Genomic DNA, 72,089 nt, shown 5'->3' on the forward strand with positions numbered 1-72,089 from the left:
CTACGGATCGCAGGTCTAAAAGGAATCTTTCTGTGGAGCATGCGCAGTATGAAGTGTAAAGGAGCTGGGCATGCGCATTGGAGAGAGTGTAAAGGAGCTGGGCATGCGCATTGAAGAGACTGTAAAGGAGCTGGGCATGCGCATTGGAGAGATTGCTTCTCTCGATTGGGGTTTAGGGCACGGCAACTGAACGCGATCCAACAAGGAATCCTGCACTGCGGAGCATGCGCAGTATAAAGTGTTAAACTACTGGGCATGCGTAGTGCAGACACTGCCCACCTCATGGCCTGTCCCTCTTCCCCCGCGGGGTCACCGACGCCCCGGATCCTCCTTATCTGCAGAGCTGGGCCTGGGAAGGTCAGTGGTTTAATATTCCCATTAATTTCAGCATCACATCCATTAAGGTCCAGGAAGGAGTGTTTCTGCCCCAGATATCTCCCTTCCTTGTCTTTTCACACTCCTGCTCTCCCCGGACCCTCCTTTTCTGGCCTCTCCTCTCGCCCTCTGCCTGTCTCTGGGCCTTCATCTTCTCAGAGGTCTTCCTCTCGGTCACTTACACTCCTCAGCACCCTGCCTGTTCTTTTTATTCTATTTTACCCTGCAGATAAGAATCATTGCAAAGCTGTCAATGTCACTGCACAATATCTATTTCTATAGGGGCAGATTTTACTAAAAGGGCAGCCCAAGCCCAGCAAGCTAGGTCAGCATGAGCCCAGCAAGCCAGGACCATGAGCCCTGCTATCTAGGTCAGCCCGAGCCCAGCCAGCTAGGTCAGCAGGAGCCCAGCCAGCTAGGTCAGCACGAGCCCAGCAAGCTAAGTCAGCACGAGCCCAGCAAGCTAGGTCAGCATGAGCCCTGCTATCTAGGTCAGCCCGAGCCCAGCAAGCTAGGTCAGCATGAGCCCAGCAAGCTAGGTCAGCAGGAGCACTGCCAGCTAGGTCAGCACAAGCCCAGCAAGCTAGGAGGTCTTTCAAGTGTACTCAGTGCTTTATGTTGGGTAAGAAATTGAGTTGGGACCCTCATTTCTCAGCTTGCCTGATGGGTGTGGTCCAAGATTTGATGAGCTTAGCCTAAGAAGAACATGTTAAAATGCACATGGGTGATCTGGCCTGCATAACTAACTGCATATCGCAGCACCATCTGCTTGGTACCAAGTGTGTGATCTTGGGCAAATCATTTAATTGTGCTGTGTCTTATCTGCAGCTCTGTAAATTATAGCTTATGTTGATATATATTGCCATTATTAAAACACAGGACTATAGAGTTGTTCGATATATAATACTAGAGCAATTTAGGAATTGTGCACCGCAGTTATTTGCCACTTGGCTTACGTATGGCAACTTATTCTAATGTCACAAAGACTGATGATGCTTGTTGAAATGTCATTTTCTGTGAAGTCACTTCTGTTGGTGCAATCCGTATGCAAAATACGAGGTTTACCTGTATTTTGCCACAGAGCGCTTAAACAGAGTTTCCTGCATCTGTACTGGTCATGCAGTTTTTTTGTTATGTTCTCAAAAAATTAGATTGGGGGGAGAAGTAGATTGGGGGGAGGGTTGGCGGGTTGGGGGCGTGAATGAATTGCTCCTTCACACCAGACGTTCCTGAGACATACAAACACTCCAACATCTTTCAGTGCTGCGTCCATTCCACCCCCTCCTCTAAGGACGCACATAGTTACATCTGTATTTCTCCCTGTCTACAAAATCTCCAAAAGCAGGTTATGCCATAAACGCATATGAAATATCTGGGAATCCTACTGCGCATGCACACAAACATCCAGTACATTACTTCTTTCCAAGGAAACTTGGGCTGAGTGATTTAAATGTACCCTTTAGAAGCAAGACATGGACAAAGGAATGTCCATCCAACCGAATCTCTAGGTGTCAAAACAGATTTCTTCCTAAATGCCCTCCAGCGACACACACCCTACTGCAGCAATCTCCTTGCATCCTGCTTGAACAAAGCATCCAAACGCCCCACAGCCCGCCTCAACATGATACGCAGTGAGTCAGTAGCCATGCATGACCGATCACATCACGTTCTGCCTGTGGTTCCATGTCATTTCATCGCGGGATGTTTTTTCGCTGGGTTTTTGACCGCAATTTTTTTTTTTTTACAAAAACCCCATCACATTTTTTTAATTTTATTTTTGGGGGTTACCCCCCATTTTCTCTAATTTGTATTTAATCCCAAAAACCCACACCCCATAAATATAATTTACTAACCCCCCCCCTAAAAAAAGAGATGGGTTTTTAAAAAAAAAAAATGTTGCAGCAAAAAACCCAGCGAAAAAAACATCCCGCGATGAAAGGACGTCGTACCCTGCCTCTATACACATATGACCATAGCGTGTAACCTCCCCAACCTAAGAGCCCATGTATACCCTTGTACTGTGGCGGGCAACCCTCACAACAACTCTACACAACTGCGTTGCCTCCCACACACAATGCAAGCTGTGATTTGATGGACAATCTGAATACACATGTTATTCCGACCATATACTTTACCCACTTATCTTTCAACTTTTTGTCTGTGCAAAGATACATGGGCCGATATGTGGAATGCAAATCTGAAAAAAATATGACCGGGTTAAAGCATCTGCTGTAGAGTTCTGTTTGTAAACAGGCACAGGGTTTCATCTTTGCTAGGAAGACCCGAATTTGTATCTTTATGAGATAGAGAAAATGTCAATACGGAATTGTGTAATAGAAGCTGCTCTTAGGCAGCGCCAAAAGCCTGATTCATATATAATGAGTATTAAAATGAATCCCCTTAAATAGTTGGTGAGTAGGTGGGTATGCTTGGACCCCACCCCTAGTCAGCACTGAAGGCCCAGCCACATGTGCATATAACCCCCCCCCTCCCTTGGTGCAGCAGCCGTCATTAGTAAGGCCGAGCCCCACTGATGGCAAACCCTGTGTCATGCACAGGAGCCTGCCATCAGCATAAGAATTGCCCCCTTTAGGGGGTTACGTGGATGAGATGGCACTGGCCTCTTACCTTCTCCCCCAGAGAACACTTGTCTCTAAAGGGGGTGGGGGTTATTTACCTTGATTTGTTAAAGAATGCAGTACCCCCCCAGCCTTGCCTGTTTCCAGATAAACACGTACATGTGTGTTTCCTCCAGGCAGCTGTAACTGACAGACATGCTGGCCTCAGCTGTGGCTGGCTGGCCCTTCTGTCAGTCACAGCTGCCTGACTTAATCATTGCAGCGGGCTCAACACATGCTGCGGCCGTGGCGGGATTATGTCCTGCCGCAGCCTGGTGTGACCGAGGGGGCCCCAGCTCAGCTTCAGTTTTTGGAGACTGCTGGGGGCTCGGCCCCGGCTGGCAGCGGCACACTTAAAGCACTTAATGTACTGCCCACTTAAACCATTTTAGGAAATGATGGCTCGAGATGCCTGTGTCTGGAGAAGGCTCCCCTCAGTTGAGGAGTGTGGTGGTAATGCAGGGCAGCACGTGGAGTGTGGACGACATGCAGAAAGTAACCTTGCTTCTGCTGGCATTGACACTCACATCCTTGCCTGTTCCCATATCTTCCGACTCTTTGTCAAACTATTTGCAATTTCTTTGTCAGTACCCTGGTATGGTATGTTTTTATCCCACGCCCACAGTTAACCAACATGTAAAGTTATAATCCTGCAATTAATGTATTTATTCCATGCCAAACTATGTGCAATCTAACCAGCTTGCAATTTACGTGGTACAACTGTAACCAACTCCCACAGCAAACGAAACAACTGTAACCATATTCTTAAGTAAGCGCCCAGATGCCTCAGGGCGTGGGGCGCTCTATAAATGTACAAATACATAAAATAAATATGGATGTGATCATCTAAGTACTTCTAAACAAGATAACGTTGCTGATAAAGATAATCATACCCGACGATCCAGGAAAACATACCTATAACAACCGAAGGACAAATCAACGACTCAAATAAAATATCCTTAACATCATGGAACACAAGGGGTTATAACCATCTATTGAAAAACCCCTCTATAACTCTAGCAGATTCGGAAATAATCTCCCTACAAGAGACCTGGTTGACCGATGAGGTCCTTTGTGAGGGATATATAACTTGGCTGAATCCCGCAATACCCTCGAATATAGGCAGACCGGCATCAGATGCTAATCCTAATGAAAATCAACACGATGTGGTCAATAACTGCAAGAAAGAACATCAATTCCTGGTCTCAATACATTACTATCAGTATGCCAGCCTATAACTCACTACATATGACACAATGCGTAGAATATAGATGTATCCCAATCTTTAACATCTATTGGAACCCTACTGCAATTAGTGACAACAAATTTATCGATTCCATATGTGAGGAAATTGATTCCATCGCGCGATCTAACAACGAAAACGATTTCATCATAGTTGGTGATTTCAATTTTCATCTTTGCGATAAAGAAGGCAATAAATTTACACTGCAAGAAATGTCTCCCCGTGCAAGGAAATAGATGAAGGAATTGAGAATCCGTAATATTACATTAACTGACCAACCCGTGAATGCAAAGGGAATACCATGTTCGACATGGACAGGACAAAACTCCACTTCAATAATTGATTATATATTTGCCTCTGAAACTTTACAGAAATTAGTAATTGCAACTAATAACACTCCAAATGATGCAAGCGATCATCATCAAATTTCAATTTCATGGCATGCCCAAAAAACTATCAATGAGCAAATAAACTTACCAGAAAAGTATCAAATGGGCTGAATAAGTTAATAATACGAAACCACCAAGTCCGCGAAATACTTTCTACATTTCAAGAAGCCCCGTTGAAGGATCAGGAAAAGTTGAATTATGGATGGATATTAGAAAAATACAAACATCCGGAAGTAAAATCTAAGAATTCGTCTAGGATGTCCTATAGCCATCAATATAATCCAGAAATCAAACAAAAAAAACAAGAGCATCAAAAAAGACTACGACAATTGAAACTAAAGAAAGAATCTGACTTCGAAAAACAAATAAAAAAGAAAAACAAAGTTACTCAAATTTCCTAAAAACCAACAAGTCTATAATGAAACAACATGATGCCGAAGCGATTCTGAGAGCTTTACAAAACAAAAATACGAAAAGTCTATGATCAATGATGACCGACAATTCTACCCAACAAACAATGATACAAGAGGTGGAACCTCATACGTGGGTTAAACATGATCAAGAAGTCTATAACAGCAAAACACCAAACTTGTTAACAAACATAGCAAACAACAAGTGCACTTGGAAATTTAACTGGGACGTGGAGGACATAACAAACAAAATTAAAGCCTTGAATCCATCTCGAGCTCCTGGCCCGGACAGGCCTTCAAACACAATTCTTAAAGCAACACCGGAAGAATGGGCAAAATTCTTCTTTCATCTATTGCAACTCATAGAAAAAAGAGAAGAAATCCCTTACACCTGGATAGTTGCGATTGTAATCCCTATTTACAAAACAGGAGACCGAAAGAAGCCAAGTAACTACAGACCAATAGCTCTTCTAGACCCGTTGGGAAAATTATTTGCAAGCTATTTACAAAAACAACTGAACAATTGGGCAGCAAATAACGGAAAGCAAGCGAAAAGACAAACAGGATTTGTGACAAAGATTGGAACCAATGTAAATCTACTACTACTGAATATGATAAAAGCAGAAGCAAGCATAAGAAACCAACAAGTCTATGCCCTGTTCATAGACCTGAAAATGGCATTTGACTCCGTACACAGACATAAACTCTGGGAGAAACTAACATCATGGGGTTGCCCTACTTACATCTTAAATCCAATAATTCAATTATACTCAAACACATCTATTCGAGTTCGCCTAACAAATGATGGTATGGTCACACAATCCATCCCTACTCAGAACGGATTGAAACAAGGATGCCCTTTAGCTGCTTGTTTATATAATCTATATACCAACGATTTTGAAGACCAAATACAAAATCTGAAAGCAAATCCTCAGAAGATTAATAACTAATCTATCCACACATTAATCTATGCTGACGACATCATAATATTAGATAAAACCATAAAAGGCTTACAAGAATCCTTGAATAAAGCACAAGAGTATATGTGCACATATGACTTGCAAATTAACACAAGCAAAACAAAGGTCATGAAACTGTTCATTCAAAATCGGACAATCCAACATCCCATAAAAACTTTGCTTGGAAATAAAGAAATATCAACAACAAAGACAATAAAATATCTGGGTGCTCTGACCAGGAAGGTTCTTTCACCTGAAATATGGAACATATTCAGTAAAGGCTTCAACGTTATTATACAGACAAAAAGTAGTTCCAATAATAACCTATGCCAGTGAATCCTTAATCAACGAGAAGGTCATTAATTGGTCTTTTCTAGAATGGTTATACTGGCGAAAAACGCTAGCTCTCCCAAAATCGTTTCCCATTGCAAGGATCCGATTTGAATTGGGCCTACAGTCTATTGAATCTATAGTCTCATGGAAACAGATGGACCTCTATAGAAAAATCATTTCGGATGACCAGATCCCGTCACTAGAAATACTAAAAAGACCAAGCATTTCAAACAGTAGCTCTTTCGAAATGGACAACAATAAAAAGAAAATTACAATTTGAAGAAATATCAGAAGAAATGTTGACAAAGAGACCTCAGCAAGCGAAACGAAAATTAAAAAACGACTGGATAAAAAACGGTAGATATGCAAAAAACGTACAAACGTTACCTCAAATGTGATATAGAGGTAAGAGCTCTAAACGAACTACCAGAATATCTAAGTCATTTTCTTGACAGAATGATTTGTGATCTATTTCTGAGACTTCGCCTAAATATATTACCAACCAGGTACTATGTAGCAAGGTTTGACAAGATTCTGATTGTAGATTCTGTAAAGAAGTGCAAATAACAAAAACCTTATTCCATCTAATTATGGTGTGTCCTGTGTTGAAAGAAAAAAGAGAACTATTCAGAGACTTCTTTAGAATCGCGAACAAAGCGAAGACGACTAAAGAAAGATGGGCTAATCTCCTAAAAGGAAACGATCAATGGCTAATCATTACAATAATTGAATTTTGGATTGAGATCATAAAATGAGTTGTAATGCACAGAACAAATGTATCGTTTAATAATGAACCTGAAAAAGTATTTTAAATGTAAAGTTTGTAAAATCAAACAAAACATTTTAATTAAAAAAAAAATATCCAGAGTGTCCACGCATGCGAGAGAAGGTAGCATTGCCCATACCACACGTTATCCATAGTTCTTTTGTCCATGCCAGTTCCCGCCAAACACCATTCTGGCCAGAATTTCTTTTGTTCTGTTGCAGGACTACCAGTCCCAGAAGCCCATACAACTACTAAAGTCATTTCCCCTGCATACCGAATTAAAAAATGAAATCACCAACCAAATGGAATGTCCAAACAACATCAGTGATCTCACTGAATATCAGAGGTGGCATCTCGGTTGCACACCAGAGAGACTCATAAGCCTAGAAAGAGGGCATGCCTGGATTGTGGTTTTGAATCCTCCAGGTGCTGTGGCCTAACGCCGGGGGAACGGGTAAGCCCAGATTGGCCCAGGAAGCCAGATGAACAACGCAACCAATGGAATGGGGTACGAAAACCTAAAGGAAGGCAAAGAAATTGCAGGGGATATAGAAACTCTACAAGAGCCAAACAGAGTGGAGGCGGAGGTTGGGTGTGGTCAGATGGAGTGGAAGCGAACCGAGGGACCCAGTGGATGGAAGGTGGAGCGGAGCATTGCAGAGATTGTGCTGGAGTTTTTTAGGTGTGGTGTTGGTAGTGAGAGAGTGATTGGGTGAATGCTGTGATGAATTAGTAAGTGTATTGTAGACTGAGAGAGGCCAGATATAGAGTAGTAGATCATTTGAGTGAAAATAAGAGGCATGACGGAGAGTGAAATGAGTGTGAGAACAGAGTGGAGAGGGGAGAGTAGAAAGGACAAGGAAGAGTAGAGAGGGGCGTGGAGAGTAGTGTATAGTAGAGCATTGAGAGGCGACTGGTGAGGAAAGAACAGCTTAGACAGAGTGTGAACAGTGGCTGGACAGAAGAGAGAGAGTGGGAAGACAACTGGAGGGAGTGAGACAGAGAGGGAGAGTAGAATCAAGGTAGCAGTGAGTTCAGGGAGAGGAGACAAAGGGAGTGACTGAGGGCATGAACCAGGGTTTCTAACATTGGCACACTAGAAACATACCCTCCTAATTTTCCCATTGAGATACCATGGGGACTTTTAGGTGATTGCACCCCTAGAGAATCCCCAGAGGGGGCGAGATAGATGAGGCCTTTTGCCTCCTGGATAGCTAGTCTTAGATAGTAGGTGCAACTGATCACTTTTTGGAAAGCCTAGCGTTTAGGGATGCCTGGGTTAGGATGGAGGGAACCATTGCATCCTCATAAAACAGCTCCACGATACCCTTGGTATCTCAGAGCGGGCACTGGACCGGCTGAATTCCTTCCTCACTGACTTCCCTCTCAGGTCATCCTGGGCTCTTTTTCCTCCTCTACCCCTATCTCCATCTATGGTATTCCCCAGGGCTCTAACCTCGCACCCTGGGTCTTTAACGTCTATCTTGCTCTGCTTGCTCACCTTACCTCCACTTTCTCCCCACACAGTGTTATGCAGATGACACCCAAGTCTTATTCAAACTTCCCTCGGATGCACCCCCTTCTTCCTTGACCATTCCCGACTGCCTATCCGCTATCCAGTCCTGGTGTGCCTCCATTGATCTCTGCCTCAATGCCAGCAGGACTGAGGTCCTTCCTAATGGGACTCCCGCTCCCTCTTTCCTCCCTTCACTCTGGCCACCCTCTATGGGCTCTCCCCTTCTGCTGCATCTGTAGCCAGAAACCTTGGAGTCATCTTCGAATCCTCCTTCCTCCCTCACATCTCGGACCTTGCCAAGAAGGCTCATTTTCATCCCCTCTTCCTCAGAGGTATCCTTTTTTCCTGACTTTTCCCCAGAAGCTCAATGTCTCTAGAGCTCTGGTACTCTCTAGGCTTGACTACTGCAAAAGCCTCTTCCTTAATCTACCCTCTTCCTCTCTTAGTCCCCTCCAGCTTGTCGGGAATAGGGCTGTGTAAGGGAGGAAGAGTCTTTTTGACCCCCCTACATTCCGTGCAAAGAGAATGTTATGCTCATTCAATTGCTGGAAACGTCCCTTGTCTTTGCTCCTGGTGACGGAGCAAGGAAGCCATTGCATGACACATATCCAATTCATTTTATGCGTCTCCAGACTCCATTTTTGTGTGCCCCTGACTCCATCTTTTTACTAGGCTGCACGAAAACTGCTAATAAGCCATGTCTCCCCTCTGCAAGCACAGCGCACAGTCAGCCCAGCCAACCCCCACCTCCTCCTCTGCGCCGTGCCACGGCTGTCCTGTTCTCACGGAAGCTTGCGCACGAATTGTTGCAAACTGACATTGTATTCTTATTCTTCCTCTGAGATCACTTCCCTGTGTGTGACCGGGCTAAGGCCCGGCATGCAAAACTCATCCGTCTCCACAAAACATGCTCCTGCTCTGTAGACTCCCTCCTTTAGGAATTATTGTCCGTATACCCTTCGCTCCATGCATTCCTTTCATGTAGCCGTTGGTGGGAACCTTTCCCATGGGACACCCTAGATTGCCTCCGCGTATAACTAATCCAGTGTGATAATATATTGTCCATGTACTAACACCTGTCAATGCTTTGTTTGATCCACAAAATGCTAGGCAAATGAACCTTAGAATGACACGCTCAGATAAGGCGCCTGGACCACGCACCCCTGTCTCAATTGAGGCCTAGGTCATGAATGTGCATGTTTGCTCACGATTTATAGATGACCCTCCATTTTTCTCCTAAGGTTTACGTTTTACATGCAATCACTGTGTAGTTTAGATTAGTTAGAATTACAACGGCACAGACGCAGCACAACCTTCACCCCCCAGATGAGCCCAGCTGAACCACATGCCACAAGAAGCAACAAGTTCAGCACCGGCCAATCAAACGGCATCGTCACATATATTGTATACTGTACTATCTAACTGGGCAAATGAAATGGCACCAAGTAACACATCTGAATATTGTCATAGATGATGTGTATTTTAGATAAAATGTGATGTTTCTCTATTTTCTGCAGAGTGCTCTCGGAGATGCAGAGTCCTCTGCATGCCACATTTATTATTATAAAGCAACTCTTTGACTCACAATCATTCTACTGGTCTCATTCCCTACTGGGGTGTGTTCATTTACTCTGAGTTTTGGGTTGTAATTTCTGGGGAATGACCACTTTCAGCTGCAAGACTTATCCTTGACCTCAAGCCCAGGGACTGTATCTTTCCAGCCCTAAAATCTCTCCACTGGGTCCCGATTGCTGGAAGGATCACATTTAAATCTCTTGCATCATCCATAAGGCTGTCTGGGTCCGAGGACCAATGTATCTACAACTTGCTCTCACCAAATACTTTCCTTCCAGATCCTTACGCTCCTCCGGCTCCAACTCTCTGCGTGTCAGGCTATTTTCTAAGCAGCAAGCTGGTGGCAGATCTCTCTTCTCGGCCTCCTCTAGAACAGCCTCCCCCCTCTTCTCTGACTTGAGCCGGCTCTCCTCAAATTCAAGACGCTCCTCAAGACTTTCTCTTCCCCTCCTCCCCCCTCTCACTCCTGTGCTAATACCCCACAGTAGCTGAGATTTGTGGCCTGAGACCTTATGTGCCTTTCTGGGTCCTGACCTCCCTTCCCCCAATCACCTTCAGCCTTCCATGCATTCCAGCACTTGCTTTCAGGCACCCACTTGCTTGTGTTTTCACAGGGCTGCACTTTGGCAGGCGATCACTCCGTACTAAGCAATCTCTGCCAGGCACTTACTGTTGCACACAACAAACTCTCTGGCACTTCTCTCTGTGGAATTCCTGGCACTTACCCCCTTCCCCGTTTATCTCTCCCTGCACGTTTTGAATGCTCCCAATTGCCTAGTAGGACCGCCCCTTTCACCCTGATCATCTGTTTATTTTTTTGCCTTTGTTCCCATTTCCCCTTTGCTCTGTGGGTTCTTTGAAACACAATTTATTGATGTATAAGCACCTCAGAAGGCGCCACTTCTACCTGCTGAGTGGACCTTCCCACTGCCACCTTCACATGATCCCGATTGCTCACTAAAGCATTACAATGCCCTTTGACCTCCTCTAAACAGACTTTTATTTCACTGGAAAGTTTGTGTTTCCAACACACTTTCACAGGCACCATATTCTGTCGTGAGCCTGAGAGACATCTGGCTGCCTTCCCCCAGCAGGAGCTGGAGCTCCCCCTTCCCACTGCATGAGCAGTGCCTTGCCAGGAGACCTGTTCCCCTCAGAAGGTAGGCAATCTGCCTCACTGCGCCATTATCTGAAGTCTGAAGCGCCTTGCTGAAATAATCTTTTTTGCTCGCCGGAGCCCCTCCATAATTCGCCACTACAACTGTGGTGGGCTGCATGCCACTCATTTCTGCCTCCACTGTACTGGAGTACACCGAAGTGGAGACCACGAGGACATCGGCAATCCAAAATGGCAGCCTGTATTATTTACTCTCTGTTTCCATATGAGGAAACACATCAGGGACAGTAACTGTTCCTGATTGGCTGCAAGCATACACTTACTGGCCAACTGCAAGCCGGCAGGTTTCTAAGCCGGCCCACAGTTCAAAGGCACACTTTCAAAGGCACCATATCCTGTCGTGAGCCTGTCAGGAGCCGTCGAGCCCAGGGCCACAACCCCTGCTCCCTCCGTGACGCTCACCTGCCGCCAACACTGCTTGACTGGGTAAGCGTGCTGCCATCTAACTTTAAAGCCCTTCCCTTGCAGTCATTAACATGAGTCATATGCTAAGGCTCCCACTGTATTACTGCTCGTCTCATTAACCCCAAGTCCCACCTAGTTTGAATCCACACAGTTCTCTTAGCCAACGTGCAAACTCCTATCCTGCCCACTTACTGCTACGACCTACAGACTTTCAAAGCCACCCATGGACGCAATTCCTACTCATTAGCATTGTGCATATGCTGTATATAGGTAAACAGTTTGTCGCGCTGCATTTAAATACACCACCTGCATTAATGGTACGATCTAGACTTCCACTCTTGGCTAGTGCCATCCTTGATCTTGCGCATTTTAATCCCCAATCATTGTGTTACGTAGTCCCTTGACACACCAAGTCCTTATGTATCACTGCTCCTTTGATACCCATCCACTGTGCGCCCCATTCTTACGCCATTTCTACAGTATTGGTTTAGAATTCTGCTGCACTGAGCCTAAATTCATGCCTTATCAGGCCACTATGCATTACTGCTTTATGATTCCCTCCCATGGGGGTATCCAGACTCTTGCATCCTGGATACAGTCTCTCTAATAGCAACCTTAGTAGATCTGCATATTCCGTAGCCAATGTTGAAACTGCCTACCTGTGTGCACCTAGTTTGCCTACCTGTGTGTACCTAGCCAAAGTTGAGCCAAAGTTGAACCTGCCTATTTGTGTGTACCTAGCCAAAGTTGTATCTGCCTATTTATGTGCACCTAGCCTAAGTTGTATATGCCTATTTGTATACACCTTGTCAAAGTTGAATCTGCCTATTTGTGAGCCTCTAGTCAAAGTTGAATCTGCCTATTTGTATGTGTCCTGTGACTCCCCAGAAGGACCTTCTTTCCCAAGACGTGTGGTTCCCTCACCCCCACTCTCAGCACCACTCTCCTCACCTGTAGAATCCGAGGTGGTAGTTTCGCTGATGCCTTGCCGGTGGTCCAGATAATTATTTTCCTTCTTTGGTGTGGGTGACCAGACACGGGTAGAAGCCGTGGTGGATTTAGCACAAAACCACACCACGACTCCAGCCCCGGGCACAGGCAATCTGGGGGAAAAAGCAAAAAGGCAGAAAAAAAACCCAGGGTGTAGCGAGCACAGCTGGTCTCCTTCCAATTGGTACCGGGAGATACTGCTCCGATGGTAAGTAGGCACAAGACAGTAGGGCAAATGCCGAAACCTTCCTAAGCAACAGGAGTAAAGAGGAAGGCAAACATAATTGAAGCAGTGGAGTCAGCTCTGGAGTTCAAAGAATGAAAAAACTGGAGCGAGCAGTGGGAGCCTAACTGAAGAAGGAGGAGTGAGAAGAATAAATGCATACCTAAAGGGAGCGAGAGGGCCCCAGAGAACAGGTGAGTAGAGGGAGAAAATAGAACAAGAGGGTACAGGCACACGGAAAAGAGGGTACTGAAAGAAAAGCCTAACAAGAGCAAGGCGGAAAGCGAGAGTAAAAGAGAGGGCAAGAAAAAGAGTTTCGGTGTGAAGCAGAAGGTACAGTAGGAATACTTAGCGTCAGAACCGAAAAGAGCAAGAAAGCCGATCCGGACTGTTGCAACGCGCCGACCACTGGGATAACAGGAACTAAGTAATTTCAGCGGCGGCCATGATGGAAAAAACACTAGAGCCAAGGCATAAATTAGTTTTAAAAAATGGATTAGCAGAGTTTGCTAATTAAAATGGTCTTGATTAGCAAACAAACCCATTTGATTAGCAATGGTATACTAATATTTTTAATGGCACAGAAACAAGCAACAATACAGCATTTTTATGTACTACTAAAGTAAGACATGAGTGAAAAAGAGTCAGGCCTTGGAAATTCTTTCGATTCCGCTAGACTTGCACGTCAAGTAACTTAGTTTACCTACTCAACCTAAGAGAAATGCACTCGACCCTTGGCAAAAGATGACAAAAAATGTAAATGCACTTTCTGTAAAATGGTGCATGTCGCCAAAAACCCACTTTAGGTTTTGCACGTTGCTGCCGCACAGAGGCCAGCCATGCCCAGTGAAACCTTTATTTGACATTTACTACAAACAAATTAAATACAAGTTTCAAATGTCCCCTGCAAATGGTATTCGCCCCTTCATAAAATCTTCACGACTAGAGCCCTGGATGAGTGTCTGTAAAAGGGTCGCTGCATTAATGGACACAAATAGGTATGATGAAAAGACTCTGAAAACGATTTGGCCAACTCTCTCATATTTGTACTGTTATACAAGGCAATCATAATCAACAAGACAATCGTAATCGTAGAGCAAAGGGAGCTCTGGAAGCTAACTAGGCTGGATGATATTGCTGCAGATCTGTAGATGTACAGACTGGATGGACTATTGATCACTACATATCTAGTTAGTTTTGTGTATTCATGTAAGAGGAAGGAAAGTAAGAGACTAAGCAGAGTGTATGGCATAGCAGACAGAGAACTGGACAAACTAGGTGGAAACTTGTAGTTTGAGGCCATCTCACTTTCAGGATATCTGGGATAAAGCATGGTGAAAGATATAAGGTCCAGGAGCATGGGCTGAACACCAGTTGGAGATATATGTAACCAGTAGGTCACAAAACTATGTTTTCCATAAAAAGTATTTGGCCGTGTATTCATGTACATTTTCAAAAGTGTTCCCTCGTCAATATGATGCATCTTCCCCAATAAAATGAAATCTAGTTGACACAGAGATTTAGATATACTAACCTAAAGTTCACTGTAAAGCATGGAGACACTGCAATGTTCCACAGTAGCAATACAGCAGTTATGCATTTTGTAAGGAATGGAAATGCAGGACTGCCCTTTAAAAAATATATAGTTAACACATAGTGGTCTTTGCGAGATAGGATATAGTTGGCTTAATAAAAAAAAAGTGTCAACCCGATTACCTCTGGCTTGCAATTATTTGAAGAAAGAAAATTCTTGACTAGCACTCCCACACTGGCCTTTGGCACTTAAGAGTGGAGGAAATGACTACTGTGGTAAACAGAGGGAAAAAAGGTGGTGCTGGGGGCAAGAGAGGAATGCAGGGTGAGCCATGCTTTCATTTAACAGGGTTACTTAAATAGCTACCTTTGCTACACTTGTGTCAATTTAACTAGCAAACCTACAGAATTGCATAGTAAATTGCTATACGACACTGCTTATTTTATGCCTTGTAGAGCGTTGCAGCCGTTCGGAGGAGAACGTGGTGGAACATTCTAATGGCGGTTCAGCCGTATCCGCGGCAACCACCACCAGTTAGACTGGAATGTGACAGTGTGTACCTAGTTAAAGTTGAATCTGCCTATTTGTGTGTACCTAGCCAAAGTTGAATCTGACTATTTCTGTGTACCTAGCCAAAGTTGAATCTGCCTATTTTTGTGCACCTAGCCTAAGTCGAATCTGCCTATTTGTGTGCACCTAGCCAAAGTTGTATCTGCCTATTTGTGAGCCTCTAGACAAAGTTCAATCAGCATATTTGTGCGCACCTACCCTAGGTCGAATCTGCCTATTTGTGTGCACCTAGCCTAAATCGAATCTGCCTATTTGTCCGTACCCAGCCAAAGTTGTATCTGCCTATTTGTGTGCACCTAGCCTAAGTCAAATCTGCCTATTTTAGCCCTACAACCTAGATCACACTTCAGCCAAGACCATGCTCACCTGGTTCACACTCATCATGTTCCCCTTCTGTGTCATACAAGATAGTGTACCTTGCAGCAGTAATAACTACATAGCTTTCACTAATGGCCTAGCCAAACTTGGATGCCTGAGACACTCCCCATCCTCTGCCCCACACCCTTCCTGCCCACCATGTCACCCTTCCCACCTATCTACCATCAAAAACCACACCACCAAAGACAGTGACCGCCCTGTTGACATCTTAGCCAACGCTATCTCTGATAGAACTTTGTGTCACCTTAGACCAAGTGTTCCATGTTTGACAGGGGGCACCAATCCTAGTATTAAGCCCAACCACACCAAACCCAATACTAAGCCCCCCACAACCAAGCCTCCAGGAAACACAGTCACAGTCAACCCTAACCTCACAGCCCGTAACAGTAGATTAGGCACCAGACTCCCCCTTATGATTAGCAAGCTTTTTGCCAAACCCCACACTAAGACTAATATTAAGGACATAGCCTCTAACAAGCCCAAATCACTCCCCCTAAAAGGAGCTGTACTAAATGTCAGGTCCCTTGTTGTCCTACAGAAATCGCTGACATCATCCTGACTAACGATCTTGACTTCCTCGCCATAGCAGAAACTTGACTACATGAGCCATCAGGACCCTACTTAACCTTAGCAATTCCTGACAAATACTCCATCCTAAAGCCGACAGACCCAATGCTCGGGGAGGAGGTGTAGCTATCATCTTTAAATCATCCTTAGACCTCAGATCAGTCACTTCCTCTCCTCTAAAATCATGTGAGCATCTTACAATGAAGTTGCAAACCTCTCCCAAGAGCACGATCTCCATTCACTTAATATATAAACCCTGAGGTCATCCTGGAGCCTTTGAGGAAGACATTACCTCTCTAATAGCTGAGAACTCTAAGCCATCAGTCCAAATTATTGAGAAAAAAGAAAGCTAAACTAGAAACACTCTGGAAAATGGCACCATCTGCTGAAAATAAAACTAATCTTAAGAATATCTCCTCCGTATATAAAAAGGAGATAATTCGCACCAAGAAAGAAGCCTACAATGTTAGGATAAATCGGGCAGGATCCTGCACCAAAGAATTATTCAATATGCTAAAGGAATTAGAAAATCCTAATCCACCCACAGATACTTGCACGAAAGGCAAACCCTGGTGCACTAGTATCCAGAACGCCCTTGCCATCAAAATCACAGGGCTCCAAACCAAAATAGAGTATACACGACAACAACTTACCAGTAGCAAGTCTACCAGCCCAAGTATACCAGCGCCCACTGACACTAATTCAGGCTGTACATTCAAAAAGGTAACCATACCGTAAGTACAAAAAATATAGACTCTCTAAAACCATCCAACTGCAAAGGGGACAGCTGCCCTGCCCAGATTATAAAAGACGCAGCCAGAGATCTATCCCCTTTCATCACTAAACTAATAAACCTGCCTTTCTCCACTAATTCAGTCCCTACCAACCTGAAACAATCATGGGTTCTCCCACTTCTAAAAAAAACAATCATTAGACCCGGAAATACCCACTAATTACAGACCCATCACCACGGTCCCATTCTTGCTAAAAATCCTTGACAGAGTTGCCTACCTGCAAATTCAGGACTACCTAGAGACAAACCAACTGTTAGGAATACGTCAATCTGGCTTTAGACCTGAACACAGAACAGAAACTGCCCTGGTTGACCTCAAAAGTCAGATTGATGAAATCAAAGATAAAGGTAACGCCGCCATCCTACTCCTTTTAGACCTCTCTGCTGCCTTCTACTTGGTCGATCACAATATCCTCTGCAACCATCTATCTTCCGCAGCTCACTTCTCCTCCTCTTCTGTCATGTGGATACAATCCTTCTTGGCTAATAGAACCATGAGGGTTTTCTCACCAGTAGTGGTAGCGGACCCTATGCCTATCACTTGCGGTGTCCCACAAGACTCTTGCGTGTTGCCCACTTTGTACAATATATTTACAAAGCCACTCTTTGACAAACTGGACCATCTGGGTGTCACCTACACCAATTATGCAGATGACACCCAGATACTCCTTACTCTCTCAGGTGACTACAATGCTGACGGCACCCAGATTAACTAAATCTTCTCCATCATTCAGGCATGGATGGCCACACACGGCCTCTGCCTGAATGATGAGAAAACTGAGCTTCTCCTTGTTGGTCAACCCAACAACCTGTTGAAACTCAGCCCCAATTACAATAGCATAATCATCGATGGTAACACCATTCCCATTGTTAAAAGTGTGAAAACCCTTGGCTTTTATCTTGATGCCAACACTAACCTTTCCAAACAAATTAACATGACTGCCTCAGCCACTGGCTACACTGGTAAACTGATCAGTGCCTGTAGACCTTTCTTGTCCTCTAATAGCTGCCTTACACTGGCCAGGGCTCTTATACAGTCCAAACCGGACTACTGTAAATGTCTATACTAGGCGCAAACCAATCCATAATTGATAAACTACAGGTACTCCAATATAATGTGCTACGAGCAGCATTACACATCCCAAGCGAGAGCACATCTCTTCCACCAGAAAATCGTGCAACTGGCACTCCATACAACAAAAAATTGACCTAAAAACCATCTGTCTCACATAAAAAGCCTTAAACCATCTAGCCCCACCTTATCTCACCAACAAATTCACCTTAAAATCTGCTATCAGAATTACAAGATCCTCTAATACCTTATGCCTAACGGAGTCCAGATTCACCTTAAAAAGAGCTGGAGATTCCAGCTTCATGGTCCTTGCCTCCCACCTTTGGATCACCATACCACTTAACATCAAATCTATCGAGTTCTTTCAGTCTTTTAGGAAACAGGTTATTAGATGGTCACTGGATAAAAACTAGCATTTACCATCTTCTCTCTCATATGTCTGACGATACTGTTTATACTTTAAATTGTGCTTTTACCTACAAACTGTATAAATGTATAACTGTAAACTGTATATAATGTACTATGTAACCATGTCCCGAAGCGCCCTTTTACCTCTGGGTCTGGAGCGCTATATAAATAAATAAAACAAACAAAAACAAACAAACTCCAATTTTAGCTCGCAAATTAACTCAAAAGGATATTCAGCGCTGAGATTTCTGGTGCTGCTAATCACACCACCTCAGCAAGCTCTTTCAACGTATGATGTAAACCTTGCAGGGTATAGTGCCCTTCAGGCACCGATTTAACCTCTCCCCCCACCCTCTCGTCCAGACTGGTTTCATGTTCTGTAAGTAAGGTCAGCCCTATCGGCCCTTCTCCCATTTCACTTTGGGCCACTGTCTCCAGTGACATCCTACTCACAAATTATGATTGTCAGTCAAATTGAATGCCCTTACACATCGGTCATTGATAAAATTACTGTCCTTACCCACAACCAGTTTCCTTCCCACTTCCGGTCTCGTATCCTTAATGGATCCTAGTCTTGGCTGATTATCTCGCCCCTTACTAAAGGAGTCTTCCAGTCTTTTCGGTTTTGCAATAGCAGTCCCAATGTTAAAGCCAGATGTAGTCATTTTTGAGGAACCGTTACCTTTCCTTTACCTTTTTAATTTGGCTTTTTCCCCTGCACTTACTGTCATTTTATCCCTCGGAGTTGGGCACACCAACTGCGTCTTATTTCTTGGCCTAAACTCATTGCCTCGTCCACAAACTGAATTGGCCGAATCAGTGAGGAGTCCCTGCCTTGCGGCCCCCTCACAGTTGTTCACAACTGCCCCTTCTCCCACACTGAATTGATGTTTATTGTTCCAGTGGCTGGTTTTCCCTTTCGACACTCTTCCTCTTATTTAACAGACACTCCGAAACGAGTCCTCTTAGTGATCTTGGGATATCAGTCGCTCACCCCTCGCACAACCTTTTCTGCTTCCCGGTCATTTCAGTACATTTATTTATCCCCACTTTTCTCCCTGCAGTTGAAGAGCCAACTTCATCTTTGTCAGCGAGTATTTCAGATTGCAGAGTATCCGTTTGGGGCTCACTCCGTAGATCGCACATACCTCACATGCTTACTGCTTACAGTTACTGGTACCATCTTGTAAGTAATACGCAAGTGAATCCACAACACATTCTTCTCCCAGCATCTTCACTCCAACGCTGTCCACAGACCACAGCAAGCCACTCTGCATCACTTCTCTGCGCTGCACTTTGCGCTGTAAAAGCAGTTGTACATGTTTGTACAAGCAGTCCACTCAACTTGTCTCCGCCCCAGTAGTAAGCTCTGTAGAGATACTCTCACCACAGCAAACCACTTTGCACCATTTATCCGCTTTGTGCTGTAAAAGCAGTTATAAATGTTTGTACAAGCAGTCCACCCCACTTGTCTCTGCCTCCAGTAGTAAGCACTGTAGAGATACTCTCACCACAGCAAACCAATTTGCACCATTTATCCGCTTTGTGCTCTAAAAGCAGTTATAAATGTTTGTACAAGCAGTCCACCCCACTTGTTTCCGCCCCCAGTAGTAAGCACTGTAGAGATACTCTTGTTAGACCAGAAACGACCCTATAGTATGTATAGTATGTATATTATATTGGCCAGAAACCAATTGCATCATGTGACAAACATCGCAGACACAGAACCGTCAATTTAACCAGAGGGCGTCCATTTTGTGAAATATCCGCCATTTGCATTTTCCTTTCTGTCAAAACGCTTTGCAAAATGTATTCTATGTTTCAAGCTCATGCACGGCCTGCATGTTGAAAGACCAACCCAGACAGGAATGTTAAACGATACAGGAATACATTGTTTTCCTCCCTCACAAAGTCCTTTGAGGCGAGCAGAAACTGCATCTAATCAGCGGCCCAGGTGCGGGCTGTCTTGCAAACTCTGTAGCAATAGGCAGATAAAGCATGATTTATATTCTTTTAGCGGTACTCCTTCGCGGAGACTGGTGTTTTCTGCCTCAGAACTGTCTGACCCTTGGTTCATGAACAGAAACACATAGATAACGTGCTAAGGAATGTTTCTCTCCTACGAACATGATATCCTTGCTGAACTAAGAGCTTTATGTTCTCCAAAACAAAAAGCGGTCTCTGCTACTGTTGCTAGAATCAGTATATTTAGAATGAATAGAGACTTGTAATAACATGTCATAATTGTCATGATTGTCAATCACCGAACCCTAGCCTAAAAGATATATTATGGCGGTTTGAATTGCCTTCAACGATTGCATGTTATGTATATATATTGTTGCTTGAGCGTTGCTCGCTCTCTTGCATCTCACAAGGTCTGTGTACACACGTTGCGAGATGTTAGACCCCAGTCGGCCGACTGAGCATACTTTGAAATAAACCAGACTTGTTTGGAAATCGAACCTCGTGTCTGTCGTGTCACTAAAGTATATGGTTATTGTGCCTTAGTTTCCATATGCGGGGTCTTTATGGCCTAGCAAATATTGCGCCCGAATAGGGACCCTCCCCCTTTTGCTCAATCGTATACGTTAAGTTTGACGAAGGCAAAAATGAGTCGAGGACGAAGCCACCGAGCCGGGATCGAAAGGTGTTCAGGGTGCCCCTGTAGAAGTGATGAGACTCCTTTGCAGATCTTTACACATCCGATCACTGATCGACGAGCAGAGCCCAGGGAGCATCGAGGCAAGGGTCCTGAAACGAGGCAGATTGAGCCGGACACGCAATCACGACGATTCATGGTTGCATCTGTATATGGATGAATTGCGTTTTGAGTGACAAATTGATTGATCAGGTGAGTCGAGCACCGATTCTTAAACATCCTGATATTGATCGAGTGTTGCTCTGGCAAGATCAAACGGCCAGGGTAACAGAAGGGTAAGGATTAACTATGCCTGGGAAATTGTCTTCCTGCCTAGTGGGATTTTTCCACTGCGGTAGACAATCTTTGGAAACTGGCCAGGTCGCGCCACCCGCAGGGCCGCCGGCATTTGAAATGTATGTAAAATACGGTATAGGGTCAAAAGTGTTTAATGCGATTTGATATAAGCAGACCAGACATGTATCAGACTTACAGTGGCCTAATGATGGGAGCTTTGAATTAGCACGTATAGAACACTTAGAATCAGTATTGCTACGTAAGAAAGCCAGACCAGCGGCGTTCAACGTCGTGAGAGACAGTAGGAAGAAAGCTAATCTCTGTTTGAGAAGTAGAGAGAAACACATGCACAGACATAAAACGAATGCAGAGAAAGCGCTAGAGCTTGATCAGCATCAACAGACAGAGGACCTTAGAAAATGGACAGGGCTTTCCAATTAGGTGTACAGAAAATATATCCACAACAAGATTTCCATACATCAGATGAGCTAATAAACAAAATCTTGAATGAGCGAAGAAATGAACATCAAAGTAGTAGTGACCCAGTTGCACCTCCTCCTTATGTACCTCCCATTCCCGTTGTTCCATCTGCACCAGTAGCAAGTTCCTCTTCCCCTGTGCCCGTGACATAATTTCCTCCACCGCCGTCAGAGCGTGAATTAGCCGATTTGGCAGGCAGTTCTAAAGAGATGGGGCCTGCGCAAGGAAGCAGTAGAGTGACTCATAGTACGGTTAGCAAAGAGGAGCTGAGAACTTGGGCAGCAACGTATATTGAAGGTGGCGATGAAGCAGCTTTGCAGAGTTCCATATCTGACCATAGCGCCCTTGGTGAACAGCAGGTATTGTTAGAATGCATGGGGAATTATCTTGTGAAAAAATGGAGTGATTTGACTGACACATTTGCACCGCAAGAGTTGCGTGATTTGGTTGTTCTATCTCATTTGCGGGATAATGCATTGAAAGTACGAGAACATGGAGGCCGAATATTTGTGTTTAAGCAGGAGCTTTCTCGATTGCATAGAGAATTAATGAAGAAAGATAAACCGCATATGTCATATGTCCAGCAATGATTTTTTCCGCCGTTGAAGCCTGTTAGTGAAGAGATGAGAATTTGTACGCGAGATGCGCTTAGATGGATTTCAGATGCAGCCATTTCCCCAATTGAAGTGCATTATACGTTTAGTCAGTATACACCAGAGATGCAGAGAAAGGTATTACAGGTCATGGTTTAGTATTTGCAAGGTGAATGTATGAAGAATAAGACATGTTGTCCTGCTGAATTAATGACTATTTATAAAAGAGCATTTTCGCCTGAAACTGGAACGACTGCTTTTTCTCTTGATTTAGCTATATTGCTTGATAAAGGACCAAATGTAGAACCACCTAGCTTGCAATTACCCATGAGGGAAGTGCCTCCCACGTTTGTCCCGAAAGTAGAAGTTGCTGCCACTGGAACGGTTGCAGCCAACACAATAGAAACCCATTATACTGCACAGTTTGTACATGTCCCTTTTTCTAGACAAGAAGTAAATAATATCAGGCAGATGATCCCTGATATTAGGAAAAACCCATCAGAATTCTATAAAGAAATTGAATCTGTTTTGAATTCCTCTGTTTTTACATTGAGTGACATGGATTTATTGTTTCCTGTGATTCTTCCTGTAGACATATGGAAACAGGTTAGAAATTTAAATGACGCAACGTTTTTAGGTGACACCAGGGAGAATTTGATTAGAATTGATGGTGAGAGAAAGGCTGGAGAAACACCGCCGCAAGTCATTTTGGCTTTGCCAGTGCGAATAGTAGAGAAATTGAAAACATTGGTACCCGAGAAGAGAATAGTTCGGGATAAATTGACTGCTTGTTTACAGGGCAAAGATGAAGGAGTGACATATTATTTTAATTGATTTGAAGAAGTATTTGCAGATTTTAGTAGTCAAGACTTGAGTACTGAACCCGTGAAGAGATTGTCTGTTGATAAGTTTGTGCGAGGGTTGTTACCGAAAATTCAAAATTTAATAATGACATCTGAAAGTGCATGGCAAGCAAAAGCACAAAGTGAGGTATTACACATTGCCCAGTATTATGAGAACAGAGTGAATGCAGAGAATGGCAAAGAAATAAGGGACAAGGGGAATTTGAAAACAAGAGTATGGATGCAGCAAGTAGCAAACAATAATAGAGGTCAGGGGGACGCACAATCCAGAGCCCAATTTTCCAACATGCAAGGTGGTCCAATAGGGATTAATCAATGTGCCTATTATAGACAAGAAGGCCATTGGCGAGCACAGTGCCCGCAGATACCATATCGAAATGGGACTTTCCAGAGAAGGCAGAATAGAGGTCGCCCGGGAACACAAGGACAGAATAAGAACCAAAGAGAGCCACAATTTCAGAATAACCAGGGGAATCGGAATCAGAATCAGAACCAGAACCAACAACAGCGAAACAACACAAGTGATGGAAATGTTTTTGACAATCAGTCCATTGCATATTACACTGGCGACTTTAAATCAGACGATGTATTTTTCTACTAGGACAGCTCGAAACGGGGGTTGGAACCAGTATCTATTCCCGTAGACCAGAAAGGGCCCTATGTAGAAATGAAGGTTGGGAATAGGGAACACATTTTTCTAGTGGACACAGGTGCACAAAAATATTCGATTGACCATCAACAGGTTCCAGATATACCACTGTCGGGGCAGAACAATGTCTCAGTAGGGTTCTCAGGTACACCAGTAATTAGTCCAGTATCACAATCAGTACCTATAACACTAGGTCCATTCACCAAGTCTTGCCCATTTCTTTTGATGAAAAATTACGGTGAAAATGTGTTGATTAAATTTGTTGAAAAAATTGATTGTGGTTATTTATTGTTCTCCTGATGGAGTGTATTTGACAATATCGCCACAAAAGACTCCTGTGTAACAATTTTTAACTAAACCATTACCGACTGAATTGAGTAAAGTACCGGCTTGTATATGGGCAGTGAACGACAATGATGTTGGTTGTTTAAAAGTAGAGCCAGTGAAAATTGTTTTGAAAGAAGGAATTACATTGCCGCGTATTACGCAATATAAAATTTCGACCGAAGGGGAGAAAGCATTGAAATGCATTGTGATGGATTTGATTAAAAGAAACGTAATTGAAGAGATTTCTGGTAGCACTTGCAATAGTCCGTTCTTCCGGTTTACAAGAAAGGAGGTAATGAAATACCGTACCTTTTCATAATTGATCTTCGCGGATTGAATAAAGTTGTTGATCCGCAATTTCCATTAGTCCCGGAATTCCGTTTCCCTTGAACGAGCTGCCTGATCCTGATGTCCAAAGAAATACAGCTGCACTCAAACACAACGATATCATCGCAAATACTCTGCCAGGAGTGCTTCCTAAGTCCGAGAAAGGGCCTGGGGAGATTGCAACAAAGATCGAAAGGTGCCTCAACCTTGTACGACTACTGCCGCATCAACACTCATTGCATCACAAGCTGGCATTGATCCTGCATCTGGAAATGAGAGTGCATTGTTCATCGATCACGTTGTACATGGAGCCATAAGGTACAATTTATGATCATAAAATCGGAAGTGATCTGTTTTGTTTTGCCTCTATTCCCAACATGGATGAAGTGGGAACGGAGGCCTAGGGAAATGAGCATATGAGCTGTATCAAGCTGCATTAAATTGAAAGCTCTGACACGCGGTTTCCCAGTGCTTCCATTGAAAAGTGAAGGACCAGTGCGATCCCGTGCGGACAAGCGGGGGGACTATGGTACCGACACAATTGATGCTTGCTCCTGCCTTTTTGGAGCTCTGTGCAAAATCACATCAGCTTGCTGTCCTTTACTAAGCAGGCTAGCCTGAACTGGCCTGAACGCTTTGCTGCTACTCGGATGCTTTGCTGTTAACGTGTGTTTCTGTGGAGAACATTTCTGCAACGAACATTGAAAACATTTCCTGAGATGAGCATTACAGACAATGGCCCTCATTACAACCCACACATACACGCATTGTTTCTGCTCGTGTTTGCAATGCAGGGTTTGTGTCGCTCGGAAGTGATGTTGTTTCTGTTGAGCAACGTTGGGGCACTTTTCGCCCTCTCCCCTTACTGGCAGCCTCCTCAGGCTCTGTTTCGAGTTTCACTTCTCGCTTGCGCTTTGTTTCAACTTTCACTTCTCGCTCAGGCTGATGCTGTGGCAAAGGACTGGCAACAGTTTCTTTCGTTTTCGAGACTGTTTCCTTTCTCTGGTCATCAGAAGTTGTCAGCAGTCCTGGGAATCTTTTTGCATGTGTTGCATGGATCCATGCCTTCCGTCCGTCTACTCAGATGGCCGTTTGCGTCTCCAAAAGTACTTGGTAGGGGCCGCGCCACCTGGGTGCTAATGCTGTCTTCCGTTCAAAGTTCTTTATTAAGACCCAACTTCCAGGCTCCAGCGAGTGCCCCGGTCCGGTATATCGCACTGGTACGCCTCCTGCACCTGCTGATGAATCAAACGCAACTTCTGTATTAAAAGTCCACAGTACGTGCTTAACATAGGATGCTCGACCTCACATAATCTTTTGGGCTGCGGTGCGCACCATACATTTGCTGGTCTCCCCATTATAATCTCATAGGGGGAGAGCCCAGTCTTAGCCTGCACAGACGTGCGCATGCACAACAGCGCTAGGGGTAATGCATCCACCAGATTTTTGCTATCTTTGGGCCTCATTACAACTCAGGCGTTAAGGGTTAACGCCGTCGTTAACCCTTAACGCCTGATTCCAATTTTAACAGCTGCTTTTAGCAGGCGTTAAAATCCATGGCGCTAAATCGCCTTGGTGCTAATTACGGTGCCGTAATTAGCGCCTTCCCCACTCCCATTATGCCCTATGGGGCAAAAATGGGAATGGGGAAGGGTAAATGGGAAATGGGGATTTACCACCCCACTCACCTTGGAATGGGGCGGTAAATCCGCCATCCACCATGGTGTAAACATAGTTTACACCATGGTGGTAAAGTTGGTGTACTTACCGCCTAGGTCGTAATGACCCCATTTGACTTCAAGATTCTGTTATGTCTCTCCACAAGTCCGGCAGAACTGGGATGCCTTGAACTGTGGAATCTCTTCTCTATCTGCAGACCTGCACAGATCTGTAGCACTACTGCGCCCACAAAGTGGGGGCCGTTGTCTGACCACAGGACACGGGGCAACCCAAACCGGGAGAAATACTCATTTAACATTACTTTTGCTGTTGACATGGCAGTACAGTCTTTTAAAGGATATGCCTCCACCCACTTGCTGAATGCACAAATCACCACTAACACATATTTGTAGTTCTGGCACCTTTCCATTTCTATGAAATCAAAATGGACCACCTCAAATGGCATAGAGGGTGGGCCGAAACTACTTGCTGGAGTCACGGTTCCCTTCCCTACATTATGTTGCAGACACGCAATACAATTCTGCACTAGTCTTTCTGCATTCTTTTTTATGTGCTAATCTTTCCATACTGTGGATTAATGCTGCACCATCTTCTTCGTGCAAATGTGGGTAGGGCTATGCACCATTATAACCATTGCAGTCACGTAACAATTTGGCAACATCCAGTTCTTTGTTTCCTTGTCCACCCAACATCCTTCCAAATCTAACTCAGCAGAGCCCTCAGCCCATCCCTGAATCTCTTCGGTCATGGCCTCAGCCTGCATTTCTTTGACTGTGGCAACTCCGTTCTCTATCATACAAGGTACTTCCTCAGTCTGTACTGTCATCATTTTATTTCCCAAATCTGTGGCTGTTTTCTTCACAATCCTGTCTGCAAATGCGTTTCCCTCTCCCACTCTACATGTTACTTTCTTATGCGTCTCGCACTTCACTATAGCTAGGTGCTTTGGAAACGTGAGTGCGGACAACAATCGCACAATCAAAAGGCCATGCTGAATCCTGGCCCCATGTGATGTCAAGAAATCCCTCTCAGCCCAAAGTCGGCCAAAGTTATGAACCACGCCAAAGGCGTACTGGCTGTCAGTATAAATATTCACGTTCAAATTCTCAGAGAGATGGGACAAGTGACACAGGTGGCATCTGTGAAGGGCCTTCCTGGATGCTTCGAAATTGTGTGTCCGCGGTCTGCACTTGTGGGAGTGCTCGCGCTGTGGGTGGGGCTTGGGTTAATGCTTGCGTGAGGGGAAGTGCTTGGGCTACGGGAGGGGGTACGAGAGCTACTGGTTGGGCCTGCGCAGTCACTGCTGGCGTGTTTGGTTTCAATTCTGGTTTTGGGCCTCGACCCGTGTTAGTTAACAAATGTTACATTAATTTGTCTGCTATGTGTAGTTCCCGCTGCAGGTATATTCTTTCTATATTCATCTGGTCACGTCTCCCTTCCCGTCTTAGACTTGCCGTCCACTCCTCCTCTTCCTTTTCTTCTGCTACCTCAAGCTTCGTTTTGTGCCTACGCGCATGCTTCTCTCTACTCCTAAGTCGGAGCATTGCTTCCCTCCTCGAATCTTTGACAGTTTCAAAAGCTGCAGGTTGCGCTTTCTTTCAAATTAGCACCCTTTCTAGGTTATCTATCCTCCCAATCTCAAAACTACCATTAATCGGCCACTGATGGTCAGGTTGCTTTCTAGTTTGCCTATGCCAAATTTCACAAAATATTATCGCACCCACACCATATTTTGCATACATATCATAAGCCGGCGTTCCCCCAGGCGGTGAACTTTGGCCATATTCCAAGGACTGTCTACCACAGCTGAAAAGCCCCGCTAAAGTGGACAGTACTCCAGGCATGTTTCTTTGTCCTTCCCCTTTGGTTAGCTAACTTTTACCTGGACGTTTGAATTTGCAAAATCAACACTCTACCAAAAATCAGGTTTTTCTTTGAATCGGGGAATGACTCACCTGATAAAACAAGTCGCCTGTCCTAATGCAACCTCTCCCAACGTCGTGTCTGTGCTTCTCTGGCTTCTGCCTTGTCTCGGGACCCTCGCCTCCTTTGCCCTCTGGCCCGATACGTCGATCAGGGATCAGATGTGTGCAGATCTGCGGAAGGAATCTCTCCTCACTTCTACAGGGCGCCCCGTACACTTCTTGATCCCGGCTCGACCGTCCCGTCCTCGCCGTTCTTCCGCCTTTACTCCGTTACACCGTATACAATGGGGCAAGTGGGGGAGGGTCCCTATTTGGGCGCCATCTGAGGGTCCAGGGTTCAAGTCCCTATTCGGGCGCCATCTTGAAACAATGTTAACAGTTGAGCAGAGTAAGCAGAATTCGCAAGAATTGCAAGCTGCAAAGCAGTTTTAGACAGAAAGCAATGAGCAAAGGTTAACAAGCAAAATGGCGATTCTTGCTACATTTAAAATGGCCGCTTGTTGGTGAAGCATAGCAGTTTATATTTCTATAATTTGGTGCATAAAACGGTTGGCCCACGGCCATCAAGTTACGTCTGTCATTCAAATGAAGGGTATTCATTTTTCCAGATTGACAGACTGACCCCAGAGGAGGTCCCTGCTTGACTAATTCAGAGCTAATTCTATGCTCATGTTACAATGATTAGATGTATAATTTGTGGGCCTCAAAGTCTGTTTCTTTTCCCCTCTCACTGTCACAGCAGTTTACAACCCCTCAAGACCCGACAGTTTACTCACAGGTTCTGCAACTATTTCATGTCCCTTCCTAAGGCACACCTAGTGATAAAGAGATTGATACAAACAGAAAGACTTCCAAGAGAGGCAAAATGCAACACATATCACAATGCTGCTGTTAAGAGTTTCACTGTACCAATATAGCTCAGTCAAGAATGATCAACGTCTATTAAATACATTTTTTATTACTTTATCAATCCCACAGTTTTTCTTGCTAATGCAACACAGTTTAAACACATTGTTTGTAGTAGACATGATAACTTTACACAATTCATTCAATAAAAATGCATAAACAAAATAATTTCAAATATTTCATGTACAATATAAAATGCATACAATATACATCAACTCACCATGCAATCAGCATACATTCATCTTATAAATTAGTAAAAAACTCCTTTGTCCAATTACCATACATCCAAACTCAAAAGAATATGTTTTCTGCTAATTATCACTTGCTGAAGGTCATTAAAAATCTTTATCAAAAATTTTACTAGCGCTAAAATAAGTGAAACTTGAGAGGTTGTCAACAGTCTGTTCCAAATATCTGAAGCAACAACTTCCGTACGCAAATGTACAATGGGGCCTAAAAAGGTTATTCGATCCACAGCTGTCGAAGTACAATCCATGTTAGAGACAATGTTAGAGACTCTTCAAAGTCTGATTTACATAGTCTGCACTTTCGTAATTCTTTAGAAATTCCTAGACGAGGACCAATTATTTCCAGTGTGGGTAGGCAGTTTAAAGAACATCTGCAAAGGAATTATTCTCAACTAAAGTCTAATTTCCTTTGTTGGAGTATAGGGAAGCTTGTTGTTGCAGTATATCTTGATTCTATCTAGATCGTCCATATCTTTTATCACATCCCATCTTTTAATTTTCAACTTCATAATTGCTTGGGTATCTGTTCTCAAGATGTCTGTCCCTTCCATTAAATGGAGACAACGCTCCCTATAAATCCGTAGAAAGACATTACACCCACCATCCAACATTTCTCCCAAATAAGTGCCCAAACTAGGTTTTTCCATATTAATCACCTTCCTATATGCAAACGGACTTCTCTTCAGGTATTGGGCCCACCAAGACAGTAGACCCAGTTCCACACATTTGCCATCTTCCATGTACCTCAGTTCTTCTCGGTAGTTCAACATAAGGTTCAAACAAATCTGTTTGGTAGATAACAAGTCACTTTTCTTTAACTAAATGTACATCAATACTCTCATTGTACGGCTTAATTCACATTGCCAATACAAAATTCCCTGTCCATCCTCTGTCGTGTCTTTAAGGAAAGGTGCAGCACTTGTCAAATCACAATCATCGGTTCACTGAAGCACTATTGTATAAAGGCACTGAAACCTATCATCTAATTTTCAAACTAAACTAAAAGCTTAAATCAATAAAGCAATCATATGCATCTCAATATATATGACAATATTCAGTGCAAAGCACAAAATCGTAGTATCAAAGGACCAGAATTGCACATTGTTCTACCAAGCCAAATCCCATTGCATCCTAAAGAAAATATATTCGTAGCCAGTGAGGTACAATCCATTTGTTGCAATCCTTTATTCTTTGCGCCTGGTCAGCCATCCTTTCTGTGCACCCATAGAGCCAGTCATCTGACCGCAACCAGCAATGACCGACAGGCAGGTTAGCCATTTTGTAGACTACAGAGACCCACTTCACCACACTTTTCTAATCCTGGCTATGGGTCACACATGTTTTAATTTCTGTGTTAATGCTTTTCCTGAGGTTGAGGCCAAGTTAGGCTACCGATTTAACTCAATGTCCTCTATACATTTCAATAGTATTCCAGGATGTTATCAAACCCATTTTCTATAGTGATAAGGTGCCTTTTTGCTTTTCACATATGCTATTTCAAACAAGAATTATATATTTGTCACTTATTGAACATTAATCCTGTTTTTCTTGTTTCTTCAAACAGGGCAAAAAACAGCAATCATGGAAGACGGTGAATGTTTTTAAAAGGGTTTGTATGAGAAACATTTTCACTGATAGCTGAGTCTTGAGAAAGTTATAGCTTCTTACCATGGGACAAATATTTCACAGACTCTGTAGATATTGCACTAAAAAAAGACTACAGTTGTTAACGATTTTCAGGCAAATATCTGGTTCCTATGCCCCGTCAATACCAATCCATATGGAGGCCATCTGTCTACAACCCATGTGATTACCACCAAAGGGTATTTTGAGTCATCACATTATAAGGCTACACAAATATGGTCAATGTATTCATTGATGTAGAGATAAGTATCTGGATATGGGAATGTCCACCGAAGAGATATAACCTGAGAGAGTCTATATAAATGGACCATATTGGATACAGCCTCCTCTGTAAAAGTGAACACAAGACTTTTAAGAATACATCAAGGAGAGGCTAACAAGAGGCACCTTGTAAATGCACTGACAACCAAAACATTCAACACAAATGGCCCTCAAATGGTGCTTCTTATGAGCCACAAAGGAATACGACCCTACAAGTGCACTGGTGACAAGTCGTCCACAACATGCAGCCATCTATCTAATGGTGGACCACTGATTTTATTTTGGCATGAAGAAAGAAAATGAAAACCCTCTTTACGAAATATTGTCTAAGGCAACAAACTGGTGTGCTACATGTGGAAGGTGTTTAACACCATCTTTGGACTTGATGCTTCAGAATAAGTAGCACCCCTCCTGAAGCTTTCTTCTATTTCCAGTGACTTGATGCTTCAGAATCAATAGCACCCCTGCTGATGCTTTCTTCTATTTTCAGTGACTTGATGCTTCAGAATCAATAGCACCCCTGCTGAGGCTTTCTTCTATTTTCAGACTCCCTGCTGTGACTGAGAATTCAGGTTTATTCTTGACATTCATGCAAAATGCACCTGACCTTGTGAGACCACCCGAGACATTCAGATTGTTATATAAATATACCGAATTTGATAAGGAGCATCTTACAAAGAAATTATAATTTAAAAATAACATCTTAACAATGGAGGTACTTTTGGAATTTTCGGAATGTGAAACAACTTTCAACGAAACAGTACATATATGTCAACATCAGAGATGTCACACTGAAGAGACAGAACATAAAGGGTGTGAATGTGACAAGGCTTTGAAAGAAACGGCTAATCTTTTGCCACATCAGAGAACTCTCAATGGCGTAAAGCCATATGCATGCTCTGAAAGCAATAAATCTTTTAAGCAGAAGGGTAATCTATTGGTACATCAGAGAAATCACACTGGGGTGAAACCATACATATGTTCTGAATGTGAAAAGACTTTCAAACTCAAGGGTCATCTATTGGCACATTACAGAACTCACACCGGGGGGAAACCATATACATGTTCTGAATGTGATAAGTCTTTCAAACTCAAGGGTCATCTATTGGCACATCATAGAACTCACACTGGGGTGCACCCATATGCATGCTCTGAATGTGATAAGTCTTTTAAAGACAGGAGTAACCTTGTGAGACATCAGAGAAATCACACTGGCGAGAAACCATATACATGTTCTGAATGTGATAAGTCTTTCAAGCAGAAGGTTACCCTTGTAATACATCAGAGAATTCACACTGGGGTGCACCCATATGTATGTCCTGAATGTAATAAGTCTTTCAAAGACAAGAGTAACCTTGTGAGACATCAGAGAAATCACACTGGCGAGAAACCACACACATGTTCTGAATGTGATAAGTCTTTCAAGCAAAAGTGTGACCTTGTGAGACATCAGAGAAATCACACTGGGGAGAAACCATATAGATGTTATGAATGTAATAAGTCGTTCAAGCAGAAGGGTGCCCTTGTAATACATCAGAGAACTCACACTGGCTCAAAACCATACATATGTTCTGAATGTGGTAAGTCTTTCAAGCGAAAGTCTGAACTTGTGATACATCAGAGAAATCACTCTGGGGTGAAACCATATACATGTTCTGAATGTAATAAGTCTTTCAAACAGAAGTGTAATCTAGTGACTCATCAGAGAAATCACACTGGGGTGAAACCATATACATGTTCTGAATGTCAGAGGTCTTTCAAGCAGAAGGGTGCCCTTCTGATACATCAGAGAAATCACACTGGGGTAAAACCATATACATGTTCTGAATGTGGTAAGTCTTTCAAGCAAAAGTGGGATCATGTGATACATCAGAGAAATCACACTGGTGAGAAACCATATACATGTTCTGAATGTAATAAGTCTTACAAGCAGAAGGGTGCCCTTGTAATACATCAGAGAACTCACACTGGGCAGAACCCATATACATGTTCTGAATGTGGTAAGTCTTTCAAGCAAAAGTGTGAACTTGTGATACATCAGAGAAATCACACTATGGAGAAACCGTATACATGTTCTGAATGTAATAAATCTTACAAGCAGAAGGGTGCCCTTGTAATACATCAGAGAACTCACACAGGGCTGTACCCATATACATGTTCTGAATGTGGTAAGTCTTTCAAGCAAAAGTGTGAACTTGTGATACATCAGAGAAATCACACTGCGGGTAAACCATATACAGTTTCTGAATGTGGTAAGTATTTCGAGCAAGAGGGCTAATCTAATGGTGCATCAGAGAAATCACACTGGAGCCAACCCATAAACATGTTCTGAATGTGATGAGTCTTAAAATGAGAACAGTACCCTTCTGAGACATCAGAGAATTCACAATGGGGGGGAAACCGTATACATGTACGGAATGTAGATTAGATTAGGGATTTATAAAGAGTATATCCCTTTGGAACCAAGCAGTTAACTGCATCTAGGCGCAGATGTTCAAATCCTTTGCTCACATTTGGACGCAGTCACAGGACCCATCAATCACTGGAATCAATATATTATGAATTTTCCCAAAAGGGTATAATAGATTATATATTCCGCAGTTCTGCTGGAAGTGCATTCCAGAGATCGGGGCCTCTGATGGAGAAGCATCGGTCTCCCCGGGAGAGGCATTTAGACTGAGGGACAGCCATTCGATTTTTGCCAGAGGAGCACAGAGTATGCGCTGGCTGGTAAGTCTTAATCTTTGAAATCGGATACCTAGGCGCAGTTCCTTGAATGCACCTGAAAATCAGGCATAGTTGTAGGAATTTGATTCTTTGCTGCACTGGCAACCAGTGCAATTTTTGACGGTACTTGGAGAAGGAAACTCTTTTTGGAAGATTGTACACTAATCGAACGGCAGCATTTTGAGCTACCTGGCGTAGTTGCACTTGACAATCCGGGGATCCAAGTAGCAGTGTGCCGCAGTATTCCAATCTTGAGTTTACCATTGTACCTACAATCGTTGCACAATCTGATTCAGAGTTCGGAGGTAAGATAGGTTTCAAGAGTCAAATTTGATAATGGACAGATTTAACCATCTCAGACACATGGGCATTACTTTCTTAATATGCTTGCCAAATACAACCCAAGTTCTTAACCTTATGAAAAAAGGATGTGGCTGAGACAAAAACGGCCTTACAAGGGGTGGAGGCATGGTATTGTCCAAGAAGATGCGTTGGTCCACATGCTATAACCTCAGTTTTGGTGTGGTTTAACTGAAACTTAATTTTCACCATCCAGGCTTTTGTAGCTTCAGCACAGGGCAGCACACGCTCGGTTGCTTCTGGTGCTGATTTTAGTCTGACATATATTTGCGTGTCGTCTGCATATGAATGGCATTTCAGGTTAAAACTAGAGAAGATGTCATCACTGTCCTGAGATAGATATTGATCAATATCGGTGACAGTAATGATCCCTGTGGAACTTCACACAATACTGGGAGAGATTCCGAGTAATAACCTCCAAACTTGACTACTGGAGTCTGATTTTTCAAAAAGGAAGAGAACCATTTCAAGGCAGCGTCTGACACCTGGGCTACTTCGAGAAGTCTGGTCAATAATGGATAAAAGTCGACCATGTCAAAGGCTACCGACAGGCCCAGCATGATCAACATACTCAGATCTCCCTCGTCAGCAGCCCTCAGGATGTCATCCCAAGCAGCCAGTAATGTTGTTTCAGTCCCGTGATCTGTGTAATAAGTCTTTCAAGCAGAAGAGTACCCTTGTGATACATCAGAGAAACCATATACATGTTCTGAATGTAATAAGTCTCTCAAGCAGAAGGGTAATCTATTGGCACACCAGAGAACTCACACTGGGGGGAAACCATATGCATGTTCTGAATGTAATAAGGCTTTTAAGCAACAGCGTGCCATAGAACTACATTAGAGAAATCGCCCCGGGGCAAAATCATATACATGTTCTCAATTTGATGAGGCTTTAATTTACAACCTTGGTCCACTGAAAGATCACCATAAAAAAAGAATCACACATGGAGAGGCCATATCCATGTTCTAAATGTCAGAAGACTTTTCAAGCAAATCTGTGGCTTATGGCGACAAGTGGGAATTCATAGTAGGTGTTATCACTGATGACTTGGACACCCAAAACATCAACAAATTACAAGGTCTCCTGCACTGGGCCCTGCTGTTTTTGGAGAGTAAAGTTACTAAACTTTATTATCCGACATGCACTATGCGAAGTGTGATTTATGTATGGAAAAGGGAACTTGTCATTATTTGGTTCGCCCTGTTGTATGGTCTTTCTGTGGTACAGATGATGACAAGTTCAGTGATTGAATTATATATTCGCGTAATTGATAACTCACAAATTAAATGCTTTCTCAAATTGTTTATTAAACTGGACAAATCTCACTGTAAGAACAAACTCTCCGTTATTATAAGCAATTGATGATTGGTGAATGAGTAAAACAGAACAAAGCCTACATGTGTATGTGTTTGCACTTCAGATGTTTCCTCTGTGAAACATATATTGTGCAAAATACTATTTGCTTTTACATCATCCTACGAATTAAAAAATACAGTAAAATTGCCTTTTTATATTGTGCTTCATGCCGGATTTCAGTCTCTAAGCATGGTACCAGGTATGGAACCTATACTGCTCTATGTTGTCTTGATTCCAAGACAAGTGCCTTGCCTCTGAGCTATCCTCCCGGTTTTTCTAGTTATTCTCTCTGACATACTTGTGACGTCCTTTGAAATCCAAGGGGCTGTTTCTTTATGGAGATTTATCCTGTTTTATTCTATGATGCTCCTTCTGCAATACATTATAGTGATCATTCATGCAAGATCAGGGAGAGGGGGTAAAGAGAGGAAGGCAGGCATAGAGAAAGAATGGGGCACAAGTTAAACGAAATAGTGTTGGTGGAGGGGGAAGATGTAAGGACAGAGGAAGCATGTGAGAAGATCACAGCGCTGAAGAGAGGTGAGAAGAGGGAGAAGGGAGCAGGAGTTGGGGGAGGGAGAGAGGGAGCAGAAAGTGGGAAAGGTGGGAAGAGAGCAGGACAGAAGAGAAGCGCAGTGGAAGGAGACAGTGAGTGAGAACAGGAGTGGGGGATGGAGAGAGATAGGGATAGAGGGGAGTGAGGCGACTGGATAGATTAAGTGGCCAGAAGATGGGACTTAATAATGGTACAGGTGCTACCATCATGTTCAGCTTGCGGGTGTCAGACCGCCGTTATTGCCTTACCGCCATACTTGTAATGAGGCCCCAGATCTTGATCCTCTTACAGGAGCCATGGTTAAAGGAGCCCTTTAAATTAGATGGCTTCACAATTTTAAATCGGTTAGCAACTAACATGAATGGGGATATGCCCTGGGGGGGGGGTGGGGCTAGTGGTTGCCTTTAGTAACATCTTGGCAAATACCTTACAAAACTTCAGTTGATAAAAGACTGGACATTTTGCCAGTTAGGATTTGTTTTTCTGCTCAATCTATGTGTACATCTATGGTATTGATCAATATATACTGGAGCCCCGCACACTCCAATTTGGAGGGCTTTCTTGAGGATCTATCAGATATACTGCTGACTGTAAGTACTGCCTTTCCGGATGACAATGTGCTAGTGGCAGGCGATTTCAACTCCAGAAGAGTGGGGGGGAACTCGGGCAAGGCTCATGGTGGTACTTCATGTGTGAACTGTCGTATATGATCTAATCCTTTTGAGGAATGGAATCTTTACATTGCAAATGGCTGTATCCCTGGCGATATTCCGCCGGCCAAAACATGGAGAAGTGGAACATTTGCGTCCACTATTGATTATGTAATAATGTCTGAGCCCCTCTTCAGAGAAAGTATGGCGTTTCAAGTCGTTGACATTGGCACAAGTGATCATATTCCGTTATCGCCAATCTTTGGCCAATATAACCTCAGTCCCTCCAAATCAAAATTCACCCCAATACAATGGTAAATTAGGGTAAAAACGGACTAGTCACATTTAGGCGTAGGGGGTTTCAGCTTAATGCTAAATTGGAAAAACGATGGATAGGCTCCATGGTACCAGAGGAACTTTACAAACCTATAACCTTTGTTCACCTCCCTTGGGGCACTGATAGGCTTGTTATTAAACATGGTCTTACAAGGAAAATTCACCCCCACAGTTATGATTCAGAGGCTATGGAGTGCAAAAGAGCTTTGCACAATAACATCGGGAGGTTGGCAAGGGAGGGTTTAGATTTGGGGGCCTTCCAGCAAGAATAAAGGTTACTCTATAATCAGTTCAGAAATTGGTTGAGGAATACAAAGTTTGAGAAAAATCATCTGGACGCACTGTCTATGCTAAAAACAGTGTCAGAAGGCAGCTCGCGTAATTTCTGGGTCATTATAGATGAAAAGCCTCAATACCAAGCCTCAGTCCAGTCGTATTGCATCATGGAATCGACCTGGACAGAATACTTCACTGGACTTTTTGAGGAAACAAATCCATGTGGTTGTGTACTGACCTTTTAAGTGAAGTGGGCACTTGAAATTACGGAAAGCGAGGTTAAAGGCCTCATACGTATCTCGTCGAGATCGAGGGCTGCTGGGCCAAATGGCCTCACAAACGATATATTACGATCCGCAGTGGGTCTCTGGTCCTCTAGCCTCTTTAATCTGTTTAATAACATAATACAAATGTGTGAATGCCCTGAGTCTTGGAGTGCAGCAATAATAATCCCCATCCATAAGAAAGGTGATCGCGGGAACCCAGCTAACTATCACCCCATTGCCCTAATGGATATAGAGAGCAAAATATTTGCCCCAAACGTTCGAAAACATTTTGTGAAATGGGCTAATCAGTCAAACATTATCTCGAAGTTCCAGACCGGTTTTTCGGAAGGGACTGTCTACGGCATTAAATGGCGTGGTGCTCAATATATTAAACACTAACTAAGATAAAGATTTCCGTTTCTATGGGGCATGGATAGATTTGTCTACTGCTTTCGATACCATAAATTGAGGGAAACTATGGTGTAAACTAAAAGAATGGGGAATTCCTGCTGGTCTGTTAACCATCATAATTTATATGCACGATAAAAGTAAGATTGGATCTTGAATGTCACTTGTCTTCACCTATCCCCACTGCCAAAGTTTTAAGACAGGGATGCATTGTTGGACCCTGCCTCTTTAGCCTCTTTCTGGCTGACCTGTGGAACAAACCTGCACCCCATTCGATGGCAGCACCTAGAATTGGTGACCTTAAGGTAATTTGAATGGTTTACACAGATGGTGTACCCCAACAGGCCTACAGCGTCTGATTGTAGCCTTTGAAAATGATGCCTGTGCGAATGATCTCATCAATCCAAATAAAACTTTCATCATGACCTACAATTATTCAAATAAGAAAAGAACAGGCTTTGTCAAATGGAAGATGGCAAAACAGATCCTACCTGTAAGAAGGGAAATAAAATACTTGGGTTTTATGATTATATCAATTCCCTCAATGACAGCGTTAGAGGTTGATTTAGAAAAAAATGTAACTCAAGTTGTTTGTCAAAAGAAAAAAATCTTTGGTGCTTATTGCAGATTCACCCTGTTACCCTTAATTAAGTTTGATAAGGTCCAGGTGATTCCCATCTTAATGTACCGAATTGAAATCGAGAAACCGACCCTTAAGATTAATTGGGTTTGAATAGAGGGTTTGATTTGGAAATAAGTATTTAACGTACCGCAATGGCTAGGCTAAGGCACAAGCTAGGCCTACAATCTTTAAAATTCTATGCAGAATGGAGAAGGATCATGTTATCCAAATCAATCATAACCCCTGTCAAAAATTCCTTTTACGAGAATATAGGAGGTCTAATGGTAATAAATACCAATGTCTGCTTACGTGAATTGAAATACGACGCATTAGGCATAATTCCGAAATTTAATTCCTCAGAAATAGTACTGACGGAAAACGCATTGAAGCTAAAAAAATCTATGGGTCAAATTGATTGGATGACAACTAGGGCGTCATTCGTAACCATGAAATGTTTTGAGAACTTCCCAGTAAATGACACTCTTAGGCTATTTGTTGCCCTACTTAAGAAGGTTCCTGAATCCAAGATGGAGGCCTAACTTCTTAAGGTTTCCTCTGAACCTATATACCACAAGAGTCTTATTGAAAATCAGGAATAAGGGAACATTGAAGGATAGTGTCTGTAATCTCTCTGATGCAGGTGATCAAAATAATTTAAAACATCTTTTAATAACATGTGCAGGGCTAACAAGCTAAGGGTTTACCATTTTTACCGTTTTGTTCATAACGTTGACTGGTTGTATTCTCATGAATTCTGGAACATAATGTCAGCGGAGATAGAAACTTTCTTATCTTTTGAAGTTCTTAGATTTCTCGAGAACATTGAACCAATATTTAAGGTCTGATGTTAATTCACCAATGTCTACTAGGCTGGGATACTGTTTTTGCTTTTTTTTCTCTCTTTTTTCTTTTACCTAATTAATTAGGACTAATGGATTGTAATTGTGTATTTTAATCATCATGTATGATGGACTTGACTTTCTGAAAGTATTAATGTCTTTTTGTATTGTGAAAAGTCATATGTTGACTAAGCACAAATAAAAAAATAAATTCATAACACACTTTGTACTTTGGAAACACTATTCAAAAATGGCAACATATATATACTCTATGTGCTACCCCACCAGACTTAAATTCAGTAAAAATGCACCAACTAATGACAGTTTTAAACAGGCCTGGAAATTCTTAAGTAAGGTGGACTTTCACAGATCAAGGAAGAACATAGGCAGTATACTTTCATGAGTCTCAAATAGTAATACTGTGTGAGGATCCCCCCACCTGGGCAACCTGTAATGGAAAAGATAGGGAGTTTCTTATCGTGCCTTTTACAGCCCAGTCCAGAAATGTTCAATAATGCTCTGCATTTTCTTTTTACAGGTTCTACAGCCCCAATGCACACGTGCCGCAGGAGAACACAATTCTGCAGAACAGGATCCAAGAGGACTCTGGGACCCCTGGATGACTCCTGATGGTGGAAGATGCTCTTCCTCGTCAAAGTGGAAGAGTTTCACAAAGAAAAGATGGAACCAAGTGCTCTCGGAAAAGCAGCAGTTTCGGTCGTCGCTGTAGTCTCTGTTGGATGGGTGCTACTTCGGGTGTGTAAGTTGTTGGAAGGTGAAACTTGCTGTGAACTCTGGAAATGCCTGGTTGATGAAGATAAGACACTTAGGGACCTTGGATGACTTTCGGCAGCGACGGGTGCAGTGCCTGAAGTAGGTGTCAGAATTCAGGATTTCACGGTTCACCATCTTTTGGATCTTTGGTGCTGTAGCTGCAGCACAGCTCTCTGGATGGCTTCTGGTGACCTGTACTCAACCACTGGACTGGCTCATGGACCCCCACCAAGGATGTACCCTCAGGACATCTTCGGATTTTGGTGGTGGGAAACCCACCTGTGGAACCTTCTCTGTACACAGGGAACTGGAATCTTCTTTGGCAGAAAAAAGGGGTCAGATGTCATGTCTGGGATGTCACTTGAAGGATTCTTTGATCAGGTGGAACTTCTACAGCTCCAGGTGTCAAGCAGCACTATGCCAGGGTATCCCGCTTCTGGGTGTTAGAGAGGAATCTAGCTTCTAGCGGCCATGAACACTCTTCCGGACCCTGGGTGCCACAACAGGACTTTTCGACTCTAAATGTCCAACCACTCCTCTTCTGGACTGACAAAGACCCCTTCTCTGGATGGCAGGCACACAGGACTAGTTACTGGGGTACTTCTGAGGAAGAGTAGCAGGTGCACAATAGTCCCTCGTAGCGCTGAAAGAGGTCTCCTATCCATATCCTATCTTGGGTCAGTCCTTGGAAGAACACGGCAGCTTTCGCATCAGGTGGCGGTGGAACATTCCCGCAGTGACAGGCGTGGATCTAGGCAGAAATTCTGTTAAACTTCACAGCTAAGTAGGTGACCAGGAGGACTTGAAACAGGCCACACCACCTCACCAGGAGATCAGTCTGTTGATTATGTATTTTCACCAATACCCAATTCCCAGGATGCAGTGGGTGACACGGTCCCACAGCTGGCTCAGGCATGGAGAGATCGAACCGTTTTAAACAACGTGTAACAGTACAGGAATAAAGTGTCATCTTCTAATGCCAAGTTCAGACTTTGGGAAAGGTTGGACAGCTGTTCCCATTCTCATTGGGCAGACAGCTGGTGCTTTTGCTAGGGGTTGTTACACATAGCTAATAACACTATTGAGATAGCATTGGCCACTTCAAACTAGTTTCCTTACTGACCTTTGCCTTGGCTAAAGTGATCGCATCTGCTTTTCTTCAGAGGAAAGATTACACCAACCCTGAAAACACATCTATTGTCACTAAACAATACAGGTATGACATGCACATGGGGAGTTGCATGAACCTAATCTGTTCTGTACATTGTGAGAAACCTGAAGGTATTCTCACCTCTATTCACCGGGGCTCTTCGGTTCAGGTGGCCAGGGGAGGGACATCACTTTTGGATCCTGACCGTAGGGGTGGACAAGCAAGGGAGGATCACCTGATTGGAGGATCCTTGGGGATTGGAGAGAGGGAACTTGAAGGCGACATTCCTGACATTGACGTACCCTACCCTCCCTTAGCCTTTATGGTCTATTGCCAATCTCATTCCATTGTCCCTGTAGTTTTCCTTTAAGTACAGCAGTGTAGATTACCAATTGTAAGCACCACTCTGGTACTGTAACGAAGAAGAGAGGTTTTGAGGCACGTAGCCAGGAAGATCAAGCATGTCACACTAATGGGCTTCAACAAGGTCAGGCAATCAAGAATGCCTTGTTCCACCTGCAGCCCATTAGTAATCAAGGAACGTATAAAAAGTGGAGTTCAGGAACTCCAGACAAGTGTAGGAGGTGCAGGAAGTGCAGCAGCAGAAGGGGGAGTGAATCCAGGAGTTGCCGTGCTGAGGGGCAAGAAGCTAAGAATCCGAGACGCTGATGAAAATCTCGGGAGTCCTGCTGAGGGGACCTTGCAGGACTACGAGTCCTTGTGAGGTAAGGCGGATAGTGGACGCTGCTAAGAAGCAGAGGTGGAGGCAAACACGAAGGCTGGAGTATGTCGTGTAAAGTACACGGCAAACCAGTGAGATGCTTCTATCGCCTGGGAATAAGTTGCCAGACTGAGCTGAAACCCGTTAAGTGTCTGAGGACACTGGTAACTGCGGGGATCTCTGAGAGGGCTGTTGAGCCCAAACAGCTAAAACCTCCATATGTTGAATGCGGAACATATTGGAAGGGATAGACTGAGCCCTTATAATTTAAACATGTATATATTGATGCTGACCTTAATAAGAGGTGCTGGATGAGACCGCACAACTGAATTTGCAGATGCTGAATACCGAACTATATGAAAAGTGCTGTCCAAACTTGCACAATGCAAAACTGTATATTCTGAATGCTGAACTAAATGAAAGGTGATATCATGATCAATACAGCACAACATTGCATTATCTGAATATTGAAAGACAGGAAAAGCGTGGTTTGAGTTAAACCAAGTGAATGCTGCATTCAGGAGATATTGAATGACAAGACGACTGTTACTTGAATGAGGCTATGAAATGTTAACACATTCTGGAACACTCTGGGTGAATCAAGTAACACACTGACAAAAAAGATGTACCATTGAACATCAGCTTTGGGAAACTCATGCGTGCCTGACCTGTGATGGGTGGACCGTGTGGTCTGACTACTGCGACTAGACCATAAAGATGCCTAGTACAGACATTGGGGCTCATTACAAGTTTGCAGGTCCAGGAGCTCCGGTACCGGTAAGCTTGCTGGTACTGTAGTTCCCGGACCCGCAAACTACCAGTTCTGTGGGCGGGCGCCCTCCCGCCTTCGAGATCTAACCTAGCGGACGGAATGGTATCCGTCCGCAGAGCGTGCCTTTAGCACCGGCACCATTCTGAACGGTGCCGGTGCTACAGGCATCCCCATGGGGCTCAATGGGAATGGGGATAATATTTTTCCGGTGCCCGCGAATAGGCAAATACCGGCTCTGGCTGGGTCGTAATGACCCAGTAATTTCCCATTCGCGGGTGAAGGAAAAAATTCTAAGTTTGGCGGCAGCCTGCCAGTTTTACCGGCAAGGCTACTGCCAAACTTGTAATGAGGCCCATTGTGAATTCAAGACTCAAGTTACAAACAAAATATGTGGTCGCTGGTTGTGTGCCTTGTGATGGGTGGATTGTGCGGTCTGACAACTGCACCTAGACCAGAAACCTCTAAAGGTTTGAAAAGCAGCAAAGAGGTGTGAACCATTGGTAAAGTTAACCAAAGGAAGGGTCCAGCAGAACCGTGCTCAATTGTGCATTTGTGAACTTGTGAACAGAAGGAACAAGTCAATTGCTGAAAGTGAATCTTGGGGAAGGGAACCCTGAGAATTAAAGAGCTGGAGAGTATTTGTCCTGGGGAAGGGAGTCGCAAGACCACAGTGTTGTATGAACTTTGTAACAGTTGTACTTGGGGAAGGTGGAGCCCCCATGACTGTTATGTGATACAAACTGTGATGCCTGTGAATCTACAGAAGGTAACTTCAGAACATGATCAGTGTTTATTGAACTAAGGTTACATTGAACTATATTGAACTTGAAACAGAACTTTAGAGAAACATAAGTTGCCAATCCTTGAACATTTGCTTTGGAACACTTAAAATTTGGTTGACAGCATTTAAGTTTTGTTGTAGTTGTGAGGACAAGCATTGGTTTTGACACAGACAGACTTTGGTTTTGGACATACACTTTCCTTAAATTTCTTCAAGTAGCGAAATCCCACCATCACGTACGGTTAGTTTTACGTTACACCATCCTGTCTATCAATAAAGCTGTGTTGAAAATATACCTCTGTTGTCTGTGAAATCTCTCTTGATACCATGCCAGTCTCACAACATGCAGGAACGGCCTGCTGGTTCTGGAGCTTACAGATCGGCTTGTGGCAACTGGTCTCTCGATATTATATGATAAACAAATAGGATAATGTTCACACTGATGCTGGGCCAGTGAGACTAGTCTGGGTGCTCTCCAGTCCCCCTGGAGCTGAGTAATCATTGCATTTTTACCTGAATGGGCCAAGCAGTATACCTAGCAGACCAAGTAAGTGTGCCACTGGGAGTCTGCTTCTAGGCTACACATACGCTGAATCCTGGTCACCTTCTCAGCCTCAGGGGCTTGATCTTGAGGGATCGCCAGGCTGGCAAGAGATGGAATGGATGACTGTCGAACTGGAACACAAATAAGACATTTGTTAAGACCCAGGAGCCCTCTAAAGGCCTCAGAGCAGGCTGTACCATCAGCCACATTATTTCCTAGTGCGGTAAGGATTGGCAGGGGTTGTACATTATGCATTGTACAATCGCTAGTTTAACAGGGAGCAGAAGGGCGTCTAATATAGAAGCTATGTGTTTTCCATTCTAGATTGGGGTTCCCCTGGGTGTCAGGTATCCACAGTGTTGCCAAGCATGCTGAAGTCGTGGACCACCCCATGGGCATAGATGGCATAGGTTTAGATTTCCACAGCTATCCCTGGGCCAGAGTACATGCGCAGGCTAGGGCCATGAGTTCAGTCACATGGGCTGACCTGGCTGTGGGCAGTCGACAGGTTTCTAACACTGAATGGGGGATGCACACAGAATACCCCTCAACCAATTCTCCAGTCGCTGGAAAGCAGGTGCATGACCCATCCATGAAGTGGATGAGTTCTGGGTTCAACAGGGGCACGTATCTCAGTCAGGGTGAGGGCACATTAGGGTATCTCAAATTAACTAGAGCACCTACTTAGGGTCAAATTCGCCGAGAATTGGATACAGGATGGGTTTTACCCTTTGAGAGTAAGGACTGCATGGCATGTGGGCCAGGCATCGTGGCAGAATGCCCCTGGAGTGGGGAGTCGTTTATTTCAATCAATAGGGCAGCAGTGGTGACGGCTCGCAGACATGCTGGGAGCCCCACAGCCACTGGGTCCAGGACCACACTGTGGTCAGATACAGGACAGTGTGTGGGGGTGCATGTTTGTCCGTAAATCAAGTTTATTGTATGCAAACGTCCGGGAGGGGCTATACGACTACTTTAGAGACAGAACTATCCTGATTATCTGCAAACCAAACAAAGGTTACACTTTATATACATTGTTGGAACATTTAACATATTTCCACATATTCTGTTACAATGTCATTCCCCCAAACATGAATTGCTAAACCTGTACAAGAAAATCCAATCCCCCTAAATTCCCACACTCATTAGATATATTCACTTAACTACCATCCCTTTTCAATGTGCATTTGCATTTAGCTCCTATTTACATCACACCCCTTTTTGGGATCTTTCCATAATTGGTTGTGACATCATCACATGTTTACATATTCACCAACAACAATCCTAATTTATTACATCTGGTCAGGGACATCTTATCCCCAGGTGTGATGCATATGCCTTTTAAAAGAACACTTCATCATCAGCAATTCATGTCGACCCGGCCGCAACTGACCCTTTGATCTTGTCGCAGCTGGCTGAATGCAATTAGCTGTCTCCCACATCCTTTGACCTCGATCAACCAACTTCCCAGGTCGCACTGAGTTTATTTCTCCAACCCAGGTTTCTGCGGCCTACACAAACCTGAACTATGAGGGACCTGAGTTATACAATCTCCCCATGTATCTATGAATTCACCATGTATCTACTGTTCCCCAACTGCCCCAAACACATTTCTCTGAAAACCTGTGTGTATCATAGCACATCGCGTTTTCAGTGACGTGGCAGTACATTCCTTGAGCAGTGAGAATAGAGTCAGTACAGGAGGTGATCGCACTCTGACAGACCATCTTACATGTTTCTAACAGGCTTGACAGTCCTACGAGAGTGACTATTTTTTATTTATTTATTTAAAGTGATTTTATGGTTATACATTTGACAACCTTTAATCATATACTTGAACTTCACATGACTACAAAATATAAAAACTAAACAAAACATGAGTGTGATACAAAATATGATAGTTTCATCTAATTTGATCTTGCAAGCTGACCCTTTATGATAATTAACAATTTGACAAGAGCCAAAGTTATGGGTGTCTTCTCATTGGATAATAACATTTTCCACTAAAGGTCCTTTGATCTGTATCCATACTTCTTGATGACATTGCACATTATCACTGATCTCTGGCTCTCAAAGACTAAGCAGTCCATTACCAAATGTCGTACGTTTTCAACAGACTTTTCTTCTTTGCATAGATGACATGTCTGCGGTCCTGCTTTTAGAATTTTATACCAGGTAGTTTCTTTAGTTTGGATCAGATTTAATTTAAATTGTAGAAATTGATCTCGAAAAAAAAAAATGAGGAAATATTTAACGTAATTAGGGATTGAATGGGGTTTTTGACTGACTTCCCATAATTTACCATATCCCTTATACTTGCGTCTTTCCTCTTCGGTATTGAACCAATCTAACAAGTAAAGTTTCTTTTTGATTTTATCAGGATTATTCATTAAAGTGTCATTAGTTTCCTTTAGGCAATGTAAAACTTTCAGACATTTTTCTTCCCATTTGTTCAGTGTCGGCTCTGATTGGGTCACTAAAGCCTCTTTTAGAGATGCAAACCTCCTTTTGGCTGACCATCTCTGCATTTTCTGTAGAAGGCAAGCATCTTCCATTCGGCAATTGCTGTCAAAGATGTCAGACCCAGTTCCATTCTTACTGATTGTATGGGGGTTCCCTTTGCAAGTCTCAGTACTGTTTTCCAAAAACACCCTTCCAGTAATGCTGTTAGGAATCATTGTTCTTAGCAATCTGAGTTTAAAGTACCTAGGGAAAGAAACTTGCCGGCACATTTCACACGCAAAAGGGAACCCTTGGTTGATCGTTTTGCACGTTGCAGACGTCACCTTAAGCTACAATATTGAGCTCCGTTCCTTGCTCGTTACCGGTTACCCTGGCAACAAGGAGGACGCTTCTGGCGCAGAAACGCTGCCGTCAGCCGGTCAAGTGACTAGGGCACGTGACACGCATAGAATAAAGCCGGCCCGCTGACTACTGCACGGCGCTTCTGATTGAAGTGTTTGGAACCGCTTTGTAATCCTTGATCCCGTATCCTTGACCTGTTTGTTGCCTTTTGGATTTGCCTTGTCCGTGCCCTTGTCTTCCTGCTTTATCTCCCTTTCTTCTGCTCTCGACCTTGCTGCTGCCCATTGTTTACTGAACTCAGTCTTAGTTCTCTGGACTGCTACTGCCTTGTGATTTTGCTTTCCACTGCCTGCACGCTGCCAACCCATTTCTGCATACCGGATTGCATTTGCCTTATTATTCTGCTTCCATTAGCTTGCACGCTGCCGACCCATTTCTGCCTACCGGACTGCCCCTGCCTGGCGAGTCTGACCATCTGGTCTGCAGATCTACCTCCTTTGGACTCCTGGAACAGTTCGCAAGAAGATCCCTCAACCTCCATTGCATCGGATATCAGAGACTAGAGACACTTCTTCTTCTAGGCGTCCTCGTGTCGTCGGGGTAGTTCTTGAATATCTGGATTTTTGGGACTCTCAGGCGTCCTCGTGCCATCAGGATAGGGTCTTGGACCTTGGACCTTGGGAACTTAGAACTGGGACCACAGGCAGACTACAAAAATACCTCATGGTAAGAACCATTCCTCCTTCCACGTATATTGTACCTAACGAATTCTTACGCATTGATTTCTCACTTAGACTCTTGTTTTGTTCATGTGCTTACTTGCTTAGGAATTCCCTGGCTCTACTGAGGAAACCTCTGCTCCCCGCCTGTAATATCAGCGCTGACTACCACCGTTCAGGTTGGTGTAGTTGATATTCTGTTACCTTTGGTCGTACTAGTATTCACAGTACTGATCTTGGTTTTTTCTCTATTATTCCCAGTTGGTGTCCACGGGTGTGTGTGTCTCCTCTTCCAACTATTTGATCCTTCTGCCTGTAAACCTTGAACAGCAGAGGGTTACAATTGTAGGAGGAATTCTACAGCGACTTCCAGGGTTTTCTGCTATTCGTTTTCCTACCGTCCTTGCAATCCGGTGGTGAGTTCTAACAAATGGCCAGTTCTTTCCATCAAAATTGAATGAGGTTTCTGCTCATATGTAAGAATGGGAACACCTTTGGCTTTGTAGAACTGAATCAATGGTATGAGGCTAAAATTGCAATATTTTTTTATCAAAATTTTAGCTAAATTTGCCAAATGTGTTGTTTTCTTGATCAAAGCCTGTTGTTTTGGTGCATCTATCTTGCTTGAATTTAGACACATTCCCAGATAAACAAAAGACTGTACTACTGGAATGTTTGTTCCCAGTAACGACCAGCTCAGACCTTTAGCCTTTATTTGATGTTGTCGCAGACCCAGTGGCAAAATGGCTGATTTTTTTGGCTTAATTGTAAGTCCATTCATTTCTATGTAATTATGTAGGGCATTCAGTTGCCTCTGGAGGCCTACTGGGGTCTGGTCTATGAGGACCACATCATCAGCATACATGAGCCTGTTCACTTTCGTATTAGCTATTGATGGAGGTAAGTGTCTGGTGTTCTGAAAGCTATTGCCAATATCTGAGGTGAAACAATTAGTTTGGATGCCATAGGACACCCCTGCTTCAGTCCTCTGTTAGTTCATATGGATTTTGTTAGCAACCCTGTTTTGTTAAGCCATATTTGTACAGTGGTATTTTAATGAAATGCCTGAATTGGAGCTAGTATGGATTGAGGGCATTTCCACTGTGATAATTTTTCCCATAGTCGAGGGCGAAATATACTATGAAACGCTTGCGTAAGATCAATAAACGCAATGTAAATTTTATAATCTCTATTTCGTTCAGTTCTGCTCTTCAGTAGATTTAAAATGAATATATTAAGAGCAGTCCCAATTCCACGGACAAATCCTGCTTGCCATAAGTCCACATGATCAGCATTTTTTGCCCAATGTCGTAGTGCTTTAAGAATGAGAGTGCCAAAGATCTTGCTGGGGGCATCAATCAGCGCTATGGGGCGATCATTTATAGGTTCAGCCCGATCACCCTTTTTGTGGAAATGGACTATAATGGACTTCTTCCAGGATAGTGGAATTTGATTAACCTTGACAATGTAGGTGAATAAAGTTGATAGGAATTTCGCCCACTGGGCAGCATCAGCTTTTAACATTATGTTGCTGAGACCATCCAGACCACAAGCTTGTGAGGTTGATAGCTTGTTAATGATTTACACAATGGTTTCACTAGATGTATCTATTAAATGCCATTCTATTGCAGTGTAACGCTTACCTGATATCCACGGGGACGCCACTCAGCCTGCTCGGAACAACCACGATCTCAAACCCTTCCCTGGAATCCGTTCAACTGGGGACTGGGTCTGAAATACAGGATTTCTAGATTTTAGCTTTATAGTCTCAAGTTGTTTGACCCCCACTTCCCTTGAGGACCAATCCTTCCCCTATGTCCTCTCCTCATCTTGTTTACTTGTGTCGCATGCTCTCTGTCCTGCTCTTTGGTGCAGGGGTGCATTGGTTTATGTGGGCGCTGTACAGCCTATTTGCTCCACTGGAGCGGCCCCAATGAGACTGGGCTTGTTGTAACTCCAGCCTGATAAGGTATGTTTGTTGGTTCTTGGAGAACTGTCCTTTTCTTGTCTCTTGCGCCCTTAATGATGTCTCCCCTTTCTCCCTTAGGTGTTGGAAGAGGGTTGGAATGGTGTCGTGCTGCTTAAGGAAGCCGAGCGCTGAACAGTGAGTGAAAGCGCGATGCGCGGAGCTGTTCGCTTCTTTTTATGCAAACCTATGTCTCTCTTTGTCCCTTGCAGACCACTGCAATGTCCCAGTACGGCTGCCAGTTGAGAGAATAAGATGCAGTGATTAAAGCGCGATGTGCGGCGCCTTATTGTCCTTTACATGCTAATCTGTGTTGTCTTTTCCTTTTGTAGGTCGATGGCGTGCTCCAGAGCTGAAGTTACCAAGAGCGACTCGAGTTCAGATAAGCGTTTGACTCTTCTTGTTGTTTTTGGGAATCGGATACGAGAATGCTTATTAATGTCTTTTCTCTCGTTCCTTTTCTTCTCAGGATGTGGTGTTCCAGGATGAAGATGACGCAGCTGAAATGCTGTCCGCAGGACCGGAGGAACATTGGATGGAAGCAGGATTCTACTCGGTAAGTATGATATTAATGCTGTTCTTGTTCTTGCAGGTGCGCGGGATGTGGAGGAAAGGCGAAGGCCTACAGGAGACCGATCCGAACACAGTGAGTATCACGCTGCAGGCGCAGAGTAACTCAAAGCGTGTTTCTGTGTCGGGACATGGTTTATATAGCCTCCCGGTATCCCTAGGTCGGACCACACCCAAAAAGCTAGACCGCATGACTCAGTTCATGGAACTGAGTTATGTGGGGCATCCATATTGCCCCAAGTGCAATGCCAAGTCCAGTTCAAAGTCTTTCTTCTGCATCATGTATGAGCCTGGCTCCAAGTGAGTCTCTGAGGAATGGGGAGGCCCTCAAGGTCCATGTGGGGGATCGTGGCCTGGCTCCATTGTTTTGCCTAAGGGGGCTAGGGACAGGGATAGGGATCATGACACACAGGTTTTGACACAAGAGGTGGATGTTCACCTTTGTCTAAAAAGGAATTAAAGTGGCCAATCAATTTCTCTGGAGCTATAGGTGTCATGAATAATGAATCTTGCTCTATTTCTGAATTGTTTATTATTTTTCCACATCTCAGCTGAGTTCTTGTTTTTGAATGCGGACAGTGAGTCTCTGAGGCGATGGGGAGGCCCTCAAGGTACATGTGTGGGATTGTGGCCTGGCTCCAGTGTTTTGCCTAAGGGAGGTAGGGACAGGGACCTTGTGTGGTTTTGATGGAATCTTTTGAGCAAACGTGGTGCATGCATATACTCGCAAGGTTCCCATGTTCTGTCTTGTGGGCCATACCCTTTCCAGTCCACTAGATAGTATAGTTTGGATCTAACATACTTTGAGTCCAGAATGTCCTTGACCTCAAATTCTGGCTCGCCATTGATCACTACTGGTTTCCGTGGTGTTGTAACACGGGTTCCGGGTTGAAAAGGTTTCAGGAGAGATACGTGAAACACAGGATGAATTTGCATGTTGGGTGCTAAGGCTAGATTGACTGCTTCTGAATTTATCACAGAGGTGATGGTAAAAGGACCTAGGTATCGTTGGCGGAACATCCGGGTTCCTCTTATGAGCAAATGTTTAGATGCCAACCAGACTTCGTCTCCAACCTGATAATTGGGGGCCTTTGCTCGACGCTGGTCATCAAATTTCTATTGACGGTTCTTTGCTTGGAGTAAATGTTCGACTGCCCTTTTAAAGGTTTGAGAAATGGTTGCGTGCAAGGTTTTAATTGCTGGCATTTACAGGGTAGGAGGGGCATCTAGTTCGGAAGTGCGTGGATGCCTGCCATATATGGTTTAAAAGGGAGTCTGCCCAGTACTGGTGTGTAGAGAATTATTATAGGCATATTCGGCTATCCATAACAGGTCCGTCCAACTTCCTTCTATTTGGTGTAGCATACAGCGTTGGTAATGTTCGAGCGTTTGGTTTGTTCTCTCCGTTTGACCATCCGTTTGAGGATGGTGACTGGTGGATAATCGGATGTCGATTTGGGCCATAGAACAACACTTCCTCCAGAATTTGGACACAAATTGAGTACCTCGATCTGAGACCAGTACCGAAAGAAACCCATGGAGCCATACGATGCGTTCAAGAAACACTTTTGCCAAAGTGAATGCATTTGGGAGAACCCGTAAGAGGAGTGAAGTGTGCCATTTTTGAAAATGGATCCACAACCACTAGAATGATGTTAAACTTTTGACTGGGTGGTTAATAAAAATCGAGGGATAGCGTATGCCAGGGCGCTGGTGGAATTTCCAATGGTTGACGGAGTCCAGCTGGCTTTTGCTTTGATGATTTATTTTGTGCACACACACCACAGGATAGGATAAATTGGACAATGTCCTTACACCACGTGGGCCACCAGTAACTTCGCTTTACCATTGCTAAAGTCTTCACAATTCCAGGATGGCCCTTGATTAAAGAGTCGTGATAACCGGACATGACTTGTTCTTGTAGTTCTTTATTCGTCGGGAATAAACGGTTCCTAAAATAGGGTAGTTGGTTTTTAATTTTGTGATCTTCTCCTTGTGTACTCCACTCTTGTGCTCGGGACCCATCAAGCTTCATACTTCTTCATGTAGCTCAATTTGAGTCACGGTTGTTGTAACTCCCAGGAGTTTGTCACTTGGAATAATGGCTATTGGGTCAGGGTTCTTGTATACCTGTTCATCGATACCCATACGGGAAAGAGCATCAGCCTTTCCGTTTTTGACTCCTGGTCGAAACCTGATCAGATAATCATATTCAGCGAGGAAAAGAGCCCAGCATAATCCTGTTTTTCTTATTTCTTCAAACAGGGCAAAAAACAGCAATCATGGAATACAGTGAATGTTTTTAAAAGGTTTTGTATGAGAAACATTTTCACTGATAGCCGAGTCTTGGGAAAGTTGTCTTGCTCATGACACTGTCACTCTCAAATTATAGCTTCTTACAATGGGACAAATATTTCACAGACTCTGCAGACCTTGCACTAAAAAAGACTACAGTTGTTAACGATTTTTAGGCAAATATCTGGTTCCTATGCCCAGTCAATACCAATCCATAGGGGGGCCATCTGTCTACAACCCATGTGATTACCACCAAAGGGTATTTTGAGTCATCACATTATAAGGCTACACAAATATGGTCAATGTATTCATTGATGTAGAGATAAGTATCTGGACATGGGAATGTCCACCGAAGAGATATAACCTGAGAGAGTCTATATAAATGGACCATATTGGATACAGCCTCCTCTGTAAAAGTGAACACAAGACTTTTAAGAATACATCAAGGAGAGGCTAACAAGAGGCACCTTGTAAATGCACTGACAACCAAAACATTCAACACAAACGGACCTCAAATGACGCTTCTTATGAGCCACAAAGGAATACGACCCTACAAGTGCACTGGTGACAAGTCGTCCAGAACATACAGCTATCTATCTAATGGTGGACCACTGATTTTATTTTGGCATGAAGAAAGAAAATGAAAACCCTCTTTATGAAATATTGTCTAAGGTAACACACTGGTGCGCTACATGTGGAAGGTGCTTAACACCATCTTTGGACTTGATGCTTCAGAATAAATAGCACCCCTGCTGAAGCTTTATTCTATTTTCAGTGACTTGATGCTTCAGAATCAATAGCACCCCTGCTGAAGCTTTATTCTATTTTCAGTGACTTGATGCTTCAGAATCAATAGCACCCCTGCTGAAGCTTTCTTCTATTTTCAGACTCCCTGCTGTGACTGAGAATTCAGGTTTATTCCTGACATTCATGCAAAATGCACCTGACCTTGTGAGACCACCCGAGACATTCAGATTGTTATATAAATATACCAAATTTGATAAGGAGCATCTTACAAAGAAATTACAAATTAAAAATAACATCTTAAAAATGGAGGTACTTTTCGAATTTTCGGAATGTGAAACAACTTTCAACGAAACAGTACATATATGGCAACATCAGTGTTGTCACACTGAAGAGACAGAACATAAAGGGTGTGAATGTGACAAGGCTTTGAAAGAAACAGGTAATCTATTGCTACATCAGAGAACTCTCAATGACGTAAAGCCATATGCATGCTCTGAATGCAATATGTTTTTTAAACAGAAGGGTAATCTATAGGCACATCAGAGAACTCACACTGGGGCGAACCCATATGCATGTTCTGAATGTAATACGTTTTTCAAGTACAAGGTTGACCTTGAGAGACACCAGAGAACTCACACTGGTGTAAAACCATAAACATGCTCTGAATGTGATAAGTCTTTCAAACCCAAGGGTCATCTATTGGCACATCATAGAACTCACACTGGGGTGCACCCATATGCATGTTCTGAATGTGATAAGTCTTTCAAAGCCAAGAGTAACCTTGTGAGACATCAGAGAAATCACACTGGCGAGAAACCATATGCATGTTCTGAATGTGGTAAATCTTTCAAGCAGAAGGTTACCCTTGTAATACATCAAAGAATTCACACTGGGGTGCACCCATATGCATGTTCTTGAATGTAATAAGCCTTTCAAAGACAAGAGTAACCTTGTGAGACATCAGAGAAATCACACTGGAGTGAAACCATATACATGTTCTGAATTTAAGAGGTCTTTCAAGCAGACGGATGACCTTGTGACACATCAGAGAAATCACTCTGCGGGGAAACCATATACATGTTCTGAATGTAATAAGTCTTACAAGCAGAAGGGGTCCCTTGTAATACATCAGATAACTCACACTTGGCTGTACCCATATACATGTTCTGACTGTGGTATGTCTTTCAAGCAAAAGTGTGAACGTGTGATATATCAGAGACATCACACTGGGTGGAAACCATATACATGTTCTGAATGTAAAAAGTCTTACAAGCAAGAAGGGTAATCTAGTGGTACATCAGAGAAATCACACTGGAGACAACCCATATACATGTTCTGAATGTGATAAGTCTTAGAAGGAGAACAGTACCCTTCTGAGACATCAGAGAATTCACAATGGGGGGAAACCATATACATGTACGGAATGTAGATTAGATTAGGGATTTGTAAAGTGTATATCACTTCAGAACCAAGCAGTTAACTGCATCTAGGCGCAGATGTTCAAATCCTTTGCTCACATTTGGACACAGTCACAAGACCCATCAATCACTGGAATTTTTCCCGAAAGGGGATTATAGATGATATATTCTGCAGTTCTGCTGAAAGTGCATTCCAGAGTTGGGGGCCTCTGATGGAGACGCATCGGCCTCCCTGGGAGAGGCATTTAGACTGAGGGACAGCCAGGAGATTTTTGCCAGAGGAGCACAGAGTACGCGCTGGCTGGTAGATCATAATCTTTGAAATCAGATACTTTGATTCTTTGCTGCAGTGGCAACCAGTGCAATGTTTGACGGTACTTGGAGATGGAAACTCTTTTTGGAAGTTTGTACACTAATCGAACGGCAGCATTTTGAGCTACCTGGCGTAGTTGCAGTTGACAATCCGGGGTTCCAAGTAGCAGTGTGCCGCAGTATTCCAATCTTGGGTTTACCATTGTACCTACAATCGTTGCACAATCTGATTCAGAGTTCGGAGGTAAGATAGGTTTCAAGAGTCGAATTTGATAATGGACAGATTTAACCATCACAGACACATGGGCATTACTTTCTTAATATGCTTGCCAAATACAACCCAAGTCCTTAACCTTATGAAAAAAGGATGTGGCTGAGACAAAAACGGCCTTACAAGGGGTGGTGGCATGGTATTGTCCAAGAAGATGCGTTGGTCCACATGCTATAACCTCAGTTTTGGTGTGGTTTAACTGAAACTTAATTTTCACCAGGCAGTCTTTTATAGCTTCAGCACAGGGCAGGACACGCTTGGTTGCTTCTGGTGATGATTTTAGTTATGAGACTATGGGGAGTAACGGGTAATGGTGCTGATTTTAGTCTGACATATATTTGTGTGTCGTCTGCATATGAATGGCATTCAGATTAAACCTACAGAAGATGTCATCACTGTCCTGAGATAGATATTGATCAATATCGGTGACAGTGATGATCCCTGTGGAACTTCACACAATACTGGGAGAGCTTCCAAGTAATAACCTCCCAACTTGACTACTTGAGTCTGATTTTTCAAAAAGGAAGAGAACCACGCTACTTCGAGAAGTCTGGTCAATAATGGATAAAATTTGACCATGTCCAAGGCTGCCGACAAACCCAGCATGATCAACATACTCAGATCCCCCTCATCAGCTGCCCTCAGGATGTCGTCCCAAACAGCCTGTAATGCTGTTTCAGTCCAGTGACCTGTGTAATACGTCTTTCAAGCAGAAGAGTTCCCTTTTGATACGTCAGAGAAACCATATACATGTTCTGAATGTAATAAGTCTCTCAAGCAGAAGGGTAATCTATTGGCACAGCAGAGAAATCACACTGGGGTGAGCCAATATACATGTTCTGAATGTAATAAGGCTTTCAAGCAACAGCGCGCCGTAGAACTACGTTAGAGAAATCACCCTGTGGCAAAATCATATGCATGTTCTCAATTTGATAAGTCTTTCATTTATAACCATAGTCCATTGAAAGATCACCAAAAAAAAAAGAAATCACACAGGGAGAGGCCATATCCATGTTCTAAATGTCAGAAGACTTTTCAAACAAATCTGTGGCTTATGGCGACAAGTGGGAATTCATAGTAGGTGTTATCACTGATGATACAAAAAAGGTAGCAGGCGCTCCTCTCTCGAAAGAACAAGGCATGATAACCTGTTCAGTGGTTATTAACCACATTGAGAGTTCGCAGCCATTGCTTTTTGCTCACTGTACCTTCACAGATGGGAAATATCCATTTGCATATCAGTCTTTGTCCAGCCCACAAGGGCAGTCCAGCACCGAAATGCTATGGCAATTCCTCTCTGAACAAGAGTACCATCAGCAACCCCATACACGTGTTTCAGCCTTGTTGGGCCTCATCAGTGAGGTGAAGCTGAGCCTCTCTAAGCACATTGAGCAGGGAGTCCACGTCTGGTTGCCCCCAGGTAACCTAGGTTGACCAACCCCAAGTTCCTTTCCAAATTACAAAAAAGGTAGCAGGCGCCCCTCTCTCGAAAGAACAAGGCTTGATAACCTGTTCAGTGGTTATTAACCACATTGAGAGTTCGCAGCATTGCTTTTTGCTTATCACTGATGACTCAGACACCCAAAACATCAACAACGTACAAGGTCTCCTGCAATGGCCCTGCTGTTTTTGGAGAGTAAAGTTACTAACCCTTATTATCAGACAGGCACTATGCAAAGTGTGATTTATGTATGGAAAAAGGAACGTGTCATTATTTGGTTCATCCTCTTGTAAGATCTTTCTGTGGTACAGATGATACAAGTTCAATAATTCATTGAATTATATATTCGCGTAATTGATAACTCGCAAATTAAATGCTTTCTCAAATTGTTTATTAAACTGGACATATCTCACTGTAAGAACAAACTCTCAGTTATTACAAGCAATTGATGATTGGCGAATGAGTAAAACAGAACAGAGCCTACATGAATATGTGTTTTGCACTTCAGATGTTTCCTCTGTGAAACATATATTGTGCAAAATACTATTTGCTTTTACATCATCCTATGAATTACAAAATACAGTAAAATTGCCTGTTTATATTGTGCTTCATGCCGGACTTCAGTCTCTAAGCATGGTACCAGGTATGGAACCTATACTGCTCTATGTTGTCTTGCTTCCAAGACAAGTGCCTTGCCTCTGAGCTATCCTCCCGGTTATTCTAGTTATTCTCTCTGACATACTTGTGACGTCCTTTGAAATCCAAAGGGCTGTTTCTTTATGGAGATTTATTCTGTTTAATTCTATGACCCTCCTTCTGCAATACATTATAGTCATCATTCATGCAAGATCAGGGAGAGGGGGTAAAGAGGAAAGCAGGCAGAGAGAAAGAATGGGGCAGAAGAGAAAGAATGGGACACAAGAGAAACGAAATAGTGCTGGTGGAGGAGGGAAGATGTAAGGACAGAGGAAGCATGTGAGAAGACCACAGGGCTGAAGAGAGGTGGGAAGAGGGGGATGGGAGCAGGAGGCAGGAGATGGGGGAGGGAGAGAGGGAGCAGAAAGTGGAGAAGAGAGCGGGACAGAAGAGAAGCACAGTGGAAGGAGACAGTGAGAACAGTAGGTGGGGGATGGAGAGAGATGGGGATAGAGGGGAGTGAGGGGACTGGATAGAATAAGTGGCCATAAGATGGGACTTGGGAGGAGAATGGTGAGTCGGGTAATGAGGTGCAATATCTGGGAGAGGAATGAGATAGTGTATCTGGAAAAACAGGCACCATTTTGCACATCGCTTTCATCAAGATTCATTAGGAAGTCCAGGAGGGAGTCAGATAAAGCCTCATCCTTCACCTTAAGGATTGGAGAGCTTAGATGGTAGGAGTTACCAAACTCTAATGCTTCTAAGTTACCCTGGGTGACAGGGAAGACTGTGCCAGGTAAGAGGGAGCTTGAGGGAATTGGAAGGGAAACCCATTAGTTGGATCGGTCTGTAAACTCAAGACCTCCCAAAGGAAAACCTTGTAAATGTGTTAACAAAAACCCTTGTACCATCTTTTAGATTCTTGAGATTCTAGCAGCCATCTGTGACACAATGTAAGTGCCTCTTGGAGTGCCAAGTGATGGGTATAAGCCACAAGGCATAGGTACAGAAGATCACATTTTCCACGCCTCCTGGGCAGACGCCCATATTGACACACAATAGCATGTTGTCAATAGAACAGCAACTGAAGCATGTGATGGAGATCCTCACCTTCACGTCTGAAGGTAAATGGATTGGTTCTGCATGCTGCATTATTGGGGCCCTCAGGTCTGCCATTATCTGCTCCCGGTGTACCCCATAATAATGACAGAGACCTGGAACTGCTGTGGTTTAAATAACATGGATACAGGATATCTCCCAGTTATCCACTGAAATTGTTCTTCTTCACACCTCAGGGTAGACACACTGTTGAGAGACACCACATGGACCACTCATCCACAGAGTCATTGTCATTGATCAGGACACAATCATGATCAACAAAATCTATGCTATAATCAGGCTCTGCCTCAACGATGAGAAAACAGAGATTCTCATCGTAGGCTCCCAGCCAGAATCAACACCTTACACAAAGACTATTCAGCCATCAACATTGACGGCACCCTCATTCCAGTCCTAAAGCAGGTTAAAACGCTAGGCGTATATTTAGACACCAATCTTACAATGTCTAAACATATCAATGCTCTATACTCGGCCACCTCTTACACAGCCAAACTGATTGCTTTAAGCCGCCAATTCCTCATACCACAGAACTGTATCACGCTAGCCCGTACTCTCATCTTATCGAAACTCGATTACTGTAATGTTCTACTATTAGGCACCTCGAATACCAATTTGGCAAAACTATAACTGCTGCAAAATCAAGCCTTGCAAGCAGCCCTGGGACTAAAAAAAACAGATCAAACCTCTACCATTAGAAGGGACGCTCACTGGCTACCCATAAAAGCGAGAACCTTATTTAAATCAGTATGCATCACCCACAAATGTCTCGCTAAAAATTCACCTACTTACCCCAACAATACGGTTTTCCTGAACATTTCAGCAAGAAACCTCAGATCTAATAAATATGTCCACCTTTCTATCCCACGGTACAAATGTTCCAGGGCAGCAGTTTCCCAGTAATGGCTCCAAAAACCTGGAACACGCTCCGGTTATTCACTAGAAATGAGTCCTATCACCAGTGCTTCAAAAAAACCTTAAATACCTGGTTATTTAACAAATACCAGACCAGGCCTACTGCTCCACCACCAGGTGGCGCCACCACTAGGCTCCCTCTACTGAAAATACACGGATGCCAAATACTAGACCAGGCCTACTGCTCCACCACCAGGTGGCGCCACCACTAGGCTACCTCTACTGAAAATACACGGATGCCAAATACTAGACCAGGCCTACTGCTCCACCACCAGGTGGCGCCACCACTAGGCTACCTCTACTGAAAATACACAGATGCCCACCGTGAAGTATAACCCTAACTGTAGTAAATGCCTCCAAATGTAATGTGTTTCTTGATTGTATAATATTTTGCTAATTGTAGTAAATACCACCTAATGTAATGTTACCTGATTGCTACTGTTCTAATTATGCTAAGATGTCAGTAACTACGCCGTGGCACCTAACGGTTTGGGCTTATAACAAATGCAAAAAAATAATAAATTGCCCAGCCTGCGTTCTCCTTTGCCAAAACGTCCACATGCTCACTATCCATACGCTCTACCATATAAGGATGTTCAAACAACATGCACGTGTGTTTTGTAAAATCACCCATATCGTGGATGCATATAACTTATTACTTATAAACATGTTAAAAACGCAATTGTAAAGAAATGCGACTAAACAATACACCACAACAAAATAATACATTCTCAACACATTCACTTTTGATTACCAATACCACGGTCAGTGCTAATAAAAGCACAATTACTAAGTACAATTTATTTTAACACACACATTCCAACAATAAGAATGTGCACACGTGTCATGTAAATTACAGCAATGTTGCTAGAGTAAAACCCGATAAAAATACAGAAACACTCCGCCAAACTTGGTTCACAACAAATGCAAGGGCTGTTAGCCATGCCCAACCGTGCCAACTTCCCAACCACGCCTCTTAACAATAGTAAACATTATCAGGCTGATTCATGGAATCAATGTGCGCCGAAAAAACAGCGCACGCGTGCGAAAACGTGCGATTCGCAGTGAAATAGCGAAAATCGCAGTGCAAGTGCGATTATCGCACAGAAAACATCGCACATCAATTCATGGAAGTCCGTGCACGCGCAAAATGTGGGAAGTGCGCTGAAAAAGTGCGCGGCGCACGCTGGCGCACAGGTCATCTAACGCCGTGCGATAAGGCCACAGCGAATTCGCACATAGCGCGGCGCACATAACAAAAGTAGGCGTAACACGGGGCGTCACACGCAGAATGGGGAACAACTCGTGAAAATGTGGGCGTCACGGGGGAAGTACAGGAGGCAAGTGCGCAAAACGCCCACACGCTCGCCTGCAACACGTATTCATGGAATCGAATAGGGAAAAACAGCGCATGGCCAAAGACGCGCACAGGCCCATACATGTCCGCCACACGAAAGCAGGCGGTAGCGTCCCTGCGCAGGAAAAAAATGTGTGCCAGAGAAGGCCCACACGCGATCGGGCCTGGGGGAGCGTGTGCGTGTATCTCAGAGGTGTGCGAGAAGTTTCACACGCGATTGCGTTGGGGGAGCGTGTGTGTGTATTTCAGAGGTGCGCGAGAAGTTTCACACGCGATCGGGCCTGGGGGAGCGTGTGCGTGTATTCCAGAGGTGCGCGAGAAGTTTCACACGCGATCGGGCCTGGGGGAGCGTGTGCGTGTATTTCAGAGGTGCGCGAGAAGTTTCACACGCGATCGGGCCTGGGGGAGCGTGTGCGTGTATTTCAGAGGTGCGCGAGAAGTTCCACACGCGATTGGCCTGGGCGCGTGTATTTCAGGGGCTCGCGGGTGTTTTCACACGCGATCGGGCCTGTGGGAGCGGGGTACGTGTATTTCAGGGGCTCGCAGGTGTTTTTACACACGATCGGGCCTGGGGGAGCGGGGTACGTGTATTTCAGGGGCTTGCGGGTGGTTTTACATGCGATCGGGCCTGGGGGAGCAGGGTACCATCACCGTCTGCCTTGCGTGTAGAAGAACGCATCGCCAACACCCACCCGCTGTGAAGTAATAGCGTGTGAACCCCAACGCCTGCAAAACACACGCACCGCACACCACGAAAAGCAACGCCCGTGCGCGATACGTCACAGACACGCATACGCGCTAAGGGCCTTTGGTCCAATGGAATTGCGTATGCTTGCTGATGCGCTTACGCGCTAAGGGCCTTTCCTCGATTCACACGCTGACGTGCAGAATTTTCACGTGCCAAATCACTCCGTATCAAGCTGGCCATGCGTAAGCACACGGAAGACCACGCTCCTGCCCAAAAGGCCGAATTACTGCCCCCCGGACCCCCGAGCAGCCTCCCACGAGCCATCTGCTGCTGCCTGCCTGCCTGCTGCCACCGTGCCCTGCCATTTGGTGCCTGCACATCAGCCATCTGCAGGGGTCCAGTTGCTGTGGACAGAACACTCCCGACTGGGATACCATCGCTCCACAGCCCAGCCCCAGGACCCAGTTGCCCACCCACGCCTGCTTCGGGGGTAGCCATGTCGGGGCAAACACCATCCGAGACCACTGGCGACCCCCAGCCAGAGGGGCAGAGGGCCACCAGCTTCAGTCAGAAGGAAGTTGGTGTCCTGGTGGAGCTTGTCCTGGGGCATTATGATGCCCTCTTCGGATCACCACGCGCCGACAAGGAAGGACGGGACAGGATCTGGGACGACTTTGTGGTTGCCATCAATGCGGGGGGGTGGCAACCCGCAACATCAAGAAGCGCTGGGAGGACTTCAGGTCCAGGACCCTCATAAAGGCCCGGCGCCTCGTGGAGGGGGGTGGGGGCAGCATGAGTACCATCCAGCTAAGGGTCCTGGAACACGTACGCCCAGCGCTCCATGCCCAGATCCTTGAGAGGCAGACCCGTCTGGAGTCGAGCGGTAAGTGGCCAAGCATTGCTGTGTGAGACAGGGCATGTTGCAGCGTGCTGGTTGTCTGATACTTGCCTGTATGTGTGACATAGGCCATGTACACGTGTGTGTGTGTGCAGGGACATCATGGTCATGCATGTGAGACCAGTAATGTGTGAAGCACACGGTTGGTGTATGTGTTGAAATGAAACATGGGGAGCCCTATGCGGAATGGACACATGAGAGCATGCCAGTCTCTGTTCCTGGACATGGGTGTGGGTGAGGGATGGGTGCTGATGCCATGTACATGTATGGTGTTCATGTCTGTGTCTCTGACCTGCGTGTCTGTGACTAGTGGATGCCATGGATGCATGACACATGTCTGTGAGAATGTTCAGATTCACTGATGCAGCCTAGTTATCCTTGCATCCACTGTGTCTGGGGTGTACGAGTCCAGATGGATGAAAGTACGTTGAAGTGTGTGCATGTGATAGGCACGACCCATGATGCATGTGAGTCCAAAAACAACATTGTATGTTTCAAGAGTCCCTTGGACATGTTTTCTTATGTCCATAGCATGCGCCATGCCTGTTACTGCATGTGTTTTGCCTGCACTGACCCATGTGTTGTGGAGGGACATGATGGAAGTGATCTTTGACAGTGCCACTCATCTGCTATTGCTTCCTGTCTAGGGGACCATTGTACAGTACCCTGATGCTTGTGTTCTATGTCTCCCTCTACACAGCACAAAGTGAAGAAGAGGGCGGAGACAGCACTGTGGAGCTAAGCAGCGGGGATGCCCCCACGGCTGCAGCGGAAGGGGTGGGTGAGCCCCCACAGGGGCTTGCAACGGCGGAAGACGGTGTGGAGCCATCCATGTTGGTGGTTTCCACAGAGGAGGAGGAGGCCGCTACTGAGCCGCACATGGGGCCTGGTGGGGGCATCCCTGCTGGGGCATGTGGTGCAGTCCAGGGGCAGGGGCAGGAGGCAGCACAGGTCACCGTGGAGGTGCCTATGCATGTCACTGTCCCTGACACTGTGACTGCACCACCATGCACCAGCAGGGATGCCCCATCCCAGGCCCGTCCGCAGGTAGGGGGGATTTCCATGTCATCTGACTCCCCTCCACCTGTGGACGAGGGGGACCCCTGGCCATATGGAGAAGGTCCTGATTGGCGTTGCATTGCGCACGGCTGTCATTCGTGACGAGGTGCGTGCTTCCCGGGGGGAGCACGCACTTCATCACGAAGAGCACCGTGCCAACGTGGCCCAGTTGGGGGCGGTCATGGTCGGGGGTCTCGTACATGTGTCGGGCACTCTGGCGACCCTCTCCTCCTATGTGGAGGCTATGCGCCAGTCTTACTCCATGCCGTCTTCCGGCCCAGATGTCACCAGCGCCCCCTGTGGACCTGCCCCGACCAATGCAGCCACCTCGGTGGGGATCCCATCCCTGCCACAGTCGGGAGTCGGAGGTCCAGCAGGGGTGGACACACCAGCAACTGGACCCCAGCAGATGGAGGATGTGACAGCATCATCGGGCAGGGCACGTGCACGACGGCGTCGGTGGTTTCCATCAGTCTGGATGCCGTCGTGCTGGCACAGGCAGTTGCGTCGGAGGCAGCGGCAGGCTCGACGTGGGAGGCATCATGGCTCGGGGCCATCAACATCAGGGGTGCAGGCATCGGCCGGAGGGCAGGAGAACCCTGGAATGGGAGTGGCTTCCGTGTGGGAACGGTTGGGCCAGCAGATAGGTGCGGAGCGGCAGCGGGCAGAGGAGGAACGGCTCATAATGGTCAGGACGGAGAACTCCATGCGGAGGACCCTGAGGCGGGCTGAGTGCCTCGAGGGTCTTTGCAGGGAGTTGGAGCTGGACACAGCATTATCCCTGCGGGACCTCGGGGCCAGGGAACATGCCCGCCTCCAAGCCATTGAACAGGAGTTCGATGATGCCCTGGCCCATGACAACAAACAGTGAGCCGTCGGACTAGCCCGCTGCCCTTGTAAATAGTTATGTAGTTAGTGTTAGGTTTCCTTTGCTTTTTTATTTATTTTGGACCTTTTGGACAATGGGCCACATTTTTGTATATAGTTTTATTTAATTAGGTAGTATTTTTATGTAGGTTTCATTTCTTCAGTTGGGATCATGGACCCTGGTTTGTTTATCTGTATATAGTTGACTGTTGGATTTTTTTTTTTTTTGATTTACCCATGGAGCAATGGTTTTCAGTTTTGTTTTTACCTTGGATTTACTTTCTTGAACTGTGACTTTGGACACCTTTCCTTTGGATTATGATTTGTCGTTTTTCATTATTTTACGGACATGCTGCTTTTGGTTTTTGATTCCCATTGTCATTTGTTTATTTTTAATTCCATTTATGCTGTTTTTAATACATTTTTTTCATCAAACTTCAATGTGTAGTATCATCTCATTGGTATCATGCATATCATGATATGGGTTTTGAGATTCACTGACACCCATTGGGTGTATGTGAGGGCCATGTGTTCATTTACAAAATTGCTATTGGGGTTCTATCATGTCATTGCCATTTCTAAGTGGGTGGATGCAATACTCGAGTGGGTGTTTTGCATTTGGAGGCTGACCATAAGGGCCAGGGATCTAGATTGTGATGACATGTTGGCTGGGGGACATGTGTGGGGGCCTGCTGGCAGGTGCCCCACAATGCTGGGGGGTGGGGGTGCAGGGGGACATGAGTGGGACATGAGTGGGACATGAGTGGGGGCCTGCTGGCAGGTGCCTTGCAATGCTGGGGGGTGGGGGAGCAGGGGGACATGAGTGGGACATGAGTGGGGGCCTGCTGGCAGGTGCCCCGCAATGCTGAGGGGTGGGGGTGCAGGGGGACATGAGTGGGATATGAGTGGGGGCCTGCTGGCAGGTGCCCCACAATGCTGGGGGTGGGGGTGCAAGGGGACATGAGTTGGTGATCAGTAGTGCAAGGAGACATGTGCCATTGCTGGGGGGCATGCCCATGTTGGGTGGGCTGCCTGCGGGACATGACCAGGGATGCAGGGTAGTCCCCTGTGGTGTGGGCTGCCTGCAGGGGCCGTGGAGGGTGTACAGGGGACACCTGGGAGGACCCACACTGCCAAATCACATGTAGGACTCCCCGGCACCCCTGAAATACACGTACCCTGCTGAAATCGCATGTGAAAATTCTCGCGCACCCCTGAAATACACGTACCCTGCTGAAATCGCATGTGAAAATTCTCGCGCACCCCTGAAATCCACGTACCCTGCTGAAATTGCGTGTGAAAATTCTCGCGCACCCCTGAAATACACGTACCCTGCTGGAATCGCGTGTGAAAATTCTTGCGCACCCCTGAAATACACGCACACGCTCCCCCAGGCCAGATCGCATGTGGAACTTCTCGCGCACATCTGAAGTACACGCGCCCAGGCCAATCGCGTGTGGAACTTCTCGCGCACCTCTGAAATACACGCACCCAGGCCAATCGCGTGTGGAACTTCTTGCGCACCTCTGAAATACACGCGCCCAGGCCAATCGAATGTGGTACTTCTCGCGCACCTCTGAAATACACGCGCCCAGGCCAATCGCGTGTGGAACTTCTCGCGCACCCCTGAAATACACACACACGCTCCCCCAGGCCCGATCGCATGTGGAACTTCTTGCGCACCTCTGGAATACACGAGCCCAGGCCAATCGCGTGTGGAACTTCTCGCGCACCCCTGAAATACACACACACGCTCCCCCAGGCCCGATCGCATGTGGAACTTCTTGCGCACCTCTGGAATACACGAGCCCAGGCCAATCGCGTGTGGAACTTCTCGCGCACCCCTGAAATACACGCACCCAGCCCGTTTGCGTGTGAAACTTCTCGCGCACCTCTGAAATACACGCACACGCTCCCCCAGGCCAGATCGGGTGTGAGACTTCTCGCGCACGCGTGTTCCCGAAACCCGTAATACATGTTCCCCCCTTTGCGTTTGCTGTTTGCCAGTCCGGTAAACTGGTACAGGGTTGGCGCAGCCCTTTGCGATGGTTTTGCGATCTTGATGGCTTTTCCTTGCACGAGGGTGTTCTTGGGGGCGTAACTGGCGCTGCTGCAGGGTCGCTGCGCCACTCTGCGCCACGTCTGCTTTTGGAGGCGAGAATCCATGAATACGCTGTGCGCGGATATTGATTTTATCGCACGCGGCTGGCGCAGACATTCGCACGGGCACGCTGTGCGCCAGCCGCGTGCGACACTTTTGTGAGGAATTCCATGAATCGGCCTGTATGTATCAAGACTGTGATCCTTACAGGCGCAAAGTTAGTCTCCTTGACAAACTTTTAAAATACATTTTTTTTTTAAACACTGACTAGTATTCTTAATTTACAATTTATCCAATTAATAAAATGGTAAAAGTAAATGTATGCTCCTTTTTTTAGGAAAAACTAAAATGTCAATGTCTGCAAAGGTTTTCCCTACAGAGAGAGAGAGAGGTAAATAAAAACATATTTGTAACATATATTCACTAGCAAATACATTTTCATTAAATCATACAAATGTTAAAAATTAAGAATGTACACTTATTGTATGGCAATGCTTCTCCTCTGAGGCCCACGGGCATGTTGTGCCCTATACAAAATATTTAACATTAACATTAGCATTTTAACATTGTAAATTATTTTGTAATATTATTTGCACTTGAAATCAACTAAGCACACGTGTATTTACATAATAGTAGTACATGAAAAACCATCTGGGAAATGGAAAATTTCATACACATGTACATGCATATGTGCTCTTACAAAAATAATAGCTGTTTCCATTAACATGAACTGAGCATACAAATTCAAGTTCCGGCGTTGTATTTAACTTGTATAACCCTGTGTGCTCTTCACAAAACACCCCTTCCGATTAATATGAAGCAAGCATGCAAATATATGTTCATGCATAGTATTCACACATCAAAAAACACTTCAGGGTGTTTTAACCCCTTAACTGCTAAGGGTTTTCCCTCTCAGTGCTAAGCCCTTTTTTGGGCATTTAATTCCTTGTAACTTGTTTGTTATAAATGATATTCAAATGATTTCCACAATTGCACCCTTTTCTTCCCACATGTAGCTGGATGTCACATCACCAGGAATGAGTGGTTTGCTGTAGTGATGTTAGGGAATATTCTCATTCTATTGCTAAATTCCTTTACCTAGCGAGTCCCCCAGCAGCTTTGCTGGATTTGAAGGGTTTGTTTCTTTTTACCTGCTAAGAGTGAGACTCTTTTTCCCACCCATAGGCACGTTTGCTATGTGTGTTCTAGGCTATTTTTATGTTTAATGCCTATGGGATTTTCACTCACCCATAGGAACCATCTTTATGCACAAGTGTCACACAGCACCCTCTGTGCAGTGACACAGGGGTGTCGTAGTGACCCCCAAACATAGACTCCATACCCAGGGACTGACTACTGTCTCCCAGGGCATGTAAAGTCCCCATTGACTTTACTAGTCAATTGTTATGAACTTAACCAGTACACCCCATCTTAAAATGGAAGTACTGGAAGGGGTTAATAGTTTTTCCCCTAGGTTCATTTTCGAGGGGGTACCTTAAAGTCCCTCTCTACAAAGTTTCTGGCTGGTGGCAGTGGTTACTACCTTTTATATTCGACCGTGAATATTTTCCTATGGGATTTTCCCATTGTTCGAGGCTACCACTTTTACTGACAGCCAATAACATACCGCCGGTTTATTTTATTATTAACTTTACTCCGGTAGGTTTTATTTGCTAGCACTTTGATAAAACTTCTTTCTCGAGTCTTACTCCATTTTCCTAACCCAGGTCGGGATCCTTTGTTCGCTCTTTTGGCGGGCTTCTGCCCAGAAGCCCTCTTTTCAGTGCCTCTGAGTCTGGGTGGGTCTGTTGTTTGGGAGGGAGAGTAGAACCCCTGGACAGAGTTTCCACAGCAACTCTGGTTGCACTCTAACCCAATAGGTTGGATGGTCTCCCGCCAAGACGACCACTCCACTGTGTGAGTGACAGCTAGGCTGTATGAATGGGTCTCTTTCTGCATAAAAGCAGGGTTCTGAGGACTGGGAGAGCAAGACATCACCATTAGAACTACGGAACCGAAAGGGAGAGAAGCCACAGACATCTTCAGCATCTACACCACCGGTGAAGCCCTGCCAGATCGTCTCACCACTTTTCTTCCACACGACGAGAGGAGATTGGCATTGAAAGAGTCTTCTGGTGGGGTCAACCAGTTCACCTATCGCTTCCTCGGACCTGCCTTCGTCGAATCGACAGTGCGCACCACTTGGAGACTGGATAGCCAGGCAGCTATCGACCCGGACCGCGATTAAAAGGAGCGTACCTTTTAAACTTCGTTTGGCAGCACCGCAGCTGGTTTCTTCCCTGGGTAGTGCAGCGACTCGAACCTTCCTCCACAACGAGAGCCTCTCTTCCTCTGCTGGACCCCTCGACCTGCAAAGACTACCAGGAACAACCGCTACCGCAGGAGACACTTCTCCACGTTTAAGGTACATTGTTCCGCCAGACCGCCCTTTCTCCGTGGTAGCCCCTAAGGTGTTTTAAATCCTTTTTACTACTTCCTGGATCAGCCGCCCTATCTCTTAACATTGTCTTTCACCTCGCATCTACCTCTTCAATATTTTCTACTAAAGACTTGACTGCAGCTACCAGAACATTTTTGCTCCTAAGCTCTTGGCCCGGTACCACTGACTCTGGCTCAGGCCTATTGACTCTGGCTGATTTGTTAGATCTGCTCTCACTAGATTGGTTTTCAATAAGAAATGTGTTGATGCACCTAAATCTTCTGAAACCCTCTTCCTTCCTACTGTTTTAACTTGTGGAGTGCCATTTTGCTCAGTTTTCATTCACTTATCTTTCTGCTAAAGTGTTACTGTGCATTACTTGTCAACAAAACTTCAGGGAAGTGTTGCTAGGGGGTGTCTGAAGTTGTTTCGGTTTAACTTGTACTTTCCCTCTCATTCGTTGAATTGCTGGAGTGCCATTTGTAGTTGGCTTTCACTGTGCTGTTTTGCTCAGTTTTCACTCTACCGCAAACATTGAATAGGGAGTTGTATAATACTTTTCCTTGACTTAATTTAACTTGCTTGATACTTGTGAATAATGTATTTTCTTAGAAGTGTGTAAAATAAATATATAACTACTTTTTAACTACCAAACTTGGGTCAGTGTTTTCTTGTGCCATAGAACTATGGGCCTAATGAGTAACCCCTGAATACTGCTCATCTCCCTTTTGAGATAAGTCTGACTGCTCAGCCACAGCTACCAACTAAATCGTTGTGGTACAGACTGATACCAAAGGGGATTTATTGCTCTCACCTGTAGTCCTAATCTGGTGTAGTGCTCCCTAAGGGAACTGCACTGGATTCTGCCTAACACTAGTGTACAGTGGTGAGGATAAAAGTATTGGATTTACATTTTAGAGTTCTGCTAGTGCTTTCGTTCAAATAACCACAAGGCTAACTATCACAACAAGTTTACTTTAAACAAAAGTCAAAATTATGGAAAGTTATAGCCAGGAGACCCTCTTTACTAATACTGCTGATTATTTAAGGGACCTGTGTAGACAAAAAGGTCTTCCTGTCAAAGGCAAGAAACAAGAAATGATTGATAGACTGTTAGAGAAACAAAGTCTGGATAGTGTTGCTGTAGTGCACACTACTCCAGCAAATGTAGCAAACAGTAATGAGGATAATGTTGAAGATGTTATTGTTGAGACAGATGAGGAAGAGGAGGATAACCATGTCACCCCCTCTGGACCTCTGCGTGCTGAAAGGCCTCAACCTGTGGCTACTGGACCCTTAACAGGTCCCACATTAAGTCCTGAATGTATCTCTCTAGAAAAAATGAGACTTGAACTTGAATTCAAACGAATTGTGCCCAAATTGAACAGAGACATCAAGAACTAAGGTTCAAAGAAATGGAGCTCAATCATGAGTTTAAGATGAAGAAATTGTCTTTGGAAAATGCTTTTTTCCCCGAATCCTCTTGATTTTCCAGTCCAAAAAGACGACGGATGCCTAAAGAGATTGTGGGTATGTATGAACCTAAGTTGGATGTATTAGCTTGCTATGTTTGAATATAATCATGGGCTCCAGGATATCTCAGGGAATCAGTTGATCCTCTGGTTATTCTCTAGGCTCCCCCCTGTTGCATCTGATGTGGTAATGGAGTTGGGGGAGGTGGATAGGATGGATTATGAATGTGTAAAGCTAGCTTTAATAGCTAGATTTGGGAACACTCCTTCCCAGTACCTTAAGAAGTTTAGGACCCTCAACAAGCATGATAGTACCCCTTGGGCTACTTGGGTGTTTGAAAAACTTAGAGGGATGGATTACGGGTTATAGAGTTAACACTTATGAAGGAATGAGAAATCTTGTTATGATGGAGTCTATCTATGATGCCTGCTCTCCGGAACTCAGACAGCACTTGGCTGATTCAAAAGAATTATATTCTAAGATCCTAGCTAAGGCTGCTGACTTGTGTGTTGCCAACAGGGCTACTCACAGGGGTAACTCAGAAAAAGGATGAGGGAAAACAGCCAAAGAAAGACAACAAAGAGAATTCAAATAATTCCACTTCCAAAGAGGGCCACAAACAAAATTCGAAGGGTAAGCCAAAATGGAAATCTAATCAGGCTAGTGTACCTTCTGGTCCCAGACCAGAAGGGGGTCAGAACAAGCCACCATTCATAAAGACATTTGGAAAATGTTATGTTTGTGGCTCTACTGACCATGTGAAAGGGGATCCCAGATGTAAGGGTAAACCTTCAGGGGTCCACACTGTCTCCTTAGCCTTCGCTCCAGAGGAGGAAGTACATATGGCCAGTGGAAACTTTCAACTACTAGCTGATGACCCCATTGGAGTCTCAGCTAGTGTATCTTTAGTATTAGTATCTCTAAAGTTGTGGAATGAACAGAATTTAGATGTGTATAATTCTATCCCTCTTAATACTAAAGAGTATTATAAAGACAGTGTCCTAGTCAATGGTCAGGAGACCCCTGCCATTAGAGACAATGGGGCCAGCATAACGGTGGTGGACAAATCTTTTTTCAAGGTGGAGGATGTTGCTAAGGAACTCAAACGCCTCACCAAGTTAGTTGGAGGGCCTGTGCAGATGCTTCACCAATTACCAGCTCTCATCCAGTGCAATGAAATGACTGTCAGGATACATGTGAGTGTACAATCTGAAGTACCATGAAGGGTGCTGTTGGGCAATGATCTGAAAGACCTGGGAGTAGTGTCAAGTACTCCCAGACCTCCTAATAAGAGATTACAGGAGCTTACCAGACCTGCAAGGGAGAGTACCGTGAAGGGCTCTCCAGAGGAGATGATAGAGAAAGAAATCACTCCTACTCCACTGGAGTTGCTCACTGCTATTTCAAAGCAACCAGAAGCAAAGGGGAAACCCTAGACTTCCAAAAAGAAACCGGCAGAAAGCACTCCAGTGATGCCAACCAGGAAATCTCCTAGGTTAGCAAAAATCACATCTGTGATTCCTCCTCCATCTGAGGCTGAGAGTGAGGTACAACCCTGTGTGGTTGAACTAGAGCCTGAAGACTCAGATCTAGAAGGGGGCCAGGAACTAATTGGAGATCTTGACACTGTGGATCATCCTGAGCTGCATTCTTTACTGGCAGAAGGTGGACCCCAAAGGGCAGACTTCAGTAAGGGACAAAGAGAATGTCCA

At 44.5% G+C, this 72,089-nt stretch overlaps 1 protein-coding gene across 1 annotated transcript; it reads left to right on the plus strand.

The window, feature by feature from the left end:
• The first annotated feature begins 250 nt into the window (after positions 1-250).
• On the plus strand, positions 251-35,729 carry LOC138516977 (zinc finger protein 84-like). The gene is made up of 2 exons (XM_069632464.1): positions 251-357; positions 30,799-35,729. Exon 2 carries the CDS (start codon positions 31,849-31,851, stop codon positions 33,415-33,417), a length of 1,569 nt encoding a protein of 522 aa, XP_069488565.1. The 5' UTR covers positions 251-357; positions 30,799-31,848; the 3' UTR covers positions 33,418-35,729.
• Positions 35,730-72,089: the final 36,360 nt, after the last annotated feature.

Source organism: Ambystoma mexicanum, chromosome 6q (genome assembly GCF_040938575.1).
Source record: "Ambystoma mexicanum isolate Mex_15411 chromosome 6q, UKY_AmexF1_1, whole genome shotgun sequence".
Taxonomy (NCBI): Eukaryota; Metazoa; Chordata; class Amphibia; order Caudata; family Ambystomatidae; genus Ambystoma; species Ambystoma mexicanum.

What these genes read in the sequence shown, in the direction of transcription:
- LOC138516977 (XM_069632464.1), top strand. Translation starts at nt 31,849, where the DNA reads ATGGAGGTACTTTTGGAATTTTCGGAATGTGAAACAACTTTCAACGAA.